This window comes from Elephas maximus, chromosome 1 (genome assembly GCF_024166365.1).
Source record: "Elephas maximus indicus isolate mEleMax1 chromosome 1, mEleMax1 primary haplotype, whole genome shotgun sequence".
NCBI classification, from domain to species: Eukaryota; Metazoa; Chordata; class Mammalia; order Proboscidea; family Elephantidae; genus Elephas; species Elephas maximus.
This window is the reverse complement of record NC_064819.1, coordinates 112,660,298-112,732,386: the sequence shown is the minus strand read 5'-3', so window position 1 is coordinate 112,732,386 and position 72,089 is coordinate 112,660,298. Positions and strand designations below refer to the sequence as shown.

General features: G+C 41.0%; 1 protein-coding gene and 1 pseudogene across 1 annotated transcript; one reads left to right on the top strand and one right to left on the bottom strand.

Moving 5' to 3' along the window:
- The first annotated feature begins 626 nt into the window (after window positions 1-626).
- On the top strand, window positions 627-1,635 carry LOC126069895 (very-long-chain 3-oxoacyl-CoA reductase-like; annotated as a pseudogene).
- An 18,307-nt stretch (window positions 1,636-19,942) lies between these two features.
- ADGRF4 (adhesion G protein-coupled receptor F4) lies at window positions 19,943-64,354 on the bottom strand. The gene is made up of 11 exons (XM_049893791.1): window positions 64,165-64,354; window positions 63,300-63,339; window positions 49,900-50,008; window positions 47,998-48,052; window positions 45,800-45,948; window positions 43,084-43,335; window positions 40,527-41,903; window positions 37,891-37,932; window positions 32,525-32,584; window positions 31,178-31,237; window positions 19,943-20,038 (listed from the first exon to the last, which is right to left on the bottom strand). Exons 3-10 carry the CDS (start codon window positions 49,984-49,986, stop codon window positions 31,190-31,192), a joined length of 2,070 nt encoding a protein of 689 aa, XP_049749748.1. The 5' UTR covers window positions 49,987-50,008; window positions 63,300-63,339; window positions 64,165-64,354; the 3' UTR covers window positions 19,943-20,038; window positions 31,178-31,189.
- Between the last annotated feature and the right edge of the window lie 7,735 nt (window positions 64,355-72,089).

Sequence of the window (72,089 nt, the reverse complement as noted above, 5' to 3'; positions counted from 1 at the left end):
GCAAGAAGACTTCAGAAAGCTATATTTATCTGAAAAGACTAAATTGGCTTACTAGGGAGAGTAAAGTGAATTACCAGCAAATGTTTCCCCTGAGCACCTGGCTCCCATTACTTGACTCTTTGCAGCAAAAGCAGAGAACTCTTTCCTTCTCTCCAAAGTGACTTTGCCCCCCATAACTTCAAGATGATGAAGAACACGATTGCTTATCTTCTACATTTCCCTCTGTCTTGTCTTGCTATTTTATCAATATTTTTTCTAACCTTATTATTAATTTATATTTTATTGTTTTCTTCCTATAAGCTACCTCAACGCCTTTGGGGAACAGCAGAGATATTAGCGAAGAAAAAAATTATAGTAAACAGGTTAAATAAATACTAACTTTGCCAATTTTTCCATCATCAAGATCCTGTAACACAATCTATTAGCTCTGTTTCTCAGTAGACAGTTCTTCATTTCCTATCTTCCTAACCAACTGCTGTGGTGGCTTGTGTCTTCATGTGCAATTACCAACTATAGCACTAGTGAATAAATGGAGTCAACCTCACCATCATGGTTGATTCCCCCTCCTAAATCCGTTCATCCGTTTTTTTCTTAATTCACAAAAGTAGGAGGTCTAGTTGAAGGCCATGGAGAGGGTCATCCTGGCCACTGGCTTCCTGTACTGGAAGGGTGCAAGCATTGTGACCCACCAGCCTGTACATCTCTTACTCTTCCTCCACTGCTCTTGAACTCTGGGGCTTAGGTAGGAGCTAAGGGTCAGGTCGAAACTCAACAGATAGGTAGTCATCACAAGTAGTACTGATAAAACCAAAAAACCAAACCCACTGCTGTCGCGTCAATTCCGACTCATAGTGACCCTATAGGACAGAGTAGAACTGCCCCATAGAGTTCCTAAGGAGTGCCTGGTGGATTCAAACTGCTGACCTCTTGATTAGCAGCTGTAGCACTTAACCACTCCCCCACCAGGGTTTCCAGTACAAATAGAATTGAAAATTAAATGTGTAAGAGTTAACAAAGCATGGAAGGAAGGTATCCTTATCAGCACATCATAGGATAAACTGAACCACATTTCCAGTGAAAGATGAGGAAAAAAATCAAAGTGGAAACAAAGATCATTGCTATTGACTTTGAATCAGAAGATAATTATTGGAAATTGGTGTTCCAGTAAACAATGTGAGAATGTCAGATTAGTGTCCTGCATACTTTTTGGATCTTCCTGACTTGTATGATACAATCAAGAAAGTGGTAAATAATAATGGCGTTTCTATTTGTAAAGTAGCATGATCAGCCTGGCATGACAGAAAGTTCTAACAGGGCCATTTTGAATATCTCTTCTGCTAGTGAAAAGTGCCCACTTCCTCAGCTGACCACCTATCAATAAGGCTTCTGTAGACTTCTTCTCTCAGTGCTTCCCTACAGAGTATAGAAGCAAGGCATCTCCAGGCAGGGTATCATGCCATTCCTCATGCCACAAAATTGACTAAGATCCCAAAGCCAACTTTGGATAACCCCTCTTCAGCAACATCTGTGAATCTACAATTAGAGCGGTTATCCTGCAATCCCAAATCAACAGATATCCTGCCTATTTTATCATGGGATCAATACCCTCATCCCCTTCTTCTTGAATTTCCATAAAACTTGACATGATTACAAAAAAAAGTCAATAAGGGTTGATGTCTTAGTTATCTAGTGCTACTATAACAGAAATACCACAAGTGGATGGCTTTAACAAAAAGAAGTTTATTCTCTCACATTCCAGTAGCCTAGAAGTCTGAATTCAGGGTGCCAGCTCCAGGGGAACCTTTCTCCATCAGCTCTGGAGGAAGATCCTTGTCAACAGTCTTCCCTTGGTCTAGGAGCATCTCAGCATAGGAACCTCAGGCCCAAAGGATACACCCTGTTCCTGGCACAGCTTTCTTGGTGGTATGACATCCCCATGTCTTTCTGCTCACTTCTCTTATATATCTCTAAAGAGATTGGCTTAAGACACTAATCTTGTATATCTTACCAATATAACTCCTACTAATCCATCTCATTACATCATAGTGATAGGATTTACAACACATGAGGAAATCACATCAGATGACAAAAAGGTAGACAATCATACAACACTGGGAATCATGACCTAGCCAAGTTGACAGATATTTTGGTGGGACGCAATTCAATCCACGAAAACTTGCCACCTGAAGAAAGTCAAGCAGATATAAGCATTGACCAGAGCATCAAGTAACTTAGCCAGGTGCTCCCACTTATGCTTGTTCATTCCAAGGCACCACTTTCTCCTAAATCATCAGTTGTCCATACCAATAGTTAGTAACCTGGCTAAAAGTTGTCATGTTGTTGTTGTTAGATGCCATCGAGTCAGTTCCGATTCATGCTGACCCTTTGTACAAAAGAATGAAACACTACCCGATCCTCGGCCATCCTTACAATTATAGTTATGCTTGAACCCATTGTGCAGCCAATGTGTCAATCCATCTCATTGAGGGTCTTCCTCTTTTTCACTGACCCTCTACTTTACCAAGCATGATGTCCTTCTCCAGGGACTGATACCTCCTGACAACATGTCCAAAGTATGTGAGGTATAGTCTCACCATTCTTGCTTCTAAGGAGCATTCTGGTTGTACTTCTTTCAAGACAGATTTGTTCATTGTTTTCTCAGTCCATGGCATATTCAATATTCTTCACCAACATCGCAATTCAAAGGCATCAGTTCTTCTTCTGTCTTCCTTATTTACCATCCAGCTTTCACTGCATAGGAGGTGATTGAAAACACCATGGCTTGGGTCAGGCACATCTTAGTCTTAAAGGTGATATCTTTTTTAACACCTTAAAAAGGTCTTCTGCAGCAGATTTGCCCAATGCAATGTGTCTTTTGATTTCTTGACTGCCACTTCCATGGGTGTTGATTGTGGATCCAAGTAAAACAAAATTCTTGACAACTTCAATCTTTTCTCCGTTTTATCATGATGTTACTTATTGGTCCAGTTGTGAGGATTTTTGTTTTCTTTATGTTGAGATGTAATCCATACTGAAGGCTGTGGTCTTTGATCTTCATCAGTAAGTGCTTCAAGTTCTCTTCACTTTCAGCAAGCAAGGTTGTGTCATCTGCATAGCGCAGCTTGTTAATGAGTCTTCCTCTAACCCTGATGCTGTGATCTTCTTCATATAGTCAAAAACTTCAAAAGCTGTCATATTTGGGAGGAAAGCAGAAGTTGCTTTTTGGGGTTCTTGACATATATATTCAATATTAGCTGTAATTTTTCTGAAGTGTAATGTAAATACTCATATTATTTATAATAACACAATAAATAGCTATATTGTTTCCAGATGATCCATTCATATGAGTTCCTATCTTTGACAGTAACTGAACAGTATAATTGTTATCAAAAGTGATGATGGATAAGGCAAGACCTAAAACCAAACAAACCAAAGCCAATTCCTACTCATAGCGACCCTATAGGACAGAGTAGAAATGTCATAGAGTTTCCAAAGAGCGGCTGGTGAATTTGAACTGCTGACCTTTTGCTTAGCAGCCAGGATCTTGACCACTATGCCATCTAGACAAGACCTAGGTGGGGAAAAAAAGGAGCACAGAAAAGGCAAAATAGGCCATATGGGCTTTAGTATTAGCAATTAGCTTTTTAAAGCCAGAAGTTTTCTCCCTCTTGTAGGTACTGATATAATTGGCTTTTAATAAAAGATGTTGCTGTTGTTGTTAGGTGCTGTTGACTCATAGCGACCCTGTGTACAACAGAATGAAACACTGCCTGGTCCTGGGCTATCCTCACAATTATAGTTATGCTTGAACCCATTGTTGCAGCCACTGTGTCCATCCATCTCATTGAGGGTCTTTCTCTTTTTTGCTGACCCTCTATTCTACCAAGCATGATGTCCTTCTGTAGGGGCTGGTCCCTCCTGATAACATGTCTGTCTTAGTTATCTAGTACTGCTATAACAGAAATACCACAAGTAGATGGCTTTAACAAAGAGAAATTTATTCTCTCATAGTCTGGTTGGTTACAAGTCCAAATTCAGGGTGTCAGCTTCAGGGAAAGGCTTTCTGTCTTTGTCGGCTCTGGAGGAAGTTCCTTGTCCTGAATCTTCCCCTGGTCAAGTAGCTTCTCAGGCCCAGGAACCACATGTCCGAAGGACGTGCTTTGCTCCTGGTGCTGCTCTCTTGGTGGTATGAGGTGCCCAACTCCCTGCTTGCTTCCCTTTCCTTTTATCTCTTGAGAGAGAAAAGGTGGTGCAGGCCCCACCCCAGGGAAACTCCTTTTGTCTTGGATCAGGGAGGTGATCTGAGTAAGGGTAGTATTACAATCCCACCCTAATCCTCTCAACATAAAATTACAGCCACAAAATGGAGGACAACCACACAGTACTGGGAATCATGGCCTAACCAAATTGATACACACATTTTTAGGGGGACATAATTCAATCCATGACAACGTCCAAAGTATGTGAGACGAAGTCGCACCATCCTCACTTCTAATGAGCATTCTGGCTGTACTTCTTCCTATTTAATAAAAGATAATATAATTAAAAACAATAAAAAGGGTAAACTTGGGAGTCAGGCAGATCTGCCACCATCTAGCCATTTAAGCCTCAGCTTCCTCAGTAGGCACTCAATAAATACATTCCTTTATGCTTTCTTCCTTCAACCAGACAAAAATCTAGATGAATTTTTTTCCGAACTAGCAGAACTGCTAATCACTACACTAATTAGCAGTTCCACAAACTACACCTTAGAATGGAGGATCAAACTATGTTTTGCATTTTGTGGTGGGCTGAATAATGACCCCTCCATACAAAGATGTCCTTGTCCTTATCCCAAAAACCTGTAAATATGTTACCTTGCCTGGCAAAAGGTATTTTGCAGTTGCAATTAAATTAAAGGTCTTAAAATGGGGAGACTACCCTGGATTATCTGGGTGGGCCCAAAGTAATTGCAACGATCCTTTAAGAGGGATACAGGAATCTACCTCAATTGGCATAACATAGTTTAGTTTACAAGGAGAAAAATCTCGCAGTGTAGTGGTTAAGAGCTATGGCTGCTAACCAAAAGGTCAGCAGTTTGAATCCACCAGGTACTCCTGGGAAACCCTATGGGGAAGTTTGACTCTGTCCTATAGGATTGCTATGAGTCGGAATCAACTCATCAGCAATGGGTAGTTTATAAGGAAATGTTCTACATTCTACTTTGATGAGTAGCATCAGGGATCTTAAAAGCCTGTGAGTAGCCATCTAAGGTACTCCACTAGTCTCACCCCTCAGGAAGCAAAGGAGAATGAAGAAAACTAAAGATACAAGGGAAAAATTAGTCTGAAGGACTAATGGATCACAACTACCACGGCCTCCACCACACTGAGTCCAGTACAACTATTATGGTGTCTGGCTACCACCACTGACTACTCTGACAGGGATCACAATAGAGGGTCTCAGACAGAGCAAGAAAAATATAGAACAAAATTCTAACTCACAAAATAAGACCAGACTTACTGACCTGACAGAGACTGGAGAAACCCCTGAGAGTATGGGCGCTGGACACCCTTTTAGCTCAGTAGTGTAGTCACTCTTGAGATTCACCCTTCAGCCAAAGATTAGACAGGCCTATAAAACAAAACAAGACTAAAGGGACACACCAGCCCAGGGGCAAGGCAAGAAAGCAGTAGGGGACCCAAGGTCGAGAAGGGAGAATGTTGACACGTCATGGGGTTGTTAACCAGTGTCATAAAACAATATATGTACTGTTTAATGAGAAGCTAGTTTGTTCTGTAAACCTTCATCTAAAGTACAACTAAAAAAAAAAAAAAAAAAAACTGATTCAGGAGGGTGAAAGAGAGAAGGAAATATGGTGATAGGAATACAGATAAGAGAGAGAGATTTGAAAATACTATACTGCCAGCTCTGAAGATGAAGGAAGGGACCCCCGAGCCAAGGAATGCAAGCAGCCTCTAGATGCTGGAAAAGGCAAGGAAAAAATTCTCCCCTAGAGCCTCCAGAAGGAACGCGACCCTGCCGACACCTTGGTTTTAGGATTCTGACCTCCAGAACTATGTTTCTTTCTGTTATTTTAAGCCACTATGTTTGTGGTAATTTGTTATTACAGTAGACTAAGAAGTGGATACACCTTTCAACACTATTCCACTACTTCCACTAAAAGAATTCCACATGGGATGATGCAGCATTCTACATGGCTGGTGGTAAGTTCTTTGGAAAGCAACTGGCAATATACATCAAAAGACTAAAATTGTTCGCATCCTTTGACCTAGTCATACCCCTTCTAGGCATCTGTCCCAAAGAAATATCCAGAAATTTAGACAATGTTCAAACTGGTACTATTTATAATAACAAAAAAAAAAAAAAAATGGAAATAACCTAAACAGCCAATGATACGAATGTGGCTTATAATATAAGTTATTTAGCATGTAAAATATGTATGAAACATTGTGCAGCAATTTAAAACATATATTCAGGGAAGGTAATGATGTTGGAAAATAATTATGGGAATAATAAGTAAAATAACAATGCAGACAACTGTATGTACTGTACATCTTTATTCACATTTTTTTTTAATTCCACATAGGAATAAAACAACTGATAGGAAATAATGACAAAGCGTAGAAAATAGTTACCCTCTAGTTGTTGATTGGTGACACAAAATGATTCAAAACGGCTATTTCAGAAATTTTTCTATAATGAGTAACAAATACGTGTTAATTTTATGGTCATAAACAAAAATAAGTCTGACACTGTGTTGGTAACTCATGCAAGCTGAATATAAGCCCAAAACCAGGCCAAACCTGTTGCCATCGAGCCGATTCCGACTCATGGCAACCCTATAGGACAGCATAGAACTTGCCCCATGGAGTTTCCAAAGACTGCCTGGAGGATTTGAACTGCTGACATTTTGGTTAGCAGCCATAGCACTTAACTACTACATCACCAGAGTTTCCAAGCTGAATATAGAGGACTGAAATATATATTACATATATGTGTGTGTGTTATCATCCGTGTTTTAATTATACACAGAAGGCAATAGTTCACTCTCCATTAAAGGATCAATACCCTATTTTATGTATGATTAAAACTTTGATCACAATTTTAGAATAGCCTACCCTGTATCCTCATGTCAAGGAAACTGCAGGCTTTAATTTATAGTCCTGTGAGACTTTCGACTTCCCCTTGCTACCCAAATTCAATTCTCTGGCACTTATGTGTCTCCTATACACCTAGAGATACAGGACTCAGTTCTGAGAAAAGAAGCTATGAGAAAAATGAAACCACCACTGACTCCTTAGGGTTATTTTATTTGCACTTTCTGAGTCATTTTGATTCACACAGGTAAGAGTCAAGGTTTAAATTAGGCAGTTTCAGGCTGGGCAAGTTATACTGTTCCTAAAATGGAACATAGTGAAAGGACGTGTGACAATAGTGTAAAATGACTCATCATCAGTCACAATTAGACTTTCTCAATCGCCTGCCAAGTGCTGGACAGTCCTGAGCTCAGGGTTGTACAGCCTCTGCTATAAAGGCTTCTTTGACTTCTGGTAATCTTCCTCAGTTACTGAAAATTATTGATCCTGTTTCCACACGTCTCAGTATTAATCGGCTCCTCCTCAAGTGTCATCATGAACACCAAGGACCAACTTGACCTGTTAAATAAGCAGAGTTGATTCCTATTAATATTTTCTCTCTTCTAAGTTGAAGAGTTAGACACCACCAACTGAGGCAACTTTTAATTTGTTCTTAAAATAGGACAAACGTTTCCAGATGACCCATTCATGAGAGTTTCTATCTTTGACAGTAATTCAGCAGTATAATTGGTATAAAAAGTGATGGTGGACAGGGCAACACATAATTGGGGGTAAAAAAAAAAAAAGCACAGAAGAGATAAAATAGGCCATATGAGCTTTGGAATCAACAGATTTAAATCCCTAATCTTTTGTTTCTTAGCTATTTACACTTGTCTATAAAAATGGAAATAGAAAATATAGATGTTTATTTCTCAATAAATTCCTCTTTAGAATGAAAAAAAAAAAAACTTTTTCCCTAGCACTCCACTGCCATCAAGTCAATTCCGACTCATGGCAAGCCTTTAATATAACATGTAGAATATGCAGCCCGTATCCTTGAAGCCAACTCATGAATGGGTATTTTCCTACTGATACGTAAACTTGAATTTGCAGTACTGTCTCTGATGATGTTGTAGATGTGGTATATGGATAGTTTTATTTGCTTTCTTTGTTGATCTTTATTATTTAGGGGACAATGAGTGAAAAGATTCATGTTAACACCAGCACTTACAAGATCTTAATATGTATTAAGCTCTAAATAAATGTTAGCAGATATCGTTATTTTTGATAGCGGGTACGTGGGAATCTGTAGAATAAGAACAGGAAAAACTGGCTCCTTATGTGTAAAAATGAACTGAATTCCTGCATATCATCATAGTGTACAAAGACAGACTACAGATCAAGGGTACCCAACCTTGGCACTATTGACATTTCGGACTGGATGACTCTTTGTGGTGGGGGCTGTCCTGTGTATTATAGAATATTTAGCAGCACCCCTGTCTTCTACCCACTAGATGCCAGTAGCTTTGTATCTACAGAGAGACGGTTAAAAATGTCCCCTGGCATTTTAAATGTCCCCAGGGGGCAAAATCGCTCTCAGCTGAGAACTACTGCTATGGATTGATTAAATGCCTGAAGGTAGAAGAAAATCTTTGTGACATAAGATTACAAAAGAATTTCTTTAAACAAAACTTCAAAAACACGAACATGACATTGGCCAATCTCATGGTACCACCCATGCTACTTTGTTGACAGGCTGGAAAGGAACAAAAACTGAATCAGAGGTACCAGTTAGTAGGTTCTTGAACTAATTCAGGAGTCCAAGATCACACAGCAGGCAAATGGTGGAGCCAGGTTTCAAATCTGTGTTGTCCTACTTCAAGTGCGGTCTCTTTACTTCTACTTGATAAGTTTCTAGAGGGTTAATATACAGAATGTTGGAGGCTGGTGAAGGACCTGGGCCCAAGAGAATTAAGACTTTTCAGGTTCTCCTGAAATAGGTTATATGATCACATTCAGGTTCTAGACTTTGAGATACTATAAAGTTGTAAATAATCAGAAAAATTGTCATGTAAAGATCCAGGCAAAATGTGACCACATCTTTATACCAACAGGAAGGGTCCCATGGCTGATGGACAAATTGGGCTTTTCCAATGACTAGCAGAAAATCAGATTAGAGAATGGGAGTAGGGAACCCTATGCTTTTGAAGGTGTGTCATAGAAAACCTGGTGGTGTAGTGGTTAAGTGCCACGACTGCTAACCAAAGGGTCGGCAGTTCAAATGCGCCAGGTACTCCTTGGAAGCTCTATGGCACAGTTCTACTCTGTCCTATAGGGTCGCTATGAGTGGGAATCGACTCGATGGCACTGGCTTGCATCATATCAAATGGAAAGAGGGAGGATGTTCTTGAGACCTTTGGAAGGGGGCTCATATCTGAGACGTAGGCCCTGTTCAAATCCCGCAGCCCACAACCCACCTCTCTACTTACAGGGACCTTCCTGGAGCCTTAGCCAAAGAGAGACCTTTATGACCTGGAAGAGGGTGGACTCCTTTATTCTGTCCTGTGCTTGTTCTGCTATCCTGCACCTCTACTGTGTTGTGTGGGCATAGACAAGTCCTCTTCCTATAGGAAAGAATTAGGTGTAGCTTCCTGTTTGAAACAATGCATTTGAGGCTATGTACATTAAAAAACAGTTGTCTGTTGAGTCGACTCTGAGTCATGGCAGCCCCCTGTGTGTTGGAGTAGAATTGTGCTCCATAGTGTTTTCAACGTAAGATTAAGAAAATGTCAGTTGTCCATAACTAAGATTGTGAGAATGAAAGTCTGATAGACTTCCTGGGATAAGGTTTGGGTGGGGCTAAAATTCCCCCAGTCACCCCTTGGCTGGTTAATAATTCCTAGGCAGGTCTCATTGGCTGTCTATTTTCTGTCCTGTATCCTTGCAATAAAATGCTACATTCCTGAGTGTTCACAAGTTGAGCTTCTTTCTCCACTGTATTATTTGGTGATCCAAATCATTCATTTCAACCTTTTTTTAAATTGTTTAATCACAAAACAATAAGCTTAGTGTCTTGCTTGGAACATAGTATTTCTATTCTTTTGGGAGAATAGCTGTAGATTGATGTCATTTCAAGTCATTTACTGAAAGATTTCAACCACCAGATTGCACGTAAGAGTTTAATCTATTGAACTCGTTTGTCTCTGTGCTGTTAACTTAGCAAAATTTTCAGTTAATTTGCCAGTGAATTATTTAGAAATACATAATTACAGCTACTGTGTTAGTTTTTTATTGTGGCTGTAACAAATTACTACAAATTTATTGGTTTAAAGCAACACAGTTTATTATCTTATAGTTCTGTAAGTCTGAAGTCCAAATGACTCTCACTGGGTTAAAGTCAAGACATCAACGGGGCTCTGGTTTTTTCTGGAGGCTCTAGAAGATAATCCATTGCTTTGCCTTTTCCAGCTTCTAGAGGCTGCCTAACATCCTTGGCTCATGTCTCCATTCATCTTCAAAACTAGCAGCATGACACTTTTAAATTTCTTGCACACTTAAGTCCATAGCTTGAAACTGTGTATCTGACAGATATATAATGATCAGATAGACAGATAGATAGATGGACTGAACTATCAAGCCATATATCTCAATTTTTTGTTCAAAATTATGCATAGATAGAAAGGTCACATTGGCATGAGGAAAAATGATATACTGTAGAAAGTTCTGTACTAGTTAAAACTAGTTTCTGTCAAGTCAATTTCGACTCTTGGAAACCCAATGTGTATGTGTGTGTGTGTGTTTCGTGTTGTTTTATAACATTGGTTAACAACCCCACAACGTATCAACGCTCTCCCTTCCAAAACTGGGTTCCCTATTACCAGCTTTCTTGTCCCCTCCTGCCTTGTAGTCCTTGCCCCTGGACTGGTGTTTCCCTTTAGTTTTATTTTGTTTTATGAGCCTGTCTAATCTTTGGCTGAGGGGCGAACCTCAGGAGTGACTTCATTACTGAGCTAAAAGGGTGTCTGGGGGCCGTACTCTCAAGGGCTACTCCAGTCTCTGTCAGTCTAGTAAGTCTGGTCTTTTTTTGTGAATTAGAATTTTGTTCTACATTTTTATCCAAGTCTGTCTAGGACCCTCTATTGTGATCCCTGTCAGAGCAGTCAGTGGCGCTAGCTGGGCACCATCTAGTTGTACTGTACTCAGTCTGGTGAAGGCAGTGGTAGTTGTGGTCCATTAGTCCTTTGGACTAATCTTTCCCTTGTATCTTTAGTTTTTTTCATTCTCCCTTGCTCCCAAAGTGATGAGACCTGTGGAGTATCTTAGATGGCCACTCACAGGCTTTTAAGAACACAGACGCTACTCACCAAAGTAGAATGTAGAACATTTTCTTCATAAACTATGTTATGCCAATTGAGCTACATATTCTTCAAGACCATGATCACCATAGGATTTTTAATGGCTGATTTTTCAGAAGTAGATTGCTAGGCCTTTCTTTTGAGGTGCCTCTGGGTGGACTCAACCCATTAGAAAACTTGAATTTTGATCGTAACTCAGTCCCTAACTAGTCCAATTTTCTTTCCATAGGCTTTCTCCTTTTCTTCATGGAATGAATCATTAATGCTCATGTGCATTTTTTCCCATATTTTTACTGGGCAAGAAATATCAGCCATTAGGTAAAAAGGTTGCTTTTTGGAGAACATGCCATGTCTAATAACCATAAACCCTATATTTTAAGTATACAGCATTATACTGTATTAAGGGTCTTAATTCCATGCATTTCCACAATTGCCCCACTAATGAAGTAGAAAAACAAAAAATGAAAAGGTGAATATCAGTATTATCGCTTAGCGCAGGGTATCAGCATCTGATGTCCAGCCATAGACAAACTCAAGGAGAGTATTTACTAAGACTAATGATTTTTAATGATAGTATGGAAACCCTGGGGGTGCAGTGGTTAAGAGTTTGGCAGCTAACCAAAAGGTGGCAGTTTGAATCCACTAGGTGCTCCTTGGAAACCCTGAGGAGCAGTTGTACTATGTCCTATCGGGTCGCTATGAGTCAGAATCAACTCAACAGCAATGGGTTAATGGTAGTGTGGTTCTCTGAATCAGGGCTGGGTGCTATTTTGTGAGGCTTCTGCAACACTGGCCTCTCCAGCATAGGAATAAGCCAAGCACTGGATTTACCCAAAGTTAACCACGACCCAATTCTCTAGTCCCTACTTCATAGGCCTCATTCCCGTGTAGAGAGGGTGCTAAGGGGGTTATCAAGACATATCATATGGCAGTGTTATCTGCAAAACAGGACAACGAATCTTGGGAACACTTTTTCTAAAAGTGCAGTCAATCTCTCTCACACACACATACTTTTGTGGTGTCTGTACACAGAGAAGTAAAAACAAGGCAGTATTAACAAAGCATCTGTGAGAGCTATGGAGACAAGAAAGAAACCCTTAATATTAAACGAAGCTCTCAAATGGCTGCACAGATTCAACTCAGCAACGCTGGGTGCCACCCACTCCTAACTCTGGCTGACATCAGTGTAGACTAGATAAACACACTTGCTAAACAAGACTCATTTTAATATAATAAAGACAACAGAGACTTAGGAAATCAGCCAGAGAAAAGTATATCATATGACACCCTATCTATCCAGTAGGATATCCATGATTCAGATAGTTAAATGAAGTCTGAATGTAGGGCAAGAATAAGAAATAAAATATGTGACTATTAGAAAAGACAGAGACTGTCTTTATTTACAGTTAACTAGGCAGGAAAAATCTACAGAAAAGCTATTAGAATATATAAGTAAATTTAGCAAGATTGCTAGATGTAGGAGCAATATACAAAGATCCATTTTATTTCTATATGATAGCAAAAAACAATTAAAAAATTAACCATTTAAAATATGCCTTAAAAAGGCCCCAAATACCTAAGAATAAAGCCAGTGAAAAGGGGGCAAGACACCTACAGAGAAAACTGCAACACATTATATAGAGAAATTAACAAAGACCCATCAACCCAAAAGACTGACATATATCATGTTACTGGATTAGAAGCCTCAATATTGTAAAGATGTTAATTCCCCCTAAATTTTTCTATAAATGCAATGCAATTATAACCAAAGTTCACCAGGTTGTTTTGTACAAATCAACAAATTATACTTAGGTGCACCACAGCACAAGGTGAGGATCGATAGTACAGCAAAGTCATGCTGACCTGGCTTCTAAACCTAACACTTCCTCTTTGTGTCTGAGTGATGCTGACAAGCTACTTAACCTATCCAAGCCTTACTTTCCACATCTGTAAAACGGAGATAATAACGCCTCCTCTTAGGATTCCTATAGAATAAAATTTGTTAATTTAGATAACATATTCTGCGCAATTAGCAGTTACAAGTCTTTCCTGTTTAGTTGTCTCTCTCTTGCAGTAGACTGTAAGCTCTTTGAAGATGGTGACTGGTATTTGTTGAAAATTATAAGCCCAGTGTAGGTGCTCTGTAGATGTATTTTGAAGTATTGCAATAGGAAATAGATGGTAGTTTAAGCAAATACTGGGCAACAAGGAGTTCTTATAGGAGGAAAGAAGAGTTTCCTAATAAGTGGGCATTATATGGTAAAAGAGCAGACATTGGCTAAGGTAGGAGAAAAAAAAAAAAAATTTTTTTTTTTTTTTAAGGTAGGAGAGGGATCTGGAAATCAATTCCTGAGGGAAAAGGAAAGATCGGAGCAAGGTGGAGGCCCAGGCTTAAGGGAACCTAAAATCAGAAAAGTGCAACAATACAGTTTACAGACTTGTTATTAGTCTGGTACAATATGAAAAGTTCGTTCTAGGAAAAAGGTGGAAGCCCAGTTACTACAACTGGGGCACAGGGTCAGTTCAGAAAAAGCAACAAGGGTAATTAGATACTGAACCACCTAATACTAAGCAAGGGCTCCTTTTATTTCCTCTTGATTAAGGTCAACATCAGTCATAAAGCCTAAGGCAGGGGTGATCCTGCAGTTGAAGATCAAGTGAGCTCCACTGGGGAAAACATTTCTTCAGGGGCTGGGGTTCGAGCAGACCCATTACATATCAGAGTCCCTTGCTATATGTTCTGAATAAAATGTAAAATAATAAGCAAATTGTTCTTTAAGAGTCCTATTGGTGAGAACTTAATTTTTGAAGCCTCATTTACTTAGTTCCCTTTGGTGGCAGAACTAGATAGCAATAGTACAGTAGGGAATTGTAAGAAGGAGAGCTAGAAGGGAGAAGAAGCTGTGCCTTGCAGTATTCTGAGGCTTGAGGAGAATAAACAAACAGGTAAGAAGAGGAAGCTAAAGCTTGACCAGACCTACTTGCCTAGAGAACTGGCCCCACAGAGTACGCAGCTGCCCAACTCTCAGAGTCCAGAGGGCCTGGGTAACTTTAGCTTGATTTGGGCCAGGAGCACTGTCAAGGGGTCTAGAGTACCACATAAGGTACAGAAGCCAAAACACAAATAGGCAGTGACAGTCCAGTCCCAAGGACTCCCCAAGGGAGAAGGGATTTAGCCAGGGAATTGGATAGCCTGTAAGGCTAAAGGTGTCTGAGGGATAAGCAGGGTGTCAGAGCTCTGCTTCAGGAAGGCAGAGTTCAGAATAAGGCACTAGTCACAGCATGACAGATGTTCAATAGATCTGACTGCCAATACAGGAGAAAAAGGAAACAGCAACAGACTGGCAGACATTCAAGACTCAGGGCTCCTCCTTAGCACTCCTAAACCAGATTGGTGGCAGCAAATCCTGGATCCTAGTCACTGGTGTGTATGAAACTCTGAAGGTTGTTGTTGTTGTTAGGTGCCGTCGAGTCAGTTCTGACCCATAGGGATCCTATGCACTACAGAACAAATCACTGCCCAGTCCTGCGCATTCCTCACAATTGTTGCTATGCTCAAGCACGTTATTGCAGCCATTGTGTCAATCCATATCTTTCAGTGTCATCCTCTTTTTCTCTGACCCTCTACTTTACCAAGCATGATGTCCCTCTCCAGGGACTGATCCTTCCTGACAACATGTCCAAACTATGTGAGCATTCTGTTTGTACTTCTTCCAAGATAGATTTGTTTGTTCTTTTGGCAGTCCATGATATATCAAATATTCTTTTCCAACACCACAATTCAAAGGCATCAATTCTTCTTCGGTCTCCCTTATCCATTGTCCAGCTTTTGCATGCATATGAGGCGACTGAAAACACCATGGCTTGGGTCCAGCACGCCTTAGTCCTCAAGATGACATCTTTGCTTTTTAAGAAAAGAGATCTTTTGTAGTCCATTTGCCTAATGCAATGCGTCTTTTGATTTCTTTACTGCTGCTTCTGTGGATGTTGATTGTGGATCCAAGTAAAATGATATTCCTGACAAACTCAGTCTTTTCTCTATTTATCATCATGTTGTTAATTGGTCCAGTTGTGAGGATTTTTGTTTTCTTTATGTTGAGGTGTAATCCATACTGAAGGCTGTGGTCTTTGATCTTCATTAGTAAGTGCTTCAAGTCCTCTTCACTTTCAGCAACCAAGGTTGTGTCACCTGCATAATGCAGGTTGTTAATGAGTCTTCCTCCAATCCTGATGCCACATTCTTCTTCATATAGTCCAGCTTCTCGAGTTACTTGCTCAGCATACAGATTGAATAGGTATGGTGAAAGAATACAACCCTGACGCACATCTTTCCTGACTTTAAACTATGCAGTATCCCTTTGTTCTGTTTGAACGACTGCCTCTTGATCCACATACAGATTCCTCATGAGCACAATTAAGTGTTCTAGAACTCCCATTGTCTGCAATGTTATCCATAATATGTTACGATCCACACAGTTAAATGCCTTACCAGAGTCTATAAAACATAGGTAAACATCTTTTTGGTATTCTCTGCTTTTAGCCAAGATCCATCCAAGAAGAAGGATCGGTAGTTGGAAAACATGGCCTTGAAGATAGAAATGATGCCAGAGATTGCCAAGTCTTTTTTCTGAGGCACCACTGAGTGGACTTGAGCTGCCATCCTTACGGTTGGCAGCCAAACGCATTAACAGTTCGCACCACCCAGGGACCCTAATGACTACCAGGCAGAAGGAATTCCTAGTAGAAAAGTTTATCTCCAAGATGAGTTGCTCATGGTTACAATATTTCTGCTTAAGGTTCATGCCTGGACGCTGGAGTCAGAGCAAGATAGTGATCTAAGGGCCTGTGGGGCCCCCTCCTCCCCCCCTTTACCCTCTTTGCTTACCCCCTCCATGTTTCTCTGGCCCCTTGCTCTTTATGTGATTCACTTTTCCAGAGCAGACTGCAGCGCTCACTCTGCTTTGTACACTGTTTTTTTTTTTTCTTTTTCACTATGATGTATCAGATCAAGTCCAAACACCCCCACCAGGCATTCTTGGCCTTTTGTAATCTGACACACTGTCCCTCTATGTCCAACATGGTTCTCTGCTTAGATTAGAGTGTTCTCTTCATGGTCTCACATGAATGCCTTCGTTACTCTTATTCCCCTTTCTGAAGTGCTCCCTTTCTGCCTAAAATAAGTACCTATCTATATCAGTCCAAACCCATCCCAACAATTAGGGCCAACTCAGGATCCACCCTCTCTAAGACTACCATCCCTGAGCACTCCTGGCTACCCCAGTTTCTCAGTTCTCTGATAAAGTCATTGCCTCAAATCTTTGTATAACAATTAGATGACATTATTTTATATAATAGCTTTTTGTTTTGTTTTGTTTTGTTTTGTTTTGTTTTGGTGGACGTACATTTGAACACCAGTGACAAAATCGTTTTAATTCTCCTGGAATCCAGATTTCTGGCTTTCGTCAAAATTGAGGTAACCCACACAGGGTTTTTGAACCAAAAAACTGGTTCCTAAAAGCCACCTTTGGGTCAAAGACAAGTCCAGATAAACTAGTAGGACCGTTTTGTCTTGGGCGTTGTGCTCTTTTAAAGAATTGAGTTAGTTTAGGGGAAATAGATCCCAAAAATCAGTCTGAGAGCTATGTTTAGGGTAAATCAGTAATTGTTTTAATCCTTCTTCAAGACAATGCTATTTGAAAATCCTTCCTCACCACACTTGTTTACCAGTTCTTTTCCCACCATTTTTTCCATGCCAATGCCAACGATAGGATTTGGTATAAGAATTTTGGAAGTTCTCATCTTCAGAACATTTCTGACACTCTAGTTGAAATGTTACCCTGATTTTCAAATTATATATTCAATGAACTTCAGTGAATTTCTATTATTGGCTTAATATGATTTTTGTTTTAACACCAGCAAAAGACAAATAAGATCCATGACCAGAGAGATTTCATTTTTCTGTACTTGCAACCCTCAAATTAAGAGTATATCATTAGAAATCAATACGGATTTATTTGAATTAAACTTTCAGAGAAATATTTTTTCTCTTTCTTTGTTCTATCACTTAGGAAGGTTTAAAAAAAAAAAAATCCATTGTTGATTCCCATGCCAGACTAATTAAAGCAGAATCTCTGTTGAGTAAGGCTCAGGTCTGCTTAGGTTTTAAAAGCTACCCAGGTGATTTTAATGTGCCTGTAGGGCTGAGAATCACTGTGCTGTATGCTGCTCAGCATGATATATGATCATTTCTGCTATGACATTTGTCATGTTTGTTCTAACTGGATTGGTATTAGGGAATCATTTCAACATAACATACATGTCATGTTTGCCTATGTATGATGTCCTCTGTGCAAAACATTTGGTGAACTCAGAAAATGGTATCCACATGAACCAAGACATGTATGAATACACAAAATGTGCACACATACAAACACACACACTTCAAATATCTACCAGCTACAACATGCTGTCCAGTTTCAGATACCCCTCCTTCCAACACTTCACACTAACTCCCCTGCAAACCTTCTGACGCCTACTCCCAAAGGCAAACTTCAGGTCTTTTTCAAGGTAAACTACCATATTTATTGCAATATTTATGTATTTCTTAGCCATTTAAGATGGGTAATACTGTATTACCTTTTTACTGGGTTCTTTTTTTAATGTGTCACCGACAAAGTTTTGGCATATTATATCCCTAATCCTATTTTTTCCATTAGCCTTTGGCCAATTTTTCATAGCAAGGTGATTTTTTAGAAATATACATGTCACATTATGGCAAAACTGACTATACTCAGCACTAAATTCCCCTTAATATGTGCTAAAAGGGTGGGAAGCTTAAGAAAATATGGAAAAGAAAGGAGACTAACTGGTATTAGCACGAGGAAATTGTTGATTCAACCTTGGTACTGTACCAAATAAATACACCAAACAAAAGGAAATTATTCAGCTCGTTATTATATGGTGTTCTGGAATTTTAGTTTTGGGGTTGTAAAAAATAAAGGTGTTTGTATAGTGCCAAGAGCCAGGAAGGAAATGTGTGTCAATAAACTAATGATTAAGAAATTTTATAAGTCCAGCAGTTAGAGTCATGCCCCTCACTACGAACAAATTTAATTTTACTGTTGTTGTTTAGGAGCTGTCAAGTCAATTCCATAGACACCCCAGGTACAACAGAACGAACCACTGCCCAGTCCTGCACAATTCTCACAATCCTTGCTGTGCTTGAGCTCATCATGGCAGCCACTGTGTCAATTCATCTCATTGAAAACCTTCCCCTCTTTCTAATTTTACTAGAGGAGCATAATTTCCAATTGAAAGCATTCATCCTTTAAATATTTACTATCTGGTTTAAAGCTCTCAGCTGCTAACTGAAAGGTCGAGATTTGAACCCACCAACTACTTCTTGGGAAAAAGATATGGCAGTCTGCTTCTGTAAAGAAATCCTGTGGGGCAGTTCAGCTCTGTCCTATAGGGTTGCTATGAGTCAGAATCCACTTGATGACGAGATTGGTTTTTGTTTTTTTAATCTTTTGTCTTGATTCTAAACTACCAATATTTAAACCTTTGAAAGCTGCCCTGCAAAGAGATACTCAATTGTTTTTTGTTTATTTTATGGCTGCCTTGCTATGCAAAACCAAACTGGTGATAGAAATTTCTCTGAAAGTGTCTGAAAGACAGTAGTGCTATTTGCCAAATATTTCTGGGTTCCCTACTTGTGAGTCCATGGTAGGAATGCATTCTCTGGCCTCCTTGTGGTTCTGGTCAATGAGTTGAGATTGACTGACATAGAATTGATACTCAAGAATGTTGTGGTGCCAATGGAGAAGTCCATTTTGAAGGAATTCACAGATGAGCAAATTGTGAAAGGTAAGTATATTCATTTTTATTTCCAAAATAACAGCCAGAATCTTCTTTATAGTAGTGGTTTAAAGATGCAAACACACACAAATAATAATACATACAAGAATATTTTTCCTGTTTCACAAATTAAGAAATTAAAGTATTGGGAGCTAAAATATTTTATTCAAGAGGTCTAAAATAGTAAATATGTTTAAAAAGTTTTCTTGCTTTTTTCTGTTCCCTATCTTCAGGAAACCTATGACTTAACTGTTACCAAAAGTAGAGTCAGTGTTTCTCCTGTCACTCCACCCTCCCTCTCCTACCTGTAACCTTAGCTCTGAGACAGGATCCAATCCCTTCCCTCAAAGAGCCTAGGATCCACTTGTAGTAATGGATAACTGAGCCCATGAAGCCACAGAGCAGATCTCAGGAGCTTGCTTAGGGTTGCCTAGGTTTGTCTAGGGAAGACGTGATGGTTTGCAGGCCGACCAAGAAGCCAGGTTCTTTCAGGTTACAGGTAGGTTAAAGAGTCAGTAGATCAGTCTCCTTAAAGCCTGATCACCAATTATTATTCCCAGTTTTTCCTCCTCAAATGTTTTCACGATAAGAGCTTAGGTGTCACTCATGGCAAGAAGAGCAAGTCTTCAAAGTAAGCATTACTCTCTTCGTTCATCTCCTCATTCCAACTTGCTTTCCATGTTCTCCTTCTCCAGGAACACACTTCTCAGTCACAGGATGCAGGATGTCCATGTGGAATGGGGCAGCCTAGGCAGAATGGTTGAAACACTGGTTAATAGTAAGATTAATCGCTGGCATTTGTCGCAAACTTACTCAGTGGTAGGTTCTAGTCAAAGGGTTTTTAATGTGTTAGCTCACTTAATCCTGAAACCATCCTGTGAGGTATGAACTATTATTACTAGCCCCCTTTTACAGATGAGAAGATGCAGGCACAGAGGCATGGAGTAATTTCCTCAAGATCACACAGTAGAAAGGCTGTTTCTCAGAGCCTGATTTTTCTGTGCCCTTCTCCTTCTCTGGAAACCCTGGTGGCATAGTGGTTAAATGCTAGGGCTGCTAACTAAAGGGTCAGCAGTTCGAATCCACCAGATGCTCCTTGGAAACTCTATGGGGCAGTTCTACTCTGTCCTATAGGGTCGCTATGAGTTGGAATCGACTCCACGGCACTGGATTTGGTTTGGTTTCGGTCTCCTTCTCTATGCTGTTGCCTCAGCCCTAAACTCAGCACTTAGCGCCCTCTCTCCCATAGGGTCACTATGAATCAAAATCAATTCGACCGCAATGAGTTTCGTTTTGCTTTGGTTCTCCCTAGTCCACTCTCAAAACTTAGTCCCTGGACTATTACTCAGTGATTTGAAAAAAAAAAAAAAACGCGTTATCAAGCTACGGAAGACACGGAGGGAACTTAAATGCATGCCGCTAAGAGAAAGAAGCCAGTCTGGAAAGGCTACCTATCGTATGATTCCAACTATATGGCATTTCAGAAAAAAGCAAAACTTTTTTATAGACAGAATGAAGACTAGTGGTTGCCAGGGATTCAGGGGGACTGGGGTGGGGGGGATGAAGAGGTGAAGCCGAGGACATTTTAAGGCCAACGGTAACTGTTCTCCCCAATACTGTAATGGTGGTGTCCTAGTTATGTAGAGCTGCTATGAAAAAACACTGCAAGTGAGTGGCTTTAACAAACAGAAATTTATTTTCTCACAGTTTAAGAGTCTAGAAGTCCTAATTCAGGACATCAGCCCTAGGGAAAGGCTTTCTCTCTCTGTTGGCTCTGGGGGAAAGACCTTGTCTCTTCTGAGTTTCTGCTCCTGGGTGGTCTTCATGTGGCTTGGCATCTCTCTTCCCCCATCTCAGCTTCTCAGCTTGCTTGTTTAATCTCTTTTATAACTCAAAAGAGATTGATTTAAAATACATCCTACACAAATCCTATCTCATTAACATAACAAAGAAAACCCATTCCCAAATGGAATTTTAACCACAGATATAGAGGTTAGGATTTACAAGACATATTTTGGGGGGACACAATTCAATCTATAACAGGTGGATACACGACATTATGCATTTGTCAAAGCTCATAGAACTAAGAACACAAAGAGGAAGCCCTAACGTAAACTACAGACTTTAGTCAATAATAATGCATCGGTATTGATTCATCAATTGTAACAAATATACCACACTAATGCAAGATGTTAAGGAGCCCTGGTGGAACAAACAGTTAAGCGCTCGGCTGTTAACCCAAAGGTTGGCAGGTCAAACCCACCCAATAGTCTTCTGCTTCTTCGCGGGAGAAAGATGTGGCAGTCTGCTTCCATAAAGATTCACAGCCTTGGATACCCTATGGGGTCACTCTGAATCTGAATTGACTCGACAGTAGTAGGTTTGGTTTTTTGTTTTTTGTTTTTTAATCTGCTTCTGTAAAGATTATAGCCAAGAAAACCTTATGGAGCAGCTCTACTCCGTCACATGGGTCATTATGAGTCAGAATCCACCTGACGGCACCCAGCAACAATGTAAGATGTTAATAATAGGAGAAACTGGGGGTAAGGAGATAAATGCAAATTCTCTGTATTATCTGCACATTTTTTTTTTAAACATAAAACTGTTCTAAACAATAAAGCTTGTTGAAAGAAAAGAAGAAAAGAACTTGGTCTTTGGCATGACTCTGCTGGTTTTAATTTACAGTTTTGCATGGAAAACTGTTTTTCTTCTCTCCAGGATATTTGCTTAATCAGCCTCATTTCTCACCATGGAATGAAGTGCTCTATATTCTGTTAAGTGACTTTCAGGAATAAACAAGTATGTGGAAGAGACTTTGGAGGAACAAAGAGCCTCTCTGGTTACCCTGATCTCACTGGGTAAAACAGTCTCTGCTAGGTTCCTATTAAAGGCCAGCCCTTCTTATATAAACAGCAGAGGGCACTATGCAGCTATGGCCTCAATAAGAATGATGTCCCCTTCCTTCCCTGCATCCCAGGGTGGGATTCCCTAATTAGAATCTATACCTGATGCAGGCTCTCTGTTTTTCACCCTCTACAGTCCTACTTCCCTGTAGACCTGGCTTGACCCTGTCTCTAAGAACACTCCTGACTTGGGATATGAGGAGCGTTTACCCACACTCAATTCTCATTGCAAGCTCCGTTCTGATCTTCCATCCCTGTATCACCACTGGAATTCTACCTACTTCCTGAGACCTGGTCAGTCTTTGATTTTGTCTTCTAGTTTAAAGTCTGAAGTTCTGCCTTTTTCCATTTGGTTTAGCCCTGCCTTGGACTGCAACCCAGCCTTGTCCTTACTAAATAGGTGGTGTCCCTGAGTTGTAATTGTGCTTAAGTCCCATGGTTATAAACTTTCTCTCTACTGAGACACTTCCTGATGCTGTCTGCTCACCCTTCTGGACTTGAAGGTCCACTCATGGTTGGTTTCCTATCCCTGTACTCTAAGGTCCATTGGGCCCCGACATGAATCACCATAATGCCGACTGCTATTACAGAACCATTCTGATACCATGTGTATCCAAATGTTTAAAGTACAGGCTGCAACTAATGAAAAAATGCAACAGGCATAGAGCCACTAGTGGAAGATACGCTAATAGAATGCAATCCTCAGCTCATCACTCACTTTATAGGCTCAAAAACAGAAGATTAAATTTGAAGATGATGTGATGAGGGTTTCTCTGGGGAAAATTGTTAGTGCACTTCACCCCATTCCTACACCTCCTCTCACTACTGTGTCTGAGCCTTGTGCACCTTCCCAATTGTAGTAAGTAGTGTAGTCCCTGACCTTGATATAATGGTTAAGGTTGTGTGTCAACTATGCCAGGCCATGATCCTCTGTGATTTGACAGATGTATGATGGTGTGATCACTTCCATGGAGTTTGATATTATGGAATCACCTCCATGATGGGATCTGCTGTGAGTAGTCAATCAGTTGAATGGGAATTTCCTTGGGCATGTGGTCTGAATTGAATATAACTGGATATTCTGACAAGGCTTGAGGCTTTTGCTCATTCTGCATCCTACAGCTGTCTCCTGTTCATCTGATCTCCAGTTCTTGGGACTTGAGCTAGCAGCTTACCTGCAGTCTTGCCAGCCAATTGTTGGGATTCATCGATCTTCACAGGCTGTGAACAAGAGCCCTGTTCTCTGACCTGATGATCCTGGGTTGTTCAGCCCCTGTGGCTATGTGCATCAGGAGAAGCCTAACCCATGGACTTTGGACATTCTAGCCTCTGCAACCGCGTGTGCCATTTCCTTGATATAAATCTTTCTCTCCCTCTCTCTCTCTCTCTCTCTATATATATATATGTATCCTCAGTCCAGTGCCATCGAGTCGATTCCGACTCATAGCGACCTACCAAAAAAAAAAAAAAATAGTGACCTAAAGTGTATATATATATATATATACATATATATATGTATATACACTTTACTGGTTTTACTTCTCTAGAGAACCCAGCCTAAGGCATTTGGTCCCAAGAGTAGTTCTAGAGAAACAAAACTGTAAAGATGAGTTTTCTAAATTGATCCTTAAGTTTAGTTAGTCTTAAAGGCATTGAGGACTCTGCCTCCAGTAGTAAAGAGGGCACTACTAATCCATGGTGTGAGGTGGCAACTCATGTATGCAAAATATCACCTCCAATAGATCAGGAATTGGTGAAAGGCAAGGCTCTGTGTGATTGCATGTGTGATATCTTTTATCAATTTTGTCAAAATAAGCACTATAAGGAAGCTGGTTGGTTGGTCCTACTTTCACTAGATAAACTGGCGAAAGAAACAGAGGCACTCAAGGCTTCAGAGTCAAAGCTCCAGTGTTGCATAAATAACCTCAAAGCAGCCACTTGTGCTTTGAAACGAAGCCTCATTTCTTGTAACATAGCTGATCTTGCCAAAAACCAAACCCAGAGTCTTATAGTAAAAGTGGCTGAATTACAATACCAACTCAACTACCAGCCTCAAGAAGGGTCTGGAGTCAAAGTGAGGGCATTCATTGGGAATAAATGTGATCCTGAAACTTGGAATGGGGACATATGGGCAGATAATCAGGAAGCTGGAGACACTGAGCCCCTAAATTCTGTTGAAACACTCCTACCAACAGAACCAGCCCTGTCACTCCCATCTGAAGAGATTGCTCCATGTTTGTCTGCTAACCCACCTTGCCCAGTAAAACCATTAGCCCCTCCATTCCCATCTAATGAAATTAGCCCAGCTGCCTCTAAAGAGCCCTTATCTGAGTTTTCCTGGGGCATCGCCCAAGGCAGATGCTTTACAAGACAATGCTGAATGTTCTCAAAACTCTTCCCCACTGTCAATTTTGGCATCTAGACCTATAACTAGACTTAAGTCCCAGCGAGTCCCAAAAGGTAAAGTACAAAGTGTGACCCAGGAGGAGGTACATTATACTCCAAAAGAACTGCTTGGCTTTTCTAATATGTACAAACAAACCTTGGGAATATGTGTGGGAATGGCTATTAAGGGTGTGGGATAATGGTGCAAGGAACATAAAGATGGATCGGTCTGAGTTTATTGATATGGGCCCACTAAGCACAGATTCTTCATTTAATTTTGAACTCAGGAAGTTAGGAAAGAATCTAGTAGTTTATTTGGTTGGGTTGCTGAAGCATGGATTACGTGGTAAAAGCCTACACTAAATCTAGTTGAAGTACCAGACCTGTTTTGGTATACTGTAGAAGAAGGTGTCCAAAAGCTTTGGGAAATTGGCATGCTAGAGTGGATTTATCAGGTTAGACCCATAGACCCACACATGGAGTGACCAGAGGACACACCTTTTACCACAATGGCAAGGAACAAATTTGTGAAGGGAGCCCCAACACCCTTGAAGATTGCTGTGATTTCTATTCTATATAAATCAGATTTGACAGTGGGAACTGCCCAAATGAATTAAGACACCTAACTACAATGAGCTGATTGGACCCCATGGTAGTAGAGGTCAAGTGGCTGCACTCAATTGACAAAGACAAGGTGGGCATGGTTACGATAATGGCCAGCAGAGTCAAAGCAGTAATCAGAATAGTCTGATTTATATGGACTTATGGCATTGGCTACTTAGTCGTGGTGTTCCTAGGAGTGAAATAGATAGGAAATCTACTAAATATTTACCTGACCTGTACAAACAGCTGAATTCTAGGTGAGGTGAACAGCAGTCTAACTCAAATCGCCAGAATAGACAGTCATAGTCCCTCAATCAATTCCCAGACTTGAGTGAGTTTAAAGACCCCCAACCCCTTGAATGAAGGAAAGGCTAGGTCCCCTTGAGGAAGGACTCCAATAAACTGCCAAAAACTTACAATGCTCATCTTTCTCCCAGCCTTCTCCAAAGGGACCTAAGGCCTTTTTAAAAGAGTGACTATTCATTGAGGAAAAGGAATAATCAGAGTTTTCAGGGATTACTGGATACTGGTTCTGAACTGACACTAATTCCAGGAGTCCCAAAAATCACTGTGGCCCACCAGTCAGACTGGGGGCATATGGAGGTCAAGTTATTAATGAAGTCTTATCTCATGTCCATCTCACAGTAGGTCCAGTGGGTCCCTGAACCCGTCCTGTAGTGATTTCCCTAGTTCCAGAATGCATAATTGGAATATACTCAGCAATTGACAGAACCCCCACATTGGATCTCTGACAAATGGAGTAAGGGCTATTATGGTAGGAAAAGCCAAGTGGAAGCCATTAGAACTGCCCGTACCTAGGAAAATAGTAAATCAAAAGCAATACCACATTCCTGGAGGGATTGCAGAGATTACTGCCACCATCAAGGACTTGAAGGATGCATGGGTAGATTCCCACCACATCCCCATTCAACTCGCCTATTTGGCCTGTGCAAAAAACAGATGGATCTTCGAGAATGACAGTATATTACCAAAAACTTAACCAGGTGGTGACTCCAATTGCAGCTGCTGTTCCAGATGTAGTTTCATTGCTTGAGCAAATTAATACATCTCCTGGTACCTGCTATGCAGCTATTGATCTGGTTAATGCCTTTTTCTCCACACCTATTTCAAAGGACCATCAGAAGCAGTTTGCCTTCTGTTGGCAAGGCCAACAATACACAGATTCCTACCTCAGGACTACATCAACTCTCCAGCCCGTGTCATCATTCAGTCTGTAGGGACCTTGATCACCTTTCCCATCCACAAGAAGTCACGCTGGTCTATTACATTTAAAATATTATGCTGATTGGACCTAGTAAGGAAGAAATGTCAATGCCTCCGGACTTATTGGTAAAATATTTGCATGCTAGAGGGTGGGAAAATAATTCCACAAAAATTCAGGCACCTTCCACCTCAGTGAGATTACTAGGGGTCCTGTGGCATGAGGCATGTTGAGACATTCCTTCTAAAGTGAAGGATATTGCATCTGGCTTCTCCCACAACTAAAAAGGAGGCACAATACCTAGTAGGCCTCTTTGGATTTTGGAGGTAACGTACTCCTCATTTGGGTGTGCTTCTCTGGCCTATTTATCAAGTGACTCGAAAAGCTGCTGGTTTTGAGTGGGGCCCAGAACGAGAGAAGGTTCTGCAACAGGTTCAGGCTGCCGTGCAAGCCACTCTGCCACTTGGGCCATATGATCCAGCTGATCCAATGGTGCTTGAAGTGTCAGTGGCAGATAGAGATGCTGTTTGGAGTCTTTGGCAGGCCCCTATTGGTGAATCACAGCACAGACCCTTAGGATTTGGAGCAAAGCCCTGCCATCCTCTGAAAATAACTACTCTCCTTTTCAGAAACAGCTTTTGGCTTGTTACCGGGCCTTAGTAAAGATTGAACGCTTAACCATGAGACACCAAGTCACCGTGTGGCCTGAGCTGCCCATCATGAACTGGCTGTTATCTGACCCACTGAGTCATAAAGTTAGACGTGCACAGCAGCGCTCCATCATTAAATGGAAGTGGTATACAAGATACAGTCTGAGCAGGACCTGAAGTCACAAGCACGTTGTATGAAGAAGTGGCCCAAATGCCCATGGTTTCCACTCCTGTCACATTACCTTTTGTCTCCCAGTCTGCACCTATGGCCTCATGGAGAGTTCCTTATGATCAGTTGACTGAGGAAGAGAAAACTCATGCCTGGTTTACAGATGGCTCTGCATGATATACAGGCACCACTTTCTGGGGCCTCCCTGAAGGACAGTGGTGAAGGGAAATCCCCTCAATGGGCAGAATTTTGAGCAGTGCACCTGGTTGTTCACTTTGCTTGGAAGGAGAAATGGCCACATATGCAATTGTATACTGATTCATGGGCCAATGGTTTGGCTGGACGGTCAGGGACTTGGAAGGAACATGATTGGTGACAAGGATTTATGGGGAAGAGGTATGTGGATAGACCTCTCAGAATGGGCCAAAGAAGTGAAGATATTTGTGTTTCATGTGAATGCTCACCAAAGGGTGACCTCTGCAGAGGATGATTTTAACAATCAAGTGGATAGGATGGCATGTTCTGTGGAAACCAGTCATCCTCTTTCCCCAGCTACTCCTGTCATTGCTCAATGGGCTCATGAACAAAGTGGCCACGGTGGCAGGGATGGAGGTTATGCATGGGCCCAGAAACATGAACTCCCACTCACCAAGGCTGACTTGGCTACAGTCACTGCTGAGTGTCCAATATGCCAGGAGCAGAGACCAACACTGAGTTCCCAATATGACACCATCCCTCCAGGTGATCAGCCAGCAACCTGGTGGCAGGTTGATTACATTGGGCCACTTCCATCATGGAAAGAGCAGCATCTTGTTCTTACTGAAATCGGCATTTACTCTGGATATGGATTTGCCTTGCCTGCGTGTAATGCTTCTGCCAAAACTACCACCTATGTACTTACAGAATGCCTTATCCATTGTCATGGTAACCCACACAACATTGCTTCTGATCAAGGGACTCGCTTCACAGCAAATGAAGTGCAGCAATGGGCCCATGCTTATGGAATTCACTCGTCTTATCATGTTCCCCATCATCCTGAAGCAGCTGGCTTGATAGAATGATGGAATGGCCTTCTGAAGCTACAATTACGGTGCCAGCTAGGTGACAATACCTTGCAGAGTTGGGGCAATGTTCTCCAGGAGGCTTTATATGCTCTAAACCAGCATCCAATATATGGGGCTGTTTCTTCCACAGCCAGAATTCATGGATACAGGAATCAAGAGGTGGAGATGGGAGTGGCACCATTCACTATTACCCCTAGTGACCCACTCCCAAGGTTTTTGCTTTCTGTCCCCAGGACCTCACGCTCTGCACCTCTAGAGGTCTTGGTTCCAAAGGGAAGAATGCTCTCACCTGAAGACACATCACTAATTCCATTGAACTGGAAGTTAAGAATGCCACCTGGCCACTTTGGGCTCCTTATACCCCTGGATCAACAGGCAAAGAAGGGAGTTACCATACTGGCTGATGTGATTGATCCTGATTACCAAAAGGAAATCTTATAGATAATACATAATGGAGGTAAAGAAGAGTATGTCTGGAATGAAGGAGATCCCTTAGTACTACCATGCCCTGTGACTAAAGTCAATGGAAAACTACAGCAACCCAATTCCGACAAGACTACTAATGACCCAGACCCTTCAGGAATGAAGGGTTGGGTTGCCCCACCAGGCAAAGAACCATGACCAGCTGAGGTGCTTTCTGGGTGCAAAGGGAATACGGAATGGGTGGTAGAAGAAGGTAGTTCTAAATACCAGTTACGGCCACTTGGCCAGTTGCAGAAACATGGACTGTAACTGTTATGAGTATTTCTGTTTTTGTATGTGTGTTTGTTGTATCACGTTAGGGAGCAAGTATGACTTTATAGTTGCCTTTATTCAGAGATTATGTATGGTTTGAGGAGATGTGTACCGGTGCCAAGTTGATAAGGAGTGGACTGTAATGGTTCAGATTGTGTGTCAACTTGGCCAGGCCATGATCCTCAGTGATTTGATAGTCATATGATGGTGTGATCACTTCCATGATGAAGTTTAATATTATGTGATCACCTGTATAATGGAATCTGCTGTGAGTAGCCAATCAAGTGAAAGGGAATTTCCTTGGGCTTGTGGCCTGAACTGAACATAAGTAGATATTCTGACAAGGCTTGAGGCTTTTGCTTATTCTGGATCCTGCAACTGTCTCCTGTTCATCTGATCTCCAGTTCTTGGGACTTGAGATAGCAGCTTACCTGTGGTCTTACCTGCTGATCTTTGGGATTCATCAATCTTCACAACCTGTGAACAAGAGACCTCTTCTCTGACCTGCTGATCTTGGGTTTTCCAGCCCCTGTGGCTACATGCATCAGGAGAAGTCTGACCCACGGACTGGGGACATTCCAGCCTTTACAACCACGTGAGCCATTTCCTTGATATAAATCTCTCTCTTTCTCTCTCTCTCTGTCTGTCTCTCTATATATGTGTATATATATACACATATAGAGAACCCAGCCTAAGACATTTGGCATTATTGGTTTTCTCCAGCTTTTACTACAGCCAACCATGCTATACCTAGCTAACTGGTGATAAGGCCTCGAACATGTTTCTGTTCTTAAAATTTCTGGATACATTATCCCCAGGTGCAGGGCCTGACACCTGGGACAGCCTGATAAACATCATAGAACAGGTTGCTGTCAAATCAGGACCTTAATAGAAAGGCTGGCCATGTTTTTTAGTAGATCATCTGAACTATGTTTTAATTAATGACTAATCAAGACATGTTAAAATGGCATTCCACCATTTTAATGAAGGAACTCCTTAGACTATGAAATGTGCATAAGTTGAGAAAGTCAACATTTTTAAAGTTCTACCACATTTGCATCACCACCACCTCCAACTTTTAAAGTTCTAATATAAAAATCCAAACGCGAGGATAGATTAATTAAAGATAGTGTGAAAGAGTTTTTCTCTCTTTGTTTTCCCAGCACCCCACATGGCAACCTTTATGCCTTCGTGCCAGGCAGTGTGCAAGACAGAGTCCTCTCCCTTTCTCTCTCCTGTCCCTGAGACCATGTGCCAATGTCCCATATCAGCACATCAGGTTTGTTGGATCTGTTGCACATATGGTCCATTAAGGATTCTTCCAACTCAGACTATGATTCCATGAGATTGTTTCAACCCCTTGCTTTATCCCATTGCTCACTTCCAATAGGTGGACTGTGACTCAGAAAGGGAAGGAATGTAAAACAGGAGGTTGCTGCTCCCAGACGGTGTTAAAAATAATAACAAAGATCTGAGACTCATCTGTAACCATGCAGAAAGGTCATGAAACCTCTACAAGACAAAACCATTACCAAGGCTGAGCATCCCTTCCCACATTCTCCGCATCAGCTCTCTGGTTACTGGCTGTCATTTTATGATTCATTCTCCCCTTCATGGATGCCTAGTATTTGTTTTCTCTTGATTTAATCTGCATAGAAATATGTCTAAGGGATTGGCTATGAGTAATCAACTAATTTGCCACAACTCCACTCACACCCACTTAGGAATGATCCTGGGCCTCACTTAACCGGGGAGAGACAGGCCTGTTGTTTTGTGATTTCACTTAATTAAGTCTTCCTTCTTGACGATGAAGCTATTGTGTCATCACTCACTGACAAGATGGAATTAAGGTGTGTGAGTGCTGTGGACAGCAAGGGTGTATCCTGTATCAGTGCCAGGGCAATGAGAGCATCCTCTTATTGAAGAATGCTTAAGGTTTGGCTATGTGAATGGGGATGACATAGTTTTGAAGAAGATAAGCATATTTTTTATTCATATGATGGACAATAAAGAAGTTTCCATTCACCAAAAGATACACCTAACCCCTCCCAAGTCACTCCAGCAGCACCTAGCTGGCAATAGTTTGCTCACAATGGGCATCGGGTAGCTTGTTACGACTTGGAAGTGAAACCTCCACTGAGTTTTTAATACTCACTTCTCCTCCTCCTCAACGATTCATTAATTTAGATCCATTGGTTGGCCTTAACGATGCATTCTAAATGGGAAAAAATATAAAATGTGGTGTCAACAAGTAATGACATTGATAAAAATGCAGATACATTCATTTTTATGCCTACATAGATATAAATAAATGCAGCCCCAGTGGCATAGTGGTTAAGATCTTGGTTGCTACGAGTCGGAATTGACTGGATGACAACCAGTTTGTTTGTTTTAGAGATAAATACGTAAAAATGAAGACATGAGAAGTACCCAAACTGACATAGCTACACAGAATTAAATTATCATATTTCAATATAACATTGTAAGCTACGTCATTATTTCTATGTTTCGCTAAGAAATAAAAGGAAAAAACATGCAATTAAACTGTGACTTGCCACTGATTGTGAGATATATTCCAATTTCAGAGATGTTAAAAGCTGAAGAAAATGTCTTTCTTAGAATTGATGAACTATGGTACTAAAAGTCACACTCACTAGTGACCCTACAGGACAGAGTAGAACTGCCCCATAGGGTTTCCAAAGAGTGGCTGGTAGATTTGACCTGCCAGCCTTTTGGTTACCAGTCAAGCTGTTAACCACTGTGCCACCAGGGTTCCACACTCACTACTAGCTAACCATAAATGCTAGTTCTTAATGTCTCCAGAAGATCTTCTGTTTGTTTGCTTGTTTTTAAAGGTGCAGCACTTAATTGAGAATCTGCTGGTTGAATGAGAGTTTCTTTCTAATTAATGTAGAATTATTGGAAATTTTAATTGATGCCTTAAAAAATAGATAACCAGGTCAAATGTCTTCTTCAAAATCTATATGTACATGCACACATCAATCCAAGGAAGGGAGATTTACTGCAAAGAGCCCTGAACAAGGAAAATGGTTGAAGACGTTGACTCCAATTGGTCTTAGTGTGGTTCTTCTCTTGCCTAGCTGAGTCACACTGGACAGATCTCTTAAGAAATCTGGGCCTTGGTTTCTTTACCTATAAATAGTGAGTTGGGCTAGAGTTTTGTTTCTATAACAGCTTGTCTGTCACTTCCCAGCTCTCACAGTTTATGAATCTAGAATCCTGGTTTCATGCTGTCCCATCTCAGTGTTCCAGATGTCAGACTGAAATATGCCCAATGAGAAAGTTCTTTTAAAGAGTATATTCTGCCAACCTTCAGTTTTAGCAGGGCACTCAATTTTGTTGAACAAAGAAATGAATGAATGTATGTCTTAATAATCCTCTTTGCTAACACCTTCTGAACACTAAGATGTAGTAGTTGTCTCTGCATAACTCTGGTAAAAACACTGACCCTCAAGGGTTGAGATTAAAAAGGAAGGCTTACTTCTGCTGCCCTTGATTTCCCCTTCAGTGAAGTCATGCTCATCTTCAAAGCATCTCTTATCTAAAGAAGCAATGATGGTGAGGCTATGATGTAACATCATAGATGTCAGAGTAGACAACAAAATCCCCAAGGCCCAGACCTGTGTCCTGCAATATTGAAACAAATACCCCTGCAGAAGCAACATTAGATAGCTTGCAAATTACTTATCACACTGTTGGACAAATAATAAGACTTGGGTTAAAGTTGATGTGTAGTAATCAATAAATGTAGAATTAAAGTTTCTATTCTTTTTATCAGCTACACTCACACAGAGCCTCCTTTTGACTTGTTAAAGAGTAAGAAACGCCCCATAAAGAGACAGAGAGTAATAGAATGTATGCCAAAAAAAAAATGACCCATCAATATGCTGTCTACAGGAGACACACCTTAGACACAAAGATAAAAATATATTAAAAATCAAAGGGTGGAAAAAATATATCAAGCAAACAGCAAGCAAAAAAAGAACAAGCTTTAAGGCAAAATACACCATAAAAGAAAGGAAGAACGTTATACAATAATTAAAGGAACAGCCCATCATGATGACATGACCATAATAAATATCTATGCACCCAAAGACAGGGCTCAAAAATACATAAAACAAATGCTATCAGCACTGAAAAGAAGAATTAACAGTTCCATAATAATAGTAGACTTAAACATGTCACTCTCAGTAAAGGAAAGAACATGTAGAAAGAAACTCAGCAAAGATACAGGAGATCTTAAGGCCACAGTCACCTATGTTGACTTCATAGATGTATGTAGAACACTCCACCCAACAGCAGCAAGGTATACATTCTTTTGCAACACATATGGAACATTCTCCAGAACAGGCCATATCATAGGCCACAAAGTAACCCTCAACAAAATCCAAAACACTGAGCTAATAACAAAGCATCTTCTCTGATCATAACACCATAAAAGAAGAAATTAATAATAGGAAGAGCAAGGAAAATAAAAATACATGGAAACCGAATAACACTTTCCTTAAAAACCACTAGGTAAGAGAAGAAATCAAAGGTGGAGTCAAAATATTTCTAGAATCAAATGAGAATGAAAACACATCATACCAAAACCTATGGAACACAGCTAAAGCAGTGCTCAGAGGTCAATTTATAGCAATAGGCACACACATTAAAAAAGAAGAAAGGGACAAAATCAAAACATTAGCCCTACAACTTGAAGAAATAGAAAAAGAACAGCTAAAGAAGCCTACAGCCACCAAAAGAAAGGAAATAATAAAGATCAGAGCAGAAATAAATGGATACTAGAAAACAATAGGAAGAATCAACAAAACCAAAAGATGCTTCTTTGAAAGGATCAACAAAATCAACAAAGTATTGGCCAAACTGACAAAAGAAAACCAGGAGAGGAAGCAAATAACCCAAATAAGAAATGAAATGGGAGACATTACAACAGACCCAACTGAAATAAAAAGGATCATAACGAGTACTATGAAAAACTGTGCACCAACAAATTTGAAAACCTAGAGGAAATTGACAAATTTCTAGAAGCAAGAAGCACACTACCTACCTAAACTAACACGAACTGAGGTAGAAAATCTGAACAGAACCATAACAAGAAAAGAGATTGAAAAATTAAAAAAAAAAAAAAAATCCTAGCCCAGATGACTTCACTGGAGAAGAGCTCACACCAGTACTACTCAAACTATTTCAGAACATAGAAAAAAGAAGGCAAACTTCCAAATTCATTTTATGAAGTCAGCATAGCTCTGATACTAAACCCAGGCAAAGACACCACAAAAAAAGAAAATTACAGACCAATATCCCTCATGAATATAGATGCAAAAATTTGCAAAGAAATTCCAGCCAATAGAATTCAACACCATATTAAAAAAAAAAAAAAAAACACCACAACCATATGGGAATCATACCAGGTATACAAGGATGGTTTAACATTAGAAAATCAATCAGCGTAATCCACTATATAAAAAAATAAAATCAAAGAATCACATGATCATCTCAATCAATGCAGAAAAGGCATTTGATAAAGCCCAACACCCATAACTGATAAAAATTCTCAATAAGATAGGAATAGAAGGAAAATTCCTTAACATAACAAATGGACGTCTATACAAAGCCAACAGCCAACATCATTCTCAATGGGGAGAGATTGAAACCATTTCCCCTGAGAACAGGGACAAGACAAGGATCCCCTTTATCACCACTCCTATTTAATTTTGTGCTGGAAGGCCTAGCTAAAGCAATAAGGCAAGAAAAAGAAATAAAGGGCATCCAAATTGGTAAGGAAGAAGCAAAGCTATCCCTATTTGTGGATGATATGATACTATACATAAAAAATAGAGAACCCTGAAGACTGCACAAGAAAACTACTGAAACTAATAGATTCACCAGAGTGGCAGGATACAAGATAAACATACAAAAATTAGTAGGATTCTTAAATAGCAATAAAGAGAACTATGAAAATGAAACCAGGAAAGCAATGCCCTTTATAATAGCCCCTAAAAAAATAAAATACTTAGGGAAAAAATCTAACCAGCAACATAAAAGACCTATACAAAGAAAACTGCAAAACACGACTGCAAGCAACCAAAAGAGACTTATATAAATGGAAAAACATACCATGCTCATGGATAGGTAGATTCAACATTGTGAAAATGTCAATTCTACTCAAAGCAATCTACATATACAATGCAATCCCAACCACATACCAACAGCATTCTTTAAAGAGATTGAAAAACTAATCATTAACTTTATATGGAAAGGAAAGAGGCCCTGGATAAGTAAATCATTACTGAAGAAAGAGAACAAAGTAAGAGGCCTCATACTCCCTGACCTCAGAACCTACTATACAGCTATGGTAGTCCAAATAACCTGGTACTGAAACAATGACAGACACATTGAACAGAATCAAGAACCCAGATGTAAATCCATCTACCTACAGCCACTTGATCTATGACAAAGGCCCAAAGTCCTTTAAATAAGGAAAAGACAGTCTTTTTAACAAATGGTGCTGGCAAAACTAGATGTCCATTTGTGAAAAAATGAAACAGGACCCATACCTCACACCATACAAAAAAACTAATTCAAAATGGATCAAAGACCTAAATACAAAACCAAAAACTATAAAAACCATGGAAGAAAAAATAGGGCCAACACTAGGGGCCCTAATATACAACATAAACAGCATATAAATTACAATTAACAACACACAAACACCAGAAGATAAGCTAGATAACTGGGATCTTCTAAAAATTAAACACTTATGCTCATCAAAAAAACCTCACCAAAAAAGTAAAAAGAGAATCTAGTGACTGGGGAAAGATTTTTGGCTATGACATATTTACCGAAGGTCTAGTCTCTAAAATCTATAGGAAAGTCCAACACTTCTAAAATAAAAAGACAAATAATCCAATGAAAAAATAGGCAAAGGATATGAACAGACACTTCACCAAGGAAGATATACAGGCAGGCGACAGACACATGAGGAAATGCTAGCAATCACTAGCCGTTAGAGAAATGCAAATCAAAACTACAATGAGATACCATCTCACCCAGACTTTACTGGTACAAATCAAAGAAACAGAAAATAACAAATACTGGAGAGGTTGTGGGGAGATTGAAACTCTTATGCACTGCTGGTGGGAATGCAAATTGTGCAACTATTTTGGAAAATAATATGGTGCTACCTTAAAAAGCTATGAACAGAAATATATGATCTGGCAATTCCACTCCTAGGAATATATCCTAGAGAAATAAGAGCTGTCACATGAATAGACATATGCACACCTATGTTCATTGCAGCGTTATTCACAATAGCAAAAAGATGGAAACAACCTAAGTGCCCATCAACAGATGAATGGATAAACAAACTATGTTACATACACACAATGGAACGCTATGCAATGATAAAGAACAGCAACGAATCTGTGAAACACCACACAACATGGATGAGTCTGGAGTGCCTTACGCTGAGTGAAATAAGTCAATCACAAAAGGATAAATACTGTATGAAACCACTATTATGAAAATGTTTCCACACAGAAGGAAACAATCTTTGATGGTTATGAAGGACGGGAGGGGTGGGGAAGGAAAAACACTAACTAGATAACAGACAAGTGGTAACTTCGGTGTAGGGTAAGACAGTACGCAATACAGGGGAAGTCAGCACATCTTGATCCGGGCAAAGTCATAGAAGCTTCAAAGACACATCCAAACTCTGTGAGAGACTGAGCTACTTGGGCTGTCTGGGGACCACAGTCTTGGGGGATGTCTAGCTCATCTCTCATAACACAGCCTGTAAAGAAAATGCTCTACATCTGACTCTGGTGAGTATCGACTGGGGTCTTAAAAGCCGGTGAACAGCCATCTGAGATACATCTACTGGTCCCATCCCGGCTGGAGCAAAGGAGGATGAAGAAGACCAAAGGCATAAAGGAAAGATTAGTCCAAAGGACTAATTGACCACAACTACCACAACCTCCACCAGACTGAACCCAGGACAACTAGATGATGCCCGCTTACCATCACCAACTGCTCTGGCAGGGATCACAATAGATGGTCCCAGGCAGAGCAAGAGAAAAATGTAGAACAAACTTCAAATTCACCCTCCCCACCCAAAAAAAAAAAAAGACCAGGCTTGCTGGCCTGACAGAGACTGGACAAACTCCAAGAGTATGGCCCCCGCACACCTTTTTAACTCAGTACTGAAGTTCACCCTTCAGCCAAAGACCTTGGTGACGCAGTGGTTAAGAGACTGGCTGCTAACCAAAAGGTCAGCAGTTTGAATCCACCGTACGCTCCTTGGAAACCCTATGGGGCAGTGCTACCTTGTCCTACAGGGTCATTATAAGTGGCAATTGACTCGATGGCAACGGGTTTTTTTTTTTTTTCTTCAATAGGGCCAAGGGTAACACACGTGAGAGACATGCTTCATAGTTTAATCATGTATATGAAACTAATGGGCACACTAGCCCAAAAGCAAAGATGAGAAGGCAGACAGAGACAAGAAAACTAGACGAATGGAAACAGGGAGTCTGGGGTGGAAAAGGGAAGAGTGTTGACACATCATGGGATTGAAAATGAATGTCACAAAACAATTTGTGTATTAACTATTTAATGAGAAACTAATTTGTTCTGTCAACTTACACCTAAATCACAATAAAAAAAAAATTTTTTTAAAGTGTAAGAAATGGGAGAGTATAGCTTTCTTCTTTTCTTTCCTCAGCTGATGCCTTGACCCACGCAACCCGCTCCTGCCTCCCCCCATGCCCCGGACTTTGCTTCATCCTCTCGCTTTCCTCAACCACCTGAAACTCAATGACAATGAGGGTAGCATATTTGAATTACCTTGCGATCCATAATGGTTCCAAACAGCAAGATGAAGAACCCCTGTAGAGAGATTCAACAGAAGCGTGAAGGAAGGTTTTGCAGACAATATTTCAGGAATTATTTTAATATCTAAGTCCCTGGGTGGTACAAATTGTTAACATGCTCGGCAGCTAATAAAAAGGTTGAAGGTCTGAACCTTCCAGAGCACCTCAGAAGAAAGGCCTGAACTTCCAAAAGATCACAGCCATTGAAACACTTATGGAGTGGAGTTCTATTCTGACACACGTGGGAGTGCCATGAGTTAGAGTAGATTCGACGGCAACTGGTTTAAGACCACTCTTCTGGATACTGTCTAGGACAATCATCAGGCATCAGAAACTTCATTTTCCACTGATCAGGTAAAGATGCATTGGTGGGTATTTATTTTGTTAATCTACCTCCACTCTTAGAAAAGAATCACCGTCATGGGACTGTGCATAGGTGTTATTGACATTATTGAATGGCTACTAATACAGGATAGAGTTTTTGACCTTATTAAATCTTTTTACTTTCTTCCCAAATATTGGTGTGGCTGTTCTTACTCATGATGACAGAGACATGTAATGGGGAATATTGTGGTTCACAATAGGCAGTCAGGGCCTCTGAGCTGATGGAAGAAGTTTCTATATAAGAGAGAAAGAAGGCTACAAAGACCTGTGAGGCCAAGGTCTCTTCCAGTTTAAACTATATGGACCCCTAGAAAGTCACAGTGAAGTCCCTGGGTAGTGAAAATGGTTAAAGTGCTTGGCTGTTAACCAAAAGTTTGGAGGTTTGAGTCTACCCAGAGGTGCCTTGGAAGAAAGCCCTGATGATTTACTTCCCAAATATCAGCTATTTAAAACCCTGTGGTGCACAGTTCTATACAACACACATGGAGTACCCGTGAGTCCTAGATGACGTGACAGCAACAGGTAAAGTCACATTAAATGATGGTCATTCTTTTAAATTGGTGGGAATTGAGGTCCAAGGAAAATCTGGACCCTACAATGAAAGTAGAGAGAAGCTTGGGTTCCTAGGGATAATTTCATGGTGGGGGAAAAACAAAAAAAAAAAAGATCAGATGACTGAAAATTTTAAATGAGAGCCACAAGGAAGGTTTGCTGAGAATAGTCGAGTGTATATACCCAAAATTGTTTGAGTATTTGTCTTCCCATCAGAAAAGTAAACAATGATCTGTAAAAGAAATAGAAAAATGCAATGATTTTCTAGGGCTTTAATTAAGTTGCAATGTAAGAAAGAAGATGAAATAGAGTCAGTCACAGAGTAACTTCGAGTTGGGGAGATTTATGTGAAGCCAAAAGGTGTTGATTTCCCTCCCTCAAAAAGCAAACAAATGAACAACAACAACAACAACAAAAACCCTTAGTCAAAGGTTTCTCTTTAAAGCAATACAAGGAAAAAGGTGAAATCAATCAATATTCTCCATAGTGATTAAAGAATTACAAGTAAGATATAGTTGATCTGAGTTGGCATTTCTTTAAAGTTTACTTCATATTTTGTATCATGCTTTTGAAGAGAGTAATAGTAACATAAGCTCGCCATGAGTCAGAAATGTTTTGACAGCAACTACCAACAGTAACAGTAATAGTGACGTGTTAACAGGAATAATTTGCTCTTTATTATGTAGTTGTATTTAGATTATTTAAAGCAGGAGTCAGATTTTTTTTTTTTCTGCGAAGAAGTAGGTAGTAAATATTTAAGGCTTTGCAGACCATGTAATCTCTGTTGTGATTACTCAACTCTGCTGCTGCAGCTCAAACGCAGCCATAGACAGTAGGTAAAGGGCTGAGCATGGCTGTGTGCCAGTAAAACTCTCTGTACAATAGCAGTGAGCTGTAGTTTGCCAACCCCTGATTACAGCATAATTAAGAATATGGACCTACTAAATTTTCTATTACTCATATATGTGGAAAGCAGTCTGGCTGGTGACAGCTCCCCAGAAATGCAAGTTTAGTATCCAAGAAGGAGTAAAACAACCTTCAGAGGGATAATCTTGCCAAATCAATTATTTTGGAGCTAGAATAGACAACAGAGATCATTCCATATCCATATCTTTATTGTACAAATGAAAAGATTGAGGCCCAAAGAAAAGTGCCTTTCTCAGGATTATATAACCTATGGCAAGTTCCATTTCTACGAACGACGACTTAAGTTTCTTCCATAGGTAACAGCAGAGAAAAGGTATAAGAACTCCTGACTGGTTAACACCCAAAGTGAATAACCAACCAGGGCCACCTCTTCACGCTCTAGAAAATACCTGTTGTTTTCTAAATTCTCAAACCTCTTGGGAACAGATAGGAAATAAACTTGTTTTGAGGCTACAACACATGAATGTAGCCTCACGCATCCTTCACCACAGAACAGTCCTCTGCAGTGAAGATCATCTTCTTCTGACGTTTTAGGAGGAATACAAATCAATCATGAGGAGAGAAGGAAAGAGATTTCCACACAACCAACCAGATCGGCTCAATCCAACTGGAAAAATCAATAGGGTAAGAGACACCATGGCCAAATACCTCTAAGATATAGAAGTAAATGGATCTATAATTTTAAATTACAACCATTTTTATGTTGCATAGACAAAACAATAGAAAATCTCCCTTTTAAGAACTTACCTGGAAAGCATTGAGTAGGGCAAAGATAACGTGGAACACTGAGGAAATGCCTTCAATGAGAGTGGTTATTCCAAAACCCCAGGTCAGTCCTAGCAATGGGGTAAGGATGGCAACGTTTTTGCTAATCCTCATAATTATGGCCACATCCTGAGACTTGGAACTGCCAATAGAGGGTCTCTGAGTGTTGACAGCAACCATAAAAACCACAAGGAGATTCACGGCCACAATGACCAAGGCTGGGATGGCAAATGCTAAAAGGGCTTTGGTACTGTCCCAGTTAAGCCAACAGGCCTCAGGTCTCAGGTAGCCTTTGCCTGGCTCTGTGATCGCCACTGTGGTGACAGAAATGACCAACGGGCATCCGTAGCCAATGGCAAAGCCAATGGCCATCATGCAGGACTTCAACATCCTACGGAAAACCACCAATATTCCATAGATAATGAGCAGTGCTTTGAAGAGCATCCAGAAAAACATACAGAGGTAGAAAAAGTGGCTAAAAAATGTCACCGCAACACACAAGTTGTAGTCCTGGGCCTTGCTGTTGAAGTTAGAGGCTATAATGAAACACACGTTAGCGGTCAGGAGTGACACAGCTATGTTCACAATGCACACGTGGCGCATGTATGAAATCTCCGTCACAACCACCCGGGACCACACCATGGCTTCAATGATGAGGCAAAGAATCAAGCTGAGGATGGAGATACTGAGCCCAATGCAGGTGGTGTATTCCAGGACTTTGTCGGTTATAGATTTGGGGGACATTAGAATGGAAAAAGACATCACTGCATTGCTAGAGTTACAGCGGCATCTCGCTTCGTTCCTGATATCCCACATCATCACACATGCATTCTCATCCCACCTCCTTTTCCCGGAGTGCCAGCCAACGCACTGGGCCCTAGCATTCCGGGATTTGTTGATTTTCTCAAAGGTGAGTAAGATTTGCTTCAAGCTTTCTGGTAAAACCACTGATAGGACCAGACCATTCACCGGCCTGGGGAGACTCACATTTTGCAAGTGGGCTTCTTTCAGAATGGCCCCCAAGGTGGGAAAAGCTATGCTAATGGCTTGGGATGCATTCTGCAGCTTCCATAGCTCTTGCCTGGGAATTTCTATCATTCCTGAGATACCTTCTGTCGTATTTTTCATGCTCATGGAGAAATTAAAACGTTTCTCAGAGGTACTGTGGTTGATGTGAAAGCCTTTTGTCTGAATGAAGAGTTCATCCACGATGTTGTCAGAGTCGTTGTGGAGGTGAATTTGCCTGGCAAACAAATTCACAGACTGCAACAAATCCAAGCTGGCGTTTTTGTTGGGAATGAAAGCCCAATTTGAAATGGCAGCTGCGTCGAGGATGTGGTTGGCCACTTCACTATAGCTCTGCAATGGAGAAAAGTGGCTCTTATCCTAAGGAGTTACACATGCTGTACATAGTCAATTCTCCTGAAATTTCTTAAGATCAAATGATCTGATCTTATTTGACACATTTCCCTTCAAATTCCCTAGGCATTAGAATCCCTTTTCATTAAGTCTGTACAGAGGGACAGAAAGGAAAGGAATGCTAAAAAGAAGTATCACAGATAAACTTTATTAGGCCCAGAGCAGCATTTCCAAACTGCAGTCTGTAGAGCTTGAGTTTTCCATGAAATGGTAATGGGTGTTTAATGGAGGGAGGTGGGGGTGAATTCTGTGGTAAACTAAGTTTGAGATTACTACTTATCATATCCCTATAAAAAGAAAAAAAACTAGTTGCCATAGGGAAACCCCGGTGGCATAGTGTTAAGAGCTATAGCTGCTAACCAAAAGGTTGGAAACCCTGTGGGGCAGTTCTGCTCTGACCTGTAGAGTCGGAATCGACTCGACAGTAGCAGTTTTGGTTTTTTTTGGTTTCATTGCCATAGAGTCAATCCTGACTCATGGCACCCTCACGTGTTTCAGAGTAGAATTCTGAAACTCAACAGGGTTTTCAAATGGTTGTGACCTTTTGGAAGTGAATTCCGAGGACTTTCTTTCAAGGTGTCTCCAAGTAGATTTGAATTGCCAACCTTTAGTTAGTAGCTGAAGGCTTGACAGTTTGTACCACCCAGGGTGTCTACCATATCCCTGTATTCCCCCCCTTATATGGAGTCCGAAAGTTCATTAGTGCATTAAAAGCTCTGAAAAGTCCTGCCATAATTTTGTTTAAATCAGAGTTTCCAACATCTGCTTGCTATGGATCCTCTTTTTAAAAACAGAACCTCCGTTAACATTTCTCAGCACAATTATGCTCTATAGAACATAATTTTGGAAACATTAGCCTAGACTCAGTCTTGCTCATAGCTATGAATATGTGACTTTTTTTGAATATACAAAAAAAGCATTAAAAAATTCATGAGTCGTTGTAAATTTCCATAAACTAAAATAAACCTACATACAAAATAGAAGTAAAATGTTTGCAGCTACTATGGAGGTGGCTGTTGCAGTTCTACCTGGTACCCTGAAAAGTACATTTGGAACTGTTAAAATGCAAGGTTTTAAGAAAAAAACATTATTAGATTTTAATGAAATCAGCAAAGAATACCTTCATCTTCTCTTGGGTAACATTATCAGACAAGTCTATGGAAATATTTTTTAATAACTCCACTATAAATGCAATATTTCCAGATGTGGCTTCCGATGATTTCACGACATCGATTATGCAGGCATAATCAAGCGGGCAGTTCTTCCGGATTCCTTGAGCCACATTGTTGATGGGCTCTGGAGCTCGAAGGTTAAGATTGGGCAGAGGTATAGACGCTGCTGCTAATGAAACACGGGAGGCACCACTTGAGTCCTATTAAAAAAAAAAAAAAACTTTCATTCAAAAATAATTAAGCACTGAGTGGCGCAAACCGTTAGCACTCAGCTGTTGTTATCAGCTGCCATCCAGTCAATTTCTAACTCACAGTGACCCCGTGTGACAGAGTAGAATTGCTTCATAGGTTTTTCGTTTGTTTGTTTGGTGCGGGGGAGGGAGGGAGCTGTAATCTTTAGGGAAGCAGAACACTAGGCTTCTCCCATGGAACCGCTGGGTGGGTCCAAACTGCCAACCTTTCAATTAGCAGCTGACCACTTCACCATTCTGCCACTAGGGCTACTATCCAAAAAGATGGTGGTTTGAACCCACCTAGTGGAGACATGGAAGACCAGCCTGTAAGCTACTTCTGTAATATTAAACACAAACAAACATGTTGCATCGAGTCAGTTCTGGCTCATGGCGATCCCATGTGTTACAGAGCAGGACTGAGCTTTACAGGGTTTTCTTGGCTGTCATCTTTACAGGAGCAAATTGCCAGGCCTTTCTTTCACAATGTTGCTGTATGGAGTTGAACTGCCAACCTTTGTGTCAGTAGCAGAGCGCAAACCATTTGTGCCACCCAGGGGCCCTGCTTATAGTCTTTGAAAACCCCGTGGAGGGCAGTTCTATTCTGACACACATGGGGTCGTCATGAGTCAGAATCAATTTGACAGCAACGGGTTTGGTCTTGTGTCTATGTGTATGTGTCAGATTAAAGGAGCTAGAGGTACAACTAATCCACATGCAGAAAACAGACCTAGAAGCAAGAGGTCCTTAAAAGTGGTCTAGATGCTGAGAGAAGTTCCCAGAGTAAGGCAGAAACACAAACAGGCAGGAGATTCCACCAAAGCATCCAGAAATCTGGATGCTGAGCTTTCCTAGTGGAATTGGATTTCATAAAAGTGACTTTAACTCAAGTATTATAAAGAGACAATTTTCTTCAGAGATGTGAAGAATTTCTAGAAATACAATTTGTATAATTTTTTAAAGATTTTTTAAAAAAAGGAGCCAAGAGGAGTTTCAGTGGCAAGTACTTTTGGTGGTTGGCAAATCAAAAACAGAATGCTAAGGAATCGCAACTTCAAAACGTTTGGAGTTTACTAATTAATAAACCAAAAAACCAAACCAATTAGAAGAGATTATTTGCTCATTTCCTGATATTTTTACCTAGATTCCCTTGGAAAGTGGCGTTGGATAAAGCAAAACAATACTTCCATCAGTTCATTTTCGAATGCTACTCCCGCTGCGAGGACTTCTATGTGATTAACCAAAGCAAACCCATTGATGTAGAGTCAATTCTGACCCGTGGTGACCCATGTGTTGTAAAGTAGAACTGCACCTCATAGGGTTTTCTTGGCTGTAATCTTTACGGAATAAGAGCCCTGCTGGTACAGTGGTTAAGAACTCAGCTACTAACCGAAAGGTCAGTGGTTCGAACCTACCAGCAGCTCCATGGGAGAAAGATGTGGCAGTCTGCTTCCATAAAGATTTACAGTCTTGGAAACCCTATGGGGCAGTTCTACTCTGTCTTATAGGGTTGCCAAGAGTCAGAATTGATGCAACAACAATGGGTTTGATTTTTTATTTTTATTTTTGGTAATGTTTATGGAAGTGGATTATCAGGGCTTTCTTCCTTGGTGCCACTGGGTGGGTTCAAACCACCAACCTTCAGGTTAGTAAACCCAGTGCTGTCGAGTCAATTTAGTAGCCAAGTGCAAATGGCTTGTGCCACCCAAGGACTTCTAAATGACAGAGACCTTATCAGCAATTCCTTTATAAAATCACTGTTAAAATTTTAGGAAATGCAGAGATCCATATGCTTCAATAGGATCAGTGGGGAGGTAGAGGAAAACCTGCTAAATGGAAGGATGTAAGTTAGATTTTTATTTTAAGGGAGTTTTGTCCTATTCAAACCCATTGCCGTCTAGTCAATTCTGACTCATAGCATTGGGCTTCTATTGCCTCTGAGTCACACATCTCTCTTTTCCTTTGGTCAAGTGATTGAAAGTACTAGAAAAAAAATCAAAATGAATTTGACTCTAAACAGAGAATCAAATTGAATAGCCAATCAACAGATTAATCAATTTATCAAATTGATTAGTTGATTAATTAGCACAATAGGCATGCAAATTCACTTTTAGAGCTAAAACTTTACGCTCTAAGCATTCATTTACACCATAAAAGAGTGTACATGAATTTCAGATCTTTTTGTGAAAAAAGATTCTGGTAGAGAGAAACAGAGAGTGGGCTGACAAAGGTAGGTTAAAGAGAATTGCAAGTGGGGAGCGTACCTGAGAGTTTGGGTAAGGAAAGTAGGACAAGAGACAAATTTAATCTACTCTATAGATCTTTTTAAGCCCAGGTTTGAGACTTATTATCATGCTGAACAAAGCACATCAAAAATACCTCCACCACCTCCCAGGGTATTGGCTCCTGTAGTCATTAATATGCAAATGAGCACCTGAAAGAGTGTTTCCACAGAAAGGCTTGTACATGTTTCAGTTGTTTTTTGCCACTTTTTTTGATTACATGTAAATCCTATTTCTCCACGAAAGTGTTTGGCACAGGACTGGACACAGTAGGAAGTGGTGCAAGGTCCTTGACATTTCTCTGAAAAGAGAGAGAGAGAGACCTAATTGCAATTTCCACTCTCTGGCAGGGACATCTAATGCATGGTGGGGACTCTTGGATTGCTTCCCAGAGGGGGTGGCATTGAGCAGGGTCCTCAGCAACAAATAAGACCTTCTGGCAGACTGTGAAGCTGGCGCCCAGGCAGAGTGAACAGTATGCAGAAAGGAAAAATCGCAAGTCACTCAGAAAGGCTGGTTCAGAGCACATGAGGGGAGAGTGGCAAGGGTAAGGGTGGGGAGGAAAGCAGGGGTCAAGTCATGAAGGGCCTTGAATGCTGTGCTAATGTGGGGGCCACCAAAAAGCATGATTGGATTCAGGTTTTTTAAAGATAATTGACAATAGCTTAGAGAGGTGATGATAAAGTCTTCTATGAAGGACCAAATACAAAGAATTAACCAGGTAAAATACAGGAAGCTAATTAAACTTAATTTTAAATAAATATTCAGACGAACAACAAATAATTTGTTAGTATATGTATGAAGGATACAAGTATCCTTGCAATGTTGTTTATCTGAAAGTCAGATTTAAGTAGACATCCTATATTTTTATTTGTTAAATCTGGCAACCCCAGCAGGCAGTAAATATTTTCAGCTTTTCAGGCCACACAGTCTTTGTCACAAGTACTTAAATCTGCCAATGTAGCAAGAAAGCAGCCAGAGACAATATGTAAATGAGTGGAGGTGACTGTGTTCCAAAAAAACTTTATAAAAATCATAAATTTTATTTGTAAAAACTTTATTTATAAAACATGGCTTTTATATATATATAAAAAAGACTATGCAAATAGATGAGAAAGACTGTGTTCCAATAACTATTTATAAAATTTTGCCCATGAGCCATAGCAGATAGACTTAAGTCAGGGAGTCCAAGAATGAAACTGTTTGGGTATTCCCAGGAAGAACTGTCTTAGGATCGTGGCAGTAGAAGGGAAGGAAGTAGATAATGCTGAGGGCTATTAAAGTATTGAAATCAATATGAGGTGACCAGTTGGCTGGGAGTCAAGGAGTACCCCATATTCCTGGCTTGGACAACTCTGTGGATGACTCCATTAGGTGAGAAAAGAAACTAGGTTTGCATCTTTCTGACATCTACCAAGTGTACCAATTTTTGCAAGTTATTTAACTTGAGTGGTTCTCAATTTCTTCATCCATATAATGTGGAAGATTCCATAGCATTGTTACAAATATTAAATTAGATGGTGTTTTGTACTTAGATTAGTGCCAGTATACATGCTTAATAAATGCTAGTCACCTTTCTCTCCTCTTTCCATTGTCAGTTCCACAAACACAGAGAAAGTTACATATACTTGGCCATGACTGTAAAGAATCCGGTTATCCCTACTTTGAGGTGAGAACCACATAATTTTGTTACCTTAAGGACCATCTCCACAGTTTACCTCTCACTTCTCAAAAGTGACCAGTCTCACCAACCTAATTCCTGTCTTACATCGCTGCAGTAGACTGTCAGCACCAGAGTATTACAAACATGTTAAAAAAAAAAAACCCACTGCTGTCAATTCAGTTCTGACTCATAGTGGCCCCATAGGGTTTCCAAGGCTGTAAATCTTTAGGGAAGCAGACTGCCACATCTTTCTCCTGTGGAGCAGCAGGTGGGTTCAAACCACTAGCCTTTTGGCTAGAGACCAAGCACTTTAACCACTCTTCCACCAGGGCTCACGTACATGTCAGCACCCCCAAAATATCTTTAAATAAAGACTGAACCTTGTCCTCTTCACTCTTCTGCTTCCTATTAGATCATCATTACAAACAGATGTTCTATTTGGTCTTGAATGGACATTTGTCTATCAGTCTAGTGCACGTGTGAATTATTTGCCAATTCGTTTCATAGGTAATGGTAAACTTGTAAGAAAATCTATCAATTTCTGCTAAATGTGAAGAACTTATCAGCACTGCTATCCTATTTGAAAGCTTGTGGTCCACATTCTTGCAACATGCTCGCAACATCAATGTCCTTCCATTAGTCTGCCCAGTTCACAAAATGGATGGAGATAGTCCCATGGCCACATACCTTGTGTCTCTCCAACCATGGGTTTTCCTTCAGGGCTTCGATATTTACGTCCATCCTGAAAAATATAAATTCCAAAAGGTCCTCTTTATTGTAGAACTTTTCTCTCACCTCACAATTTAGAGGTTCCAAGTGGAAATGTAGAGAAAATGTGCTCAGGGCTGGGAAGAAAACTGCAGCAGATCCATGGGCTGATATTGCAGGAACTTGCTGAAAGAAGCATGAAGGTGAGCGCAGACGGGAAATAAACTGCCCTCTAATGAGGGCTAGAACCGTGACACTTGTCACTTGAGGTCTGATTATGAGTTTAGTGGATTGGTGCATCATTTGGGAAGTTCAAGTATCCAAGGAGGTCAGAGAAGACGACAATTACACCCCTAAGCTGTTTTCTACCTTTATTTAACAATAAAGTGGAGCTAATATCAGTCTCTCAGACTAGCTGAGAGAGTACTTAGAGAGGAAGAAATGAGAGCTACTAGGAATAATCATTCAGTTTTGCAATAATAGAATCAAGAACTGTCTCATAGCTGGAAACGATTGTAAGATTATCGAAAGAACCCCTTTTTTGTTATAAATAAGGAAAGTAAGACTCACAGAAGTAAAGCAGCTGTGTAACTAGCAAGAAGCAAAGCTAAGATTTGAATCTAAATTGTTCTACTTCTAGGCTAGTACTTCCTCCTCTCACCAGCTGCCTGCCTGCCTTCTCTGTAGCTTGCGAAGTGATCATTGTACTGTTGCCCTTTGAGTAAATTCCTGCCGCCGCTCCACCAGGTTTGGATTAACCCATAAGCAAGGCACACACGGATTTAATTGTGTTCACTTACTAATCTATGGTGAACGATTTCACACGGGCTTCACCACGTCCTTAATGTGATGAAAAAGAGGTGAAATTGTGCACTACAGATTAGTAAATAAGCACAAATAAGCCCAAATTTAGTACCTTGCTTATTGGGCAATCCATCCTTGATCTCAAACTTTCTTTGTTTCCTTCTTTGGAAAGCTACTAGCTCCAAGAGTAAAATTATGTTTGAAAAATTTCTTTTAAAATGTCATGTTATTTATCAGAAACCTAGCCTTTCCTGTGTGGACCACGGTCTCGGGGAACATCTAGCTCAATTGGCATAACATAGTTTATAAAGAAAATGTTCTACATTCTACTTTGGTAAGTAGTGTCTGGGGTCTTAAAAGCCTGTCAACAGCCATCTATGATACTCTACTGTTCTCACCTTCGGGAGCAAGGAAGAATAAAGAAAACTAAAGACACAAGGTAAAGATTAGTCCAAAGGACTGATGGACCACATCTACCACAGCCTCCACAAGCCTGAGTCCAATACAACTAGATGGTGCCTGGCTACCACCACTGATTGCCGTGACAGGGATCACAATAGAGGGTCCCAGACAGAGCTGGAGAAAAAATGTAGAACAAAATTCTAACTCAAAAAGAAAGACCAGAGTTGCTGGCCTGACAGAGACTGCAGAAACCCTGAGATTATGGCCCCCAGATACCCTATCAGCTCAGTAATGAGGTCACTCCTGAAGTTCACCCTTCAGCCAAAGATTGAAAAGGCCCATGGAAAAAAACAAGACTACACCGGAGCACCAGCCCTGGGGCAGGGACTGGAAAGCAAGGGGGAACAGGAAAGCTGGTAACAGGGAACCCAGGGTTGAGAAGGGGTAGTGTTAATATGTCATGGGGTTAAAAATTGTCATACTACAAAATGTGTGTGCTGTTTGATGAGAAACTATTAAAAAATGTCATACTACAATGTGTGTGCTGTTTGATGAGAAACTAGTTTGTTCTGTAAACATTCATCTAAAGTTCAACAGACAAAAGAAAAGAAATCTAGCCTTCCAGGGAAGCTGTAAGTTTTCTTTTGGGACTATATAGGGTTGGATCAAACTTACTTTTAGGTCGATTTTGGATCTATAATGGGAACATTCTGTTGCAAGAAATAATGCCAAACAGCAAATCATGGTTGCCTGGGACGTCATTTTTACACATTACGATCTTCACCTGCGAAAAAGAAAGAAGGCGAATCCGGCTGAACTCCCAGCAACTAACATGCTATTTCACAGGCTAACCAATGATTTAGTGAACCCCCTAGGGTACTTTGAGATTTTTCACAGCAAAACAACCTGCCTCAGAAAAGCATACTAATGCCTATTTTCAACTCAACTAAAGAGGAGTCCCTGGGTGGCACGAATGGTTAAGTGCTGGACTACTAGCAAAAGGTTGGAGGTTCAAACCCACCCAGAAGTGCCTCAGAAGACAGACCTGGTGTTCTGTTTCTGAAAGGTTCCAGCCTTTCATTATGGAGTGGTTCTACTCTGCACACATGGGTGGTGTCACCATGAGTCAGAATCTGCTTGACACCATGACGACTAACAACAACAGAAACGTAGCACAGGATAGACTTTCTTTCACACGTTGACCTTTCTACAAGCAGAAGACAGGAATGATGGAAGCCCAGGCAGATGTCTGTTCACCAAAGTATTATTTTTAAGATTTAATCCACATTTCATTAATAAAAAGTAACATTTATCAAAGACTTCTATTTGCCAATCACCGTTCTAAGCACCTATCCTGCATTAGCTCATTCAATACTATGATGTACAATATTATTATTATCCCCATCTTATCAAAGGGGAATTGATGCCTTTGAATTGTGGTGTTGGCAAAGAATATTGAATATACCATGAACTGCCAAAAGAACAAGTAAATCTGTCTTGGAAGAAGTAAAACCAGAATGCTCCTTAGAAGCAAGGATGGCAAGCCTGTGTCTTACATACTTTGGACATGTTGTCAGGAGGGATCAGTCCCTGGAGAAGGACATCATGCTTGGTAAAGTACAGGATCACCAGAAAAGACGAAGACCCTCAACGAGATGGACTGACACAGTGGCGGCAACAACGGGCTCAAGCATAACAACGATTGTGAGCATGGTGCAGATCGGGCAGTGTTTGGTTCCATGGTACCTAGGGTTGCTACGAGTCGGAACCAACTCAACAGCACCAAACCTCAACAACAACATCAATGGAGAAACTAAGATACAAAGAGTTGAGTGGCCACAAGCCCAAGGTCACTCAGTTAAAAAGTGGTGGATCCGTGAGTTCAAACAGGATGAAATGGTCCAGTTTAAGAGCAGTTCTTAATCTCCATAGCAAGGCCTCAGCAGTAACACTATTTTGGACTAGACAATTCTTTGTTGGGGGAGGGATATCCTGGGCATTTTAGGATGTTTAGCAGCATCCTTGGTCTCTACCCCCTAGATTCCAGTAGCACCTGGTTGTGACAGCCAAAAATGCCTCCAGACATTACTAAATGTCCCTGAGGGGTGGGGGTGCAAAATCCGTCCCAGTTGAGAACCATTGCCATACAGTGTACTATCTCTCTGGACATATGGAGTCGAGTAACAATATGAAATGAATATATACTTTTGCCTGCTGCTGGAGCAAGCACTAAGATCACACTTATAGATGGAAAATTACTGTACAGAAAAATTAGAGACATTAGAACATAAGTCTTTTTTCTTTTCCCATATCTCTGTTGTCTGCCTTTTTCTTGACAGTTCCACCTTTCAAAGGCAAATCTCTGACAAGTTTTCTTCACAACAGTTGGTGTTCATCAGCATCTTCGTGAACGTCATGATCATCATCATACCCTTCCTATACAATGGTGGCAATTCAGACTCCTTACTGTGCCATAGACCTTTGGAATTATTTTCCTAAAAGTTCTGATGCAGCAAAGTAAAAATATCATGGATTTTAATTAGCAAGAGCTACATTGTATCTTAACTATTTGACCCTTACCAAACCTATTTTCTCATCTATTTCACAAAATGTAGATGATTAGTCATTCAACATTTATCAGATGGTTCCTACTTGCCAGGAACTGTACCAAATGCTGGAGGAAAAGAAATAGAAGATGCTGTCCTTTCCATAAAGAGTGTCCTGTTGGGCCTGAGACCAAAAGAACTAGATGGTGCCTAGCTACTACCAATGACTGCCCTGACAGGGAACACAACAGAAAATCCCTGATGGAGCAGGAGAAAAGGGGGATGCAGATCTCAAATTCTAGTAAAAAGACCAGAATTAATGGTCTGACTGAGACTGGAGGGACCCCAGAGGTCATGTCCCCTGGACTCTCTGTTAGCCCAAAACTAAAACCATCCCCGAAGCCAACTCTTCAGACAAAGATTAGACAGGACTATAAGACATAAAATGACACTGGTGAGGTGTGTGCTTCTTAGCTCAAGTAGACACGTGAGACTATGTGGGCAGCTCCTGTCTAGCGGCAAGATGAGAAGGCAGAGGGGGACAGGAGCTGGTTGAATGGACATGGGAAATACAGGGTGGAGAGAAGGAATGTGCTGTCGTATTACAAGGAGAGCAACTAGGGTCACATAACAACGTGTGTATAAGTTTTTGTATGAGAAACTGGCTTGAATTGTAAACTTTAAAAAAAAGTCCAGTTGGAACACAGACAAGTAAAAGCAATAGAGAGAAGAGAGATTTTTCACACATTTCACCTAGTAAACAAGGGGTCTGCTAACCCCTAAGCAGACGTAAATTCCTTCTGCTGTAATGGAGATGGACTAGCTCTGATCCATGTAGGCTCACAAGACAGTCTGTGACCAGGGAGCAGAAAAAATTCTCTGATCTGGAATCAAACCCTTCTTGAGTGGAGTCAAACATAAGGTAGACTTTCATTAGTCTGGCAAGCTGTCAGCTGAGATGACAAGACACACAGGAAAGCCTTCAAATCATCTTTGAGCTTAAAGTTCCTCACCAATGAACAGGGGAGAAGTGTATTGATTTACACTATCATCTTGTAGAGCAAGTCTGAGCAGAGCAGGAGAAAGGGAACTTGGCAGAATGACAGGCAAAGTGTGGTAATAGGTTTGCCTAGGTTTTGGGACTATGTGTGCAGAATTCACCATCTTACAGTGTAGGTGGGAAGCAGGAAAAAACTTCCCATATGAGCAGTACACTGGTGGATGGACACACCAGGCAATTTGTAATACTAATATTGTTTAGGATAGATTTTTAACTGTTCATACCTAAAGGAAAGACCAGAAGAACCAATATAAGTTATCTTAAAAGTATCCATATGTTTTACATATACACCTACAGTTCACAAATTTCTTACCATGACCCAATAAAAAGCAGACTTTATATTTTGACACAGCATGTAAATACATATATATGTATGTATATAAAAACCAAACATAACCCATTTTTTTGGAGGTGATCCTAACTCGTAGTGACCTTATAAGAAAGAGTAGAACTGCCCCACAGGGTTTCCAAGGCTATAATCTTTACAGAGGCAGACTGCCACATCTTTCTCCCATGGAGCAGCTTGTAGGTTTGAACAGCCAACATTTCAGTCAGCAGCTGAGCGCTTAACCACTGTGCCACCAGGGCTCCTTATGTATGCATATGCTACCCATTGCCGTCAAGTCAATGGCAACTCACGGCAACCCTATAGAACTGCCCCATAGAGTTTCCAAGGAGCAGGTGGTGGATTCAAACTGCCGGCCTTTTGTTTAGCAGCCAAGTTCTTAACCACTGCACCACCAGTATCTTTATATAACACTGAAAAACATGTAATTTTTATAAATAAAAAAATTGTTTATGTAACACTACTTATCCTCCCTTCCTACAATCAAGACACTCTGATACTTCCAGTACTATTATTATCTCCTATTCTATTCTACTCTATTTTATATCCTCCCTTTTTTTTTTTTTCAAATATTGGTTGCAACCCCCTAAATTGAATTCACAGCGCACTAATGGATTATAACCTGCTATTTGAAGAACAGAGACATAGACTATAAGATTCATTATCAAGTTGAAAATTTTCACTTCTCCCACTTTCTCTCTCCTTTCTCTTTGCTATTCTTCACAACTCTACTGAAATCTTCCTCCCAGGGTACAGGTATAAGGGAGAAAAAAATATCTAATTCAGGACCAAATAAAAGGAATAATGCTGAGGGTAAATCCAATTCTTTTCCACCTAGATAATATGGTTTGAAATGCACAAATGAGAGGAAGAGAGCCAAAGGGAAGCATTGACAGAGAAACCGATGAGAGCTGGAACTGAACGCAACTGCCCTGTTTTTCCGGGTCTTGCAAGTTTTCCACCTTGACAACGTGCTTTCTTATCACCTTCTTATCACTCATTTTAGTGGGAAATATTTGAGTTTTTAGTGAGAAATATTTGAGTTTTCCTTCTCTGACAGGTTTCTGTCTTCTACAATTTCCAGCTTTTGCAGGTTTCACTGTATAAGTAATAACACCTGCTATCTAAGGCTTCAGAAGAAGGGCTACTTTTTTTTTTTAATAATTTTTATTGAGCTTTAAGTGAACATTTACAAATCAAGTCAGTCTGTCACATATAAGCTTATATACACTTTACTCCATACTCCCACTTACTCTCCCCCTAATGAGTCAGCCCTTCCAGTCTCTCCTTTCATGACAATTTTGCCAGTTTCTAACCCTCTCTGCCCTCCTATCTTCCCTCCAGACAGGAAATGCCAACACAGTCTCAAATGTCGACCTGATACAAGTAGCTCACTCTTCTTCAGCATCTCTCTTCTACCCATTGTCCAGTCCCTTCCATGTCTGATGAGTTGTCTTTGTGAATGGTTCCTGTCCTGGGCCAACAGAAGGTTTGGGGACCATGATAGCCGGGATTCCTCTAGTCTCAGTCAGACCATTAAGTCTAGTCTTTTTATGAGAATTTGGGGTCTGCATCCCACTGATCTCCTGCTCCCTCAGGGGTTCTCTGTTGCGCTCCCTATCAGGGCAGTCATCGGTTGTGGCTGGGCACCATCTAGTTCTTCTGGTCTCAGGATGAGGTAAGTCTCTGGTTCATGTGGCTCTTTCTGTCTCTTGGGCTCTTAGTTATCGTGTGACCTTGGTGTTCTTCATTCTCCTTTGATCCAGGTGGGTTGAGACTCATTGATGCATCTTAGATGGCCGCTTGTTAGCATTTAAGACCCCAGAAGCCACATTTCAAAGTGGGATGCAGAATGTTTTCATAATAGAATTATTTTGCCAATTGGCTTAGAAGTCCCCTTAAGCCATAGTCCCCAAACCCCCGCTCTTGTTCCATTGACCTTTGAAGCAGCCAGTTTATCCCGGAAACTTCTTTGCTTTTGGTCCAGTCCAGTTGAGCTGACCTTCCATGTATTTAGTGTTGTCCTTCCCTTCACCTAAAGTAGTTCTTATCTACTAACTAATCAGTAAATAACCCTCTCCCACCCTCCCTCCCTCCCCACCTCGTAACCACAAAAGTATGTGTTCTTCTTAGTTTATACTATTTCTCAAGATCTTATAATAGTGGTCTTTTACAATATTTGTCCTTTTGCCTCTGACTAATTTCGCTCAGCATAATGCCTTCCAGGTTCCTCCATGTTATGAAATGTTTCAGAGATTCGTCACTGTTCTTTATCGATGTATAGTATTCCATTGTGTGAATATACCACAATTTATTTACCCATTCATCCATTGATGGACACCTTGGTTGCTTCCAGCTTTTTGCTATTGTAAACAGAGCTGCAATAAACATGGGTGTGCATATATCTGTTCGTGTGAAGGCTCTTATTTCTCTAGGGTATATTCCGAGGAGTGGGATTTCTGGGTTGTATGGTAGTTCTATTTCTAACTTTTTAAGAAAACACCAGATAGATTTCCAAAGTGGTTGTACCATTTTACATTCCCACCAGCAGTGTAAGAGTTCCAATCTTTCCTCAGCCTCTCCAACATTTATTATTTTGTGTTTTTTGGATTAATGCCAGCCTTGTTGGAGTGAGATGGAATCTCATCGTAGTTTTAATTTGCATTTCTCTAATGGCTAATGATTGAGAGCATTTTCTCCTGTACCTGTTAGCTGCCTGAATATCTTCTTTAATGAAGTGCCTGTTCATATCCTTTCCCCACTTTTTGATTGAGTTGTTTGTCTTTTTGTGGTTGAGTTTTAACAGAATCATATAGATTTTAGAGATCAGGCGCTGGTCAGAGATGTCATAGCTGAAAATTCTTTCCCAATCCGTAGGTGATCTTTTTACTCTTTTGGTGAAGTCTTTACATGAGCATAGGTGTTTGATTTTTAGGAGCTCCCAGTTGTCTGGGTTTCTCTTCGTCATTTTTGGTCTTGTTTTGTATTCTGTTTATGCCTTGTATTAGGGCTCCTAACGTTGTCCCTATTTTTTCTTCCATGATCTTTATCGTTTTAGTCTTTATGTTTAGGTCTTTGATCCACTTGGAGTTAGTTTTTGTGCATGATATGAGGTATGGGTCCTGTTTCATTTTTTTGCAAATGGATATCCAGTTATGCCAACGCCATTTGTTAAAAAGATTATCTTTTCCCCAATTAACTGACACTGGGCCTTTGTCAAATATCAGCTGCTCATAGGTGGATGGATTTATATCTGGGTTCTCAATTCTGTTCCATTGGTCTATGTGCCTGTTGTTGTACCAGTACCAGGCTGTTTTGACTACTGTGGCTGTATAATAGGTTCTAAAATCAGGTAGAGTGAGGCCTCCCACTTTCTTCTTCTTTTTCAGTAATGCTTTACTTATCCAAGTCTTCTTTCCAGAAGGGCTACTTTTATGGGGCAGAGTTTTCAATATAGGAACTTTGCTTAGGGTTAACCCTGGGGGAAGAAAGCCATACATATGGCCTAGTGATATGATATGATGTCATGATCTGATGTGAGGTGATACAACGTGAGTTGTCCAAAAATGTCCTGCCAACCAGTGCTAGGGCTTCAAGTGAGCAACTCCTGACAGGGTTCATAGTGTAAAGGACCTAACAGTCCTGGCGTTTTCCGTAGATCATCGTGTTTGTTGTACAACATCATGGAAGTATGGTATATTTCAGGTATTCATACATGCTAGGAATAATTTCCCCCATGTGTCTGTCAGTTTGTCGTACTGTGGGGGCTTGCATGTTGCTGTGATGCTGGAAGCTATGCCACCAGTATTCAGATACCAGCAGGGTCACCCATGGAGGACAGGTTTCAGCTGAGCTTCCAGACTAAGACAGACTAGGAAGAAGGACCTGGCAGTCTACTTCTGAAAAGCATCAGCCAGTGAAAACCTTAGGAATAGCAGCAGAACATTGTCTGATATAGTGCTGGAAGATGAGCCACCCAGGTTGGAAGGCACTAAAAGATGGCTAGGAAAGTGCTGCCTCCTCAAAGTAGAGTCAACAGTAATGACGTGGATGGAGTAAAGCTTTTGGGACCTTCATTTGCTGATGTGGCAAGACTCAAATGAGAAGAAACAGCTGCAAACATCCATTAATAATCAGAACCTGGAATGTACGAAGCATGAATCTAGGAAAATTGGAAATCGTCAAAAATGAAATGGAACGCATAAACATCAATATCCTAGGCATTAGTGAGCTGAAATGGACTGGTATTGGCCATTTTGAATTGGAAAATCATATAGTCTACTATGCTGGGAATGACAACTTGAAGAGGAATGGTGTTGCATTCATCGTCAAAAAGAATGTTTCAAGATGTATCCTGAAGTACAATGCTGTCAGTGATAGGATAATATCCATATGCCTACAAGGAAGACCAGTTAATACAACTATTATTCAAATTTACCCACCAACTACTAGGGCCAAAGATGAAGAAATAGAAGATTTTTATCAGCTTCTGCAATCTGAAATTGATCGAACATGATGCAATCAAGATGCATTGATAATTACTGGCGATTGGAATGTGAAAGTTGGAAACAAAGAAGAAGGAAAATATGGTCTTGGTGATAGAAACAATGCTGGAGATCGAATGATAGAATTTGAAAGACCAACGACTTCTTCATTGCAAATACCTTTTTTCACCAACACAAATGGCAACTATACACATGGACCTAACCAGATGGAACACACAGAAATCAAACTGACTACATCTGTGGAAAGAGACAATGGAAAAGCTCAATATCATCAGTCAGAACAAGGCCAGGGGCCGGCTGTAGAACAGACCATCAATTGTTCATAAGCAAGTTCAAGCTGAAACTGAGGAAAATCAGAGCAAGTCCACGAGAGCCAAAATATCACCTTGAGTACATCCCACCTGAATTTAGAGAACATCTGAAGAATAGATTTGACATATTTAATGCTAGTGACTGAAGACCAGACAAGTTGTGGAACGACATCAAGGACATCATACATGAAGAAAGCAAGAGGTCATTGAAAAGACATGAAAGAAAGAAAAGACCAAGATGGATGTCAGAGGAGACTCTGAAACTTGCTCTCGAATGTCGAGCAGCTAAAGCAAAAGGAAGAACTGATGAAGTAAAAGAACTGAACAGAAAATTTCAAAGGGTCTTTCAAGAAGACAAAGTAGAGTATTATAATGACACGTGCAAAGAGCTGGAGATGGAAAACCAAAAGGGAAGAGCACACTTGGTATTTCTCAAGCTGAAAGAACTGAAGAAAAAATTCAAGCCTCGAGTTGCAATAGCAAAGGATTGATTGAAGGAAGCATCAAAAGAAGATGGAAGGAATACACAGAGTCATTATACCAAAAAGTATTAGTCGATGTTCAACCATTTCAAGAGGCGACATATGATCAGAAACCGATGGTACTGAAGGAAGAAGTCCAAGCTGCTCTGAAGGCATTGGTGAAAAACAAGGCTCCAGGAATTGATGGAATATCAATTGAGATGTTTCAACAAACAGATGCAGCACTGGAGATGCTCACTCATCTATGCCAAGAAATATGGAAGATAGCTTCCTGGCCAACTGACTGGAAGAGATCCATATTTATGCCTATTCCCAAGAAAGCTGATCCAACCGAATGTGGAAATTATGGAACAATATCATTAATATCACATGCAAGCAAATTTTTGCTGACTATCATTCAAAAACGGCTGCAGCAGTATATTGACAAGGAACTGCCAGAAATTCAGGCTGGCTTCAGAAGAGGACGTGGAAGCAGGGATATCATTGCTGATGTCAGATGGATCCTGGCTGAAAACAGAGAATACCAGAAGAATGTTTACCTGTGTTTTATTGACTATGCAAAGGCATTCAGCTGTGTGGATCATAACATTGCCAAGAATGGGAATTCCAGAACACTTAATTGTGTTCATGAGGAACCTTTACATAGATCAAGAGGTAGTTGTTTGAACAGAACAAAGGGATACTGATTGGTTTAAAGTCAGGAAAGGTGTGCGGCAGGGTTGTATTCTTTCACCATACCTGTTCAATCTGTATGCTGAGCAAATAATCCAAGAAGCTGGACTGTATAAAGAAGAATGGGGCATCAGGATTGGAGGAAGACTCATTAACAACCCGTGTTATGCAGATGACACAACCTTGCTTGCTGAAAGTGAAGAGGACTTGAAGCACTTACTAATGAAGATCAAAGACCACAGCCTTCAGTATGGATTGCACCTCAACATAAAGAAAGCAAAAGCCTCACAACTGGACTAATGACCAGCCTTATGATAAACAGAGAAAAGACTGAAGTTGTCAAGGATTTCATTTTACTTGGATCTTCAATCAACAGCCATGGAAACAGCAGTCAAGAAATCAAAAGACGCATTGCATTGGGCAAATCTGCTGCAAAGGACTTCTTTAAAGTGTTGAAGAGCAAAGATGTTACCTTGAGGACTAAGGTGCGCCTGACCTAAGCCATGGCATTTTCAATCACATCATATGCATGTGAAAGCTGGACAATGAATAAGGAAGACCAAAGAAGAATTGACACTTTTGAACTGTGGTGTTGGCGAAGGATATTGAATATACCATGGACTGCCAAAAAATGAACAAATCTGTCTTAGTAGAAGTACAACCAGAATGCTCCTTAGAAGCAATGATGCATCTTACATACTTTGGACATGTTGTCAGGAGGGATCTGTCCCTGGAGAAGGACATCATGCTTGGCAGAGTACAGGGTCAGTGGAAAAGAGGAAGACCCTCAATGAGGTGGATTGACACAGTGGCTGCAACACTGAGCTCAAGCATAACAATGATTGTAAGGATGGCTCGGGACTGGGCAGTGTTTTGTTCTGTTGTGCATAGGATCTCTACGAGTCGGAACCAATTCGACAGCACTAACAACAACAACACGAGTAATTTTACTAGCAGAAGATATACATGTAATACACAGTCATAAGCATGACCCTAAGAAACACAAACTTAGGACTAAGTGCTATCAGCTGGAGGATTTCAGTTAATTAAGTTACTACTTGATCAAACTAGTTTGGGAAACAATTCTCTCTCTCTCTCTCTCTCACACACACACATACACACACACACACACACACACATCGAAGGTTCTGAGAATTCTTGTAGTAAAAACACTGGTCCCACCAAATGTACTTGATCACCAAAAACACTTCGGGGAATTTAAAGTTGCTGTTCCATGACAGTGTGTTCTAGTGGAGGGGACACATTAATCTATATGGACTCAGGCTCCACATGCATTTGCTGGGCACCTACCATATGCCAGTCCTTGTGCTAATACCTTTTCATGAGTTCGCTTAAGTCACGTGACCCCAAAGTAGTCAGAGAGTGACAGCTGGACCTCTTAATCCTGAAAGAAGGAGGCTACAGACAAGGTAAACTTCAATATGCAAAATGAGTCAGAATTATCTTGGAACATGATGCTGGGGTAAAGAGGTGAGGGAAAGGCAGGCCCAGATGGGATGACACAATGCATGACAATCAGAAGTTTGGGACAGAGAGGTGGGGAGGGAGAGGACAGACTCAGGAATGGAGACTAAAAGGGCGAAAGAAAGCAAGATGCAAAGAACACTCGCCTGAGGCTCCCTGTGGTAGTGATGTAAATAAGGAGTTACCTGTTTGCTCACAGAAAACCCTGGTGACATAGTGGTTAAGAGCCATGGCTGCTAACTAGAAGGTCGGCAGTTTGAATCCTATGGGGCAGCTCTACACTACCCTCTAGGGTCGCTGAGTTGGAATCCACTCAACGTCAGCAGGTTGTTTGCTCACAAACTCCCTCCAGTTTCTATACTAAAAAAACCAAATCTTTTGCAGCGCCGTTGATTCTGACTCATAGCGACCCTACAGGACGGAATAGAACTACCTCATAGGGTTTCCAAGGAGCAGTTGGTGGATTCAAGCTGCCGACCTTTGGGTTAGCAGCTGAGTTTCTGCACTAGCCAGCCAATAAGAGCAGCTGCACAGCTTGCTCCTAGCATGCCTGCAAGATGACTTATTTCAGAGATAAAAGCAACAAGCCATCTGAAATGGCAGCTCCTCAGGACCTATAAACATACTTGGAACATGTCCCAAATTCCTCCTCCCACTTCTCCACCCTGGTCTCTCTCTGAGCATCCTTATAAAAGGGTCAGTTGCCCACTGCCTTCCACCTTGGTTTCTCGCTTGATTGTAAACGGTAATTCTAGTCTGCTGAAAGAATGCCAGGCCTTGAGCTTTAACATAGTGATTATTTCAAAAACAGAGAGAATATAGCATTTGCTGGCCTCGGAGACTTACAGAAAAATGCAGCTAGGCCCAGCAGCCTCAGAGGGAATGTATCTAGGATCTGCTGCCCCAGTGAATTCACAGCAACAGGCATCTCGCACACCACTGCCTGTGGCCCTAAGCCCTAATCACAATGGGTTGATGGAGCAGAAGCATTAGTGCTGTCAGCCCCAGGACCTTAGAGAAATTAGGCCACACCTAACAAAACAGACAAAATTCAGGTTATCATTAGTCAGGAGGTAAGCACATACATTTCTCTATCCTCAGCATCCAGTAGACCCTAAGAAACATAATTACCAAATCCAAACAGGTGCCATAAAGCTGATTCCACCTCATGGTGACCCCAGCTGTGTCAGAATAGAACTGTGCTCCATAGGATTTTCAGTGGTTGATTTTCCAGAAGTAGATCGTCAGGTCTTTCTTTCAAGATGCCTCTGGGTGGATTTGAAACTCCAACCTTTCTGTTAGCAGCTGAGTACGATAACCATTTGCAGACACTTGGTAAACATTTGTTGGACGAATGAATGTCCCCTACAGAGACGGATGTGAGCTCCAGAAGTTTTTACTTTAAAATCACAAGGTAACTTTTCTACCTTACAAGGGTGGGTGAGCTTACTTGCAACTCTAGATAATTTTGGAACCTGGCTATTGAACTAGTTGAAGTACACCCTGATGCCTGCTGTGGACTTCCTCTTTGTTGTGCTGGCTGGAGCCTTATGTGAAAAAAGGATCACGAGGCTCCATCTAAGTTCGGCAAGACATAATTTCAGACTAAACTTGTGGTGCAAACTATTAACACACTCAGGTGCTAACTGAAAGGAGGTTCGAGTCCATCCAGAGGTGCCTTGAAGAAGTCGTGGTGATCTACTTCTGAAAACTCAGCCACCGAAAACCCTACAGAGCACAGTTTTACTCAGACACACAGGGGGTTGCCATGAATCAGAACTGACTCATTAGAAACTGGTAGTTCCATGACGTCCCCCATGTTCACGGGAGCATGGCGTGCAGTGCCCGTACTTCTTTACATGCTGTCTCCACGAAATCAGAGCTAATAAACCACTCTTTCCTGGACAGACTGGGAAGACCCTGGCCATTTCTGAACACTAGCTCCTGTTGGTCCCACCTTCCTTACACCTAAAGTTCAGTTTCTGAATGGACTGGAATTAAAAAACACATTTAGTTGGGTTGAGTCCAGGAGCTTATTTCTGATAGTATTAGATGAATTGTGAAGATAGGAGATGACCAGGGCACTCCCCTCCTGTCTGAACATGCTGAGTGAGGGCCGGCATTGGAAATCCCAAAGAAAAAAAAGATACAACCCAGGAACTGAAATGCAGTCAGTCGGAAAGAAATGTATCAGAAGAGTGATCTCTCAGGCCTCTTCATGCAAAACACCCTAAGGTGAGCTGGGCTGGGGACATTTGTAAACCACGTGGGCACTTTCCCCAAGTTGTTCCTCCTCTTTGAACTGCACCCCAAGATGAGAGGAAGGGCCTATTCTCACTAGTTGGCTGACCTAGGTGGCAGCTCACCCCATACTCCTTGCCCAATCCCATTGTCTGCTGGTCTGATGGGAATGATCAGTGCAGAAAGGTTAATTGGAGGGTGAGGAACTTAGAGTTAGGTGACCCACATCTTGGAGTGGGCATGGCTGTGTGTATGCATGTATGTGTTTCGTTCCTCTCAGCTTAAGCTCATAACCGTATGTCCCATCTACTCCACTAGCATCATTAGAACTCTGATTATAAAGCCAGTTGGCTAAACAAGTTGTTTATGCATTTTAAAACCCAGCACTTCTTGGCCTCAATAGTAGAATCTATTCAGTCCTTCTTACCGGTTCTCCCTCTCCATGGATGAGCTGTTTCATAAGGAGCCTTGGGGAAACAGAGATATAAAAGATCTGTTAGAATCAGAAACATCTCCTCCTTGGCTGTTTTAGATGACTTCCAGCCAATTCTTTGTAGCTCAGTATATTTTCTGAGAACTGGAGTCCAGATTCAAATTTTGACAGGTCTCAAGAATCACACAATCCCAGAGCTGAAAGGCATCCAGACATCTAGCCAAAAAGCCTGACACTTAATAAGATTAAAAAAAAAAAAATTGGGTAGAGCCAATAATTGCTCTACTCCACTGGCAAAGCTCACTGGAGTTCTGACATTAAAAAAATATAAGCCTTCAAATGGCGTATGATGGGCCACTCAAAACAATGGAGATGCCTTTGCAAAAAGGTTTTCGCAGTAACTGGAAGAACTGTTTCCTTTTAAGTTGATACAAAGACATCTTTGTCAGCCCCACTAACAAGAAGAAACTATTAAAGAATGCTTTAAAAAATATTCCGCTTTATGTTCAGCCTAAAGGAAGGGAATTGAAAGCTAGTTAGTTCATGTAATTTTTCAAGCAGGAGGACAACTGGGGGACAGAGTCTAATTGTCTGACAGGGTGCTTTGCATTTTCTCTCTGTGGAGTAAGTAATTAGAGCCGGACAAATTACATTTAAAATAAAAATGGACTTAAGAGACCAAAAAAATATTCCAAGCTTGAACTAGCCAACTTCTAAATAATGTTAGGGAAGGTGCCTACAGAATCACGCATTCCAGAAAATACCATTATAAATCACACATTTCCCCCATTCCAGAAGATGTGCAGAAACAATGCTTTCTTCAATAGGAAAAAGGAGTTGGAATGAAATATGTACTCACAGCATCCAGGAGACTTAGCAGCCCAGAGGTGGAGAATCACCCGGCAGGAAGGTTGGTGGCGAGCTCCCCACCATGGTGCCCCACCATCACGTGTGCCCACACTGGCACCTCCCACAGTCTCTCTTCAGTGGCCGTGCTCTGTCTTCTCAATTTTTTGAAAGGGCTATCAGTCCAGGAGGCCCCAGTGTGAACCAACTGTCTGTTGTGAGAAGCCAACCTGAGAACTGTAAAACTGCCCGTGGTTTCAAGGGTTATGTAAGTCTGTGACTCACTCCACAGTGGGACCGTCAAGCACGCCTAAGAGAAATTACAGGTTTCTCTTGTCTGAAGCAGAGCCATTAAAGTGAGTCACTTGTTTGTCTTTCAATTGTCCATCTTTATCTCAGAGGATCACATGAGACTGTGTTCCATCTACCGCCCTAGTCTAGTGGAAACCCTGGGATGATAAAAGACAAGACTGCCCCACTGTTGGTGATGATGTTAATATACTGTCACATGGTTGCCTGTACTGATGTTGAACATGGACAAAACTAGCTAGGAAATCAGTCAATAAATTGTGATCTAGTCCCTATCTTAGCATCAAAGAGATTTCCATTTTGTTTTTTTAATGACTTAGCCAAGGAGTTCTTATTGAGTTCCTGCTACAGGACCATGGCCAAGGGGAATTCAGGCATAGAAGGTACAGTCTACATTTGTGGGAAACTTCACATGAACAGACTTTAAATGCAGCAGCCATTTTGGATTGTCCTCCTATCCATCGAATAGTCCCACATATCCCAATTCTGGTGCCTTCTTTCCCCAAAGATCTAATACAAATGTCCAGTTCAATATCACCAGGAGAAATGTTGACAAAGGAGAAATAAGTGAGTGACAGTTTTGTTATGTCTTTCACAGCAATGAAGCTCAAGGAGGCAATGCCTGTGGAAATGGGTCAGTTCTAAATATTTAGGTCACTCGTTAAGTACTGGGTCACTTGGGAATGGGAAAAATCAGTGTCATCAAGTGGTTGTATAATAAAAGGCCTTTACTGAACATATTAATTGAACATATCCTATATGCAAGGCAGCTTGTTCTTTACTGTGAACATACAAAAGAGAGTAACATAGGGGGTTCTGTCCTCAAAGCTTTACAGGGAAAGAAAATACACGCATACTAAAAGACAAAAATTAAATAAACAATATAATGCAGTAAACACTAAATGTAAAGTGAACAGTATGGATTATAAATATTCTAGGAAATCAGATGAGGAGAATCAGCACTTCTGGTTGCACCAATCGTGAAAGACTTCATGGAGAAGAAAAAAAGTGGACCAGACCTCAGACACAGAGTGCAGTGAGTAAAACTGGAAAATCCCCGCCCCCTTTTTTTTTTTTTAAAGCCTATGATATATACTCTTCTTTCCCAGGCAGGGAACCATGTATTACAACTGTGATGACATTGAACGTTCAATGGTAAGAACAACGGATTTTGCCAGCTGATACCCCTGATGTTGAACAGACTGGACCAGATGCTTAACTCTTTCGTTTAGAAGTCAATGAACTAACTCCCATGAAAGTGTCCACAATTATACAAAAGGCCGTGGAAGTGTGTTTGCTTATATTCATGTGTGTTTGTGTGCATGTATTTAATAAAAACAGCAAACATTTTAATGAGCAATTATTATCTGCCATAGGTTACCTATATTTATTCATTTAATCTTCAAAACAACCCTTTGAGGTAGGCTTTGTTATCCTCATTTTGTAGATGAGAAAACCAAAGTCCAAGGACTTTTAAATAACTTTCCCAAGAAAAGCCATCTATTAAGTGTTCTACCCAGGAATCTCCCTTAGACATTGTAAGCACCAATATCTTCTTAAGTCACTTGACCAAGTCACTTCCCTTGTGAGCTGTGAGTAGGCACCAAATGCATCTCCACACAGGGTCATTCCTGGTCAACCTAATCCATACAGTTCATCGACATCTTTCAGGATGGTGCAGACTGGGCTGTAGGCTGCGTTCGTGGGCATGGGCAGCCTCCACCAAAAAATGAAACCTACTGCTGTAGAGTCAATTCCAACACATAGCAACCCTATAGGACACGGTAGAGCTGCCCCATAAGGTTTCCAAGGCTGTAATCTTTATGGAAGCAGAATGCCACATTTTCTCCCACGGAGTGGCTGGTGGGTTCAAACCGCCAACCTTTTGGTTAGCAGCCAAGTGCTTAACCACTGCACCACCAGGGATCCTCATGCTTCCTCTAAAAACAAACAAAACCAAACCCATTGCTGTCTAGTTGATCCCGACTCATAGCAACCTAACAGGACAGAGTAGAACTGCCCCATAGGGTTTGGCCCTCCTAAATAATTTAAGATTCTTTGTTAGCATCTGTGGGCCCTCCACAGGTAATGATAAACCAAAGGTAGAGTGTCTTTCCAGCCATCCTATCTCAAAGGAGTGAGTCTATCTGAGTAGAATGTACTTTTACACTAAATGTGACTGCTCAATGCACAGTACAGAAGAAAGGCCAATCTCTCCCTGTCGCCCTTGTGTTCAGAGTGTTCATCTGTAAAACGAGGCAATTGGCTCAGTCATTTCTAAAGATTTTTGGATTTATAATCCCATAATTAAACCCACTGCCGTCAAGTCAGTTCCAAATTAGCTTCATGATATTCCATCCTCACTTCCACATCGTGACTCTAGGTAAATGATGTTTCCTTGCACCCTAAATCTCTGCATTGATTAAAACAGGACTGTGCTTGTCCCACCCCCTTGCCTTGAAGAGACTCCACAGATATACTTGAAAGTGGACACTTAAAATCTCTGACTTCACTTGAGAAGGATGCTCTTATTGTTCCTAGAGGATCAATGCTACTTGAGAGATGACTCATTATCCAGGCGGGTGCATTTTCCTACCTTCTGGTTGACTCTGTCACTATACTTCTGTTACCGCAAATTGCGGGTTCAAGCCACCTGCCACAAAGCCAATACTGAGACGGGAGGAGGTAAGCAGTAAGAGGGCTTTATTGAATACTGGTATTCAAGAGACAGAGGGGGTTAGATTTCCCCCAAATTCTGTCTAATTCTAAAGAGCTAGTGGGAGAGTTTTATAGGGGGAATGTCAGGGTTACCTAATGTTTTGACCACGCAGTCCACAGATGGTCTTATACGTCACAAAACAACTACAAGAAAGTCTTTATTAAACTAAAGATATGCATGTGAGACATCTGGACTCTAGTCAGTATATTTGTAACAGGCTAAAAAAACTCACATAAGAATCTCTCGGCTAGTGGAACTGTCCTGCCAAGTCCACTCTGGCTGAGATAGGGAGCAAGAAAGAAAGTTGTAGATCAAAAATGTCAGGCATCTTTTCTAGCTGCCATCTTATAGGCTGAAGGCCATTTCTCATGAGAACGAAGAAGAGAAGAGAGACCAAGATCACAGGAGCTGAGAGAGCTCCGCACCCCTTTGAAAGAGACCAGTGCAGCTGGTGCAATAAAAAAAATGTTTTCAGAGATTACTTAGAGCATCATTATGGCGTTAGTTATGTCAAGCTCTCAATCATCCATTGTGAATAGGAGAAAACATGTTGTATGGCATTAGGGTGTTTGTTAAGAGTGGAACAGGCTGCTCAGCCATATCTTGAACAGAACCTGAGCCATTTTCTAAAGACTAGAGATTAATCACAGTTTATACAGTTATACTAAAACAAACGAGAAAATATATTCTCTCTCAAATTAAAACACTGGAGAAAAACTCTTTTCTCTACTTCACTTTTGCCTTCTCAAACTCCGCTATTTAGAGGAGGATTTTTTCAGTTGTAATAGTAAAAGAGAGAGAGAAGACTGAGACCCCTCTAATTCACAAAGTGAGCCTTACTTTCCCATTTGCAATGTAACATCTTTAATATTGACCTTTTGACGGGCAGTTAGGGGCTGCCTATTGCCCCTTACCTTTAGTCACTAGGTTTCTTCTGCTGCAGCTCCTTGTGGTTGTTTTGAAAGAGGGCTTCTTTTGTTTTATTTTTTCCTAAAGAGGCTTCTACCTACAGTACTCTTCTCCTCTCAGGTGGCTCCTGGTTTGAATGCGGAATTTGCTTATACACACTGTTAGGAAAATGAGCAGCTCTCTACTTGAGATACGGTTTTTCTCCTTCCCTATCCCAGGCTTCATGTTGTTGGCGAGGGTTAATCTTACATTGACTGTATACTGTCGGGACAGAAAGTTACCCAGTGGCTACAAGGTCTCGGAAGAAAGTCCAGGGCTGGAAACCAGGAGACTTGAGTTTCTACCCTTGGCTTAACCCTTGATTAGCTGTGACCCATCACCCCAGGCTTCAGTCTTCTTAACTTAAAATGAACCTCTTTTCTGGTTCCAAAACTCCATTCTTTTCACTTGGGCCATGGCCAGAGAAGCTGCTTCTAAGCCCAAATCAGACTGACCATCCAACCAATTCAAAGTTGGAGGGGCGAAATATGCTGGCAGTTGGATTCCTTTCATAAAAAGAACCAGCAATGACCTACTTAGAGTCAACCCAACTGCTGGTGATTATTCACGAGGGTTCCTCCCTCTGCAACCCACAGAATCCAGCCAGGTGACGTCCCAGGCCATCTTTGCCAAGATGAGCCAGAGCTCTCTTCCTGAGGATAAGTGTGACCCAGCACCATGGAGCTGGAGGCCCTGACAAGGCCACAGTCCTGCTGTGGCCGCTTGTCTGTCCACTCCCTTGTGGATACCCAGCAGGGTATATGTTCACAGTTGATCAGGGGGAAATTGTTTGGCACCACAGAAGAGCTTTGACAGTGGGCTCTTCCATGTTCCATGCTCCACACCCACCTCCATCAGCACCACAGTGTGTAAGGCTTTGTTCATACTCTCCACGGGCAAGAAGACAGGACCACGTACATTTCTCCTTGGGGCTACGCCACGCCTGGAACGTATGACTTTGTAAAAAACAGAAAATCACAGCTTGATTGGACAAGTAGCAAACGCCTCATGCATTATAAGCTCACTTTTTGTTGAAAAACAAGCCCCTTTTTGTAGAGCCCCCTTCACAGATGGAGAGTCTCTCCATTTTAAGTCCTTCTGGAAACCAGGGAAAGGCTTGTTTTATTGCCTAGCAATGCTCAGTTATAAACTGTGGCTTTCTCTAAGCTGGACCACTTCTTTTTAAGTGTAACTCCTTTGGAAAATACCTGTTTCTTTGTACAAGGTGCTGGGCTGCAGCCAGAGGTGTACACCTGCATGAGGAGAGGAAGGGAGTCTCTCTTTGACTCAGTCTACGTATCTGAGTGCCTGGGTAGTGCAATCGGTTGACACTCGGCTGCTAACTGAAAGGCTGTAGGTTTGAGCCTACCCAGAAGCTCCTTGAAAGAAAGGCCTGGAAAACTGCTTCTGAAAAATCAGCTATTGAAAACCTTATAGAGCACAGTTCTACTCTGACACATACAGGATCACCATGAATCAAAGTCAACTCAATGGCATCTGTTTTTGTTTTTCTCTCTGTATCTCCCACTGTCTCTGTCTCTGTAGTTCTGTATGTCTCTCTGAGACTCGGTCTCTGTGCATGTTGATCTGTCTGTATTTCTCTGGGTTTCTTTATGTATCTCTCATCCTCCCTCTGCATCTCTCTCTCTCTGCGAATGTAAGTGTCTCTCTGGTCTGAGTCTCTCTCTGATCTCTCTCTAGATTTGGAGAGACATCAAGACACAGGGTTGAAAGATGTGTCTACATGTCCTTGTATCCAGGTGGTTGTCTTCCCCCTATCAATGTATCTCTGAACTTTTGTCTGTCCCGCTGGCCCCCTTCTCTAACTCTGTTTCTCTTTCTCTCTCTGTCTGTCTCTCAGTAAGCTCCTTGAGTGGTAATCAACTTCTACATTGTTCCCAAGGCCTCTCACAGATCTTGTTTTCCATAATTCCCTGATCTTTCAAGACAATGGGAAAATATTGCTGATATCACATACAATGTCCAGGAGAGGGAGAACTAAGAGAGGAGATGGAGGAAAAGGAGCAGCTAAGCAGAGCCAGCACGTCTGCTCGCTCCCCTCTTACGTGCACCCAGGCTCATTTATAGGCAGAGTCCCTGGGTAATACAAATGATTAATGTGCTCAGCTGCTAACCAAAAGGTTGGAGGTTCAAGTCAACCCAGAAGTATCTTGAAAGAAAGGCCTGACAATCTAATTCTGAAAAATCATCCATTGAAAACCTGATGGAGCACAGCTCTCCTCTGACACACATGGGGTCACCGTGAGTCAGAATCAACTCCACGGCAACTGGTTGGTTAATTTATAAGCATCCTCAGGCATGCCTGATTGTTTTAAAATGATAATAAAAAAATTCAGTAGCCAAAAATGAAAAATGTGAATACTCCAATCAAGGGGGAAAAAATGATTTTCTAATTATAATGAAACAAATTGTGATTTTTAAGAGAAATGTCAAGTGTATGAGATGCACATGAGGACCTTTTGGCTGTGCACTCACCTCCCAAGTTAGGGGTGTAGTCTGACCGTTAGCTTGACCCTTTGGCGGGGTGACAAGTGTATTCAGAAGAAAGGTTCTGTTGAAGACAAAAATATGATTGCAGTTGTCATCATTCGTTCATTTTCAGTTATCATAATTATTCAAAGAGTATGGGGAATTGTGATCCACAACAATTTATTTTATCCTTTCCCTCCATCCCTCTCCTTCCTTATATTACAACCACTGACAACATGAGAGCAGGCTGGTGTGAGGGATCCTCCTCCCCCTGCCTGGCCTGGATCACTCTCCTGAAGGAAGCCCTAAGGCAGGGGCGGTTGTGTGGCACTAAAATAGCTCCAGCCCTCAAATAGCTCCTTCTCAGCTAGTCTGCTGAAATCCGCAACATCAAAGTTGTTCCCTTGCAATGTGCCTGAGTCCAAAATATCCTTGTGTTTTAGGTATATGTTTCCTAAGATGGGTAATTCATAAACTCATTGGCAGAATTACTACCACCTGAGCATAGACTAACTTATCAAATCCGATATGAAATAAACACAGACACACACGTGCTTATCATCCTGGGTTGAGTGAGATGGAACCGACAGCACCCAGCAGGCACCATGAGAGTCCAGAGGTGAATTTGGACAGTGGAAGACAGGGCATTGGTGGTTCACTGGTAGAAGTCTCTCTATCCATGCAGGAGACCTAGATTCAATTCCTGACCAATTTACTCACGCACAGTCACCAATCTATCAGTGGAAGCTTGCATGTTGCTATGATGCCGCACAGACATCAGCAGAGCTTACAGACTAAGGCAGACTAGGAAGAAAGGCCTGGTGATCTACTTGTGAAAATCAGTTAATGAAAGCCCTATGGATCGTAACAGTCCAGTCCTCAACGGATCGCTGGAATGGCATCAGACCAGGCAGCATTTTGTTCAGTTGTGCATGTGGTTGCTATGAGTTGAGCACTGACTCAGTAGCAGCTAACGACTACAAGAGCAGAAGATTACTACCTGGGGATCAGAGGCCCACAGTGCAGGGAGAGGAGAGGACAGCTGATATGTCCACTTCCACCCTCTGACTAGGGCTGATAAAAATAACAACATCCAATGGCTTAAAGGTAATGTGTAGAAAAAAGGAAGGACTGCAGGAAGTTAGGATGAATTTACCTGGTACCTGCACCAGTGGTTCTGAACGCTAGCAGCGCATTCAAATCACTGAGGAGCTCTTAAAAAAAATATGAAGGTGCCACCACCAAGAGTTTCTGATTCAATTTTTCTTGGGTGGGGCCTGGACATTGGTAATTTTATAAAATCTCCCTCGGTGATTCTAATGTGCAGCCAGTATTGGAAACCACTGAGTCCAGTAACCAACCACTGATAATAACAAGATTGGTATAACTCCAACTTGTCTTTCATGTAAAAACATGAAGAGAAGTGGGCAAAATGATGATTCCTCTATAGCACTAAAGAGCAGAATTTCCGT

Bases quoted from the DNA above. Each gene is read 5' to 3' on its own strand.
- ADGRF4 (XM_049893791.1), bottom strand. From the start codon at position 49,986: ATGACGTCCCAGGCAACCATGATTTGCTGTTTGGCATTATTTCTTGCA. The intron at 32,585-37,890 runs GTAATTCAAATA...TTGCTTCTTTAG, and splicing joins GAACCATTATGGATCGCAAG to ATAAGAGATGCTTTGAAGAT. The intron at 31,238-32,524 runs GTAAGCCTTCCT...TTTCCCATTTAG, and splicing joins GGAAATCAAGGGCAGCAGAA to AATGCATCGTTAAGGCCAAC.